The sequence below is a fragment of the Manis pentadactyla genome, chromosome 5, assembly GCF_030020395.1.
Source record: "Manis pentadactyla isolate mManPen7 chromosome 5, mManPen7.hap1, whole genome shotgun sequence".
NCBI classification, from domain to species: Eukaryota; Metazoa; Chordata; class Mammalia; order Pholidota; family Manidae; genus Manis; species Manis pentadactyla.
Window position 1 is genome coordinate 152,585,379 of NC_080023.1, and position 72,089 is coordinate 152,657,467.

At 40.3% G+C, this 72,089-nt stretch overlaps 2 protein-coding genes and 1 long non-coding RNA gene across 3 annotated transcripts; all 3 read right to left on the reverse strand.

The window, feature by feature from the left end:
* Nucleotides 1-4,391: 4,391 nt before the first annotated feature.
* Nucleotides 4,392-8,154, reverse strand: LOC130683878 (uncharacterized). Its single transcript, XR_008997918.1, has 3 exons — nucleotides 7,751-8,154; nucleotides 5,013-5,692; nucleotides 4,392-4,559 (listed from the first exon to the last, which is right to left on the reverse strand). It is a non-coding gene; the product is annotated as an uncharacterized LOC130683878 (long non-coding RNA).
* Nucleotides 8,155-32,495: 24,341 nt separating this feature from the next.
* Nucleotides 32,496-32,864, reverse strand: DEFB125 (defensin beta 125; the record flags this gene model as incomplete). Its single annotated transcript, XM_036924546.2, is given in 1 exon segment — nucleotides 32,496-32,864. A coding segment is annotated over 1 exon segment (369 nt), but the record flags the coding sequence as incomplete, so codon positions are not given.
* Nucleotides 32,865-64,560: 31,696 nt separating this feature from the next.
* LOC118931770 (beta-defensin 121-like) lies at nucleotides 64,561-65,763 on the reverse strand. The gene is made up of 2 exons (XM_036924535.1): nucleotides 65,709-65,763; nucleotides 64,561-64,718 (listed from the first exon to the last, which is right to left on the reverse strand). Exons 1-2 carry the CDS (start codon nucleotides 65,761-65,763, stop codon nucleotides 64,561-64,563), a joined length of 213 nt encoding a protein of 70 aa, XP_036780430.1.
* Nucleotides 65,764-72,089: the final 6,326 nt, after the last annotated feature.

Sequence of the window (72,089 nt, forward strand, 5' to 3'; positions counted from 1 at the left end):
AAATCTACCCATAAAAGTCAGTTGCATTTCTGTATGCTAGCAATGAACAATCTGCAATGGAAATTAAGAAACTAATTCCATTTACAATAGCATTAAAAAGAACACATTATTTAAGAATAAATTTAACCAAGTATGTATAAGGCTTGTATCCTGAAAACTCTAAAACATTTTTGAAGATTAACTAAATAAGTAGAAAGACATTTGTGTTCATGAATTAGAAGACAGTATTGTTAAATAACCCACAGCAACCTACAGATTCATTGCAAACCCTGTTATAATCCCAATGACCTTTTTCCCTCCCAGAAATGTAAAAATTCATCAGATGAAATTTCAAAGAACCCCAAATAGGGAAAACAATCTTGAAGAACAAATTCGGAAGGCTCTTACTTTTCAGTTTGAAATTTTACTGCAAAGCTGTAGTAATTAAAACCATGTGGTCCTGGCATAAGGATAGACATACAGACTAATGTGATATAATTAAAAGCATCATGGTCCACTGATTTTGGGCAAAGGTGCTAAGACCATTCTATAGGGAAAGAATAGCCTCTTCAACAAATGGTGCTAGAAAAGCTGGATTTCCATATGCAAAGGAATGAAATTAGATTCTTGTGCCATTTAAAAATATTAACTCGCAATTCACCAAAAACCTAGCTTAAGAGGTGAATCTATAAACCTCTTAGAAGAAAATGGGAAAATCTTTACGACCTTGGATTTGGCAATGGTTTCTTAATATGATGCCAAAAATACAGGTAAGAAAAGAAAAAAATACATAAATTTGACTTAATCAAAAGTAAAAACTGGTGTACCAAAGAGTACTATCAAAAAACTGAAAAGAACCTATTGAATGGAAGACAATGTTTGCCAATTATATAACTAATAAATTTATTATCAAGAATATATAAAGAGCTACAATTCTGCAACAAAAAGACAAACAACCCAATTTTAAAATGGACAAATGACTTGAATTTTCTCCAAAGATACACAAATGGCCCACAAGCACATGAAAACATGCTCAACATCTTTATTCATTAAGGAATTGTAAATCAAAATCAAGATGAGATACAACTTTACACCTACTAGTACAGTTTTAAAAATTTTTAAAGGAAAATAACAAGTGTTGATGAATATGTGGAGATATTAGAACCTTTATACGTTGTTGATTAGAATGTGAAATTGTGCAGCCATTGAGGAAAACAGTTTGACTATTTAACTTCCTCAAAAAGTTAAACATCGATTACTCTATGACCCAGAATTTCCACTTCTGAGTGTGCCTAAAAAAATTGAAAACAGGGATGCAAGCAGATGCTTGAATGTGAATGTGCATAGGAGCAGTAATTACAATATCCAGAAGGTGAAAATAACTGAAATGTCCATCAACAGAATAATGGATAAGCAAAATATACATAACATAGTAGAATATTATTCTTTCTGAAAAGAACTGAAGTCCTGATTACATGTGCTAACAGGGACAAACCTTGAAAATACTCTGCTAAGCAAATTAAGTCAGAGACAAAGACAAATATTACATGATTCCATTAATATGAAACATCTAGAATAGGCAAATTCAGAGAGACAGGAAGTGTATTAGAGGCTACCAAGGCCTGAAGGGAGCAGAAAATGGAGAGTTATTGCTTAATGGTTATTAGAGTTTCTTTTTGGGGTGATGAAAGGAGTTTGGAACAAATACAGTTGCCCATTATGAATGTGTTTAATGCCACTGAATTTTACACTTAAAAATGGTTAAATGGCAATTTTATCCTATATATATTTTACCACAATTTAAGAAAGATGCAAAAGATGCATACATATATGTATTTATTTTACCAGATACACATTTTCTTTGTTATTTTATTTATTCCATTATTATTTAAGCATGTACATATGCGTGTATGTGCTTGCAGGTGTGCATGCACACACTCGTGTGTGTATATGTCTATTCGTTAACAGAATCGGGAAACTCCAAGGTATCTGACTTTCACTAACTCAAAAGTCTCCACTAGGGGGAGATACTTACCTAGATAATCCTTAAACTACTGATTTCATTTTTCAAAAAATTTCGACCCTGTGAACAATTAATATGGGAAGAAAGAGAGGGAGGGATGGATGAAGGAAAGAAGAAAGGAAGGTAACCAATTGGTTTGGATAAGGACTATCTCTACCATTCAGGTCATATAGTTTTTCATGGGAATATCTTTTTCATCAAAGAAATTGACATGGAAGAAATCCTTATTGGAGGCAAATGTAAAATTTTTAAAATGTTTTTCTATTAAGATAACATTGATATACAATCTTATAAAGGTTTCACATGAGCAACGTTGTGGTTGTGGTTGTTACTTCACCCATATTATCAAGTCCCCACCCCCACTCCATTGCAGTCACTGTCTATCAGCGTAGTAAGATGCCACAGAGTCACTATTGGTCTTCTCTGTGCTGTACTGCCTTCCCTGTGATCCACCTACATTATGTGTGCTAATCATGATGCCCCATAATCCCCTTCTCTCTTCCTCCCCACCCACCCTCCCCACCCCCTTCCCTTTAGTAACCACTAGTACTTTCTTGGAGTCTGTGGGTCTGCTGTTGTTTTATTTCTTCAGTTTTGCTTCATTGTTATACTCCACAAATGAGGGAAATCATTTGGCACTTGTCTTTCTCTGCCTGGCTTATTTCACTGAGCATAATACCCTCCAGCTCCATCCATGTTGTTGCAAAAGGTAGGATTTGTTTTCTTCTTAAGGTTGAATAGTATTCCATTGTGTATATGTACCACCTCTTCTTTATCCATTCATCTACTGATGGACACTTAGGCTGCTTCCGTATCTTGGCTATTGTAAATAGTGCTGCGATAAACATAGGGATGCATATGTCTGTTTGAATCAGGGATCTTGTTTTCTTTGGGTAAATTCCTAGGATTGGAATTCCTGGGTCAAATGGTATTTCTATTTTTAGTTTTTTGAGGAACCTCCATATTGCTTTCCACAATGGTTGAACTAATTTATATTCCCACCAACAGTGTAGGAGGGTTCCCCTATCCATGCTTTTTTAAAGCCTGTCTTCTTTCACTTAGTGTAATTATTTTGAGATTCATCCTGTTTTTACATATGGTCATAGTTCATTTTTTTCTTGAATAACATTCAATTTCATGGATATACAAAAATTTGTTTATTCACTCACCTGTTTGTTGTGCCCAAAGTCGCGAATCCCAGAAGACTACCAAGGAGCCAACACCGATGCAAAAGCAAAGAGCCTTTATTCAAGCTAGCTCGAGCTCAGTCTCTCATCTACACCAACGCAGTGGCAAGATGCCAGAGAAAGAGAGCGAGTTTCAATACCACAAAAGTTTTATGGGGTTCTAGGGCAGTTGGTGGGGTGATGGTCGTGGCTCTGGCTGATTGGCTGGATCTAGGGGTAGTTGGTGGGGTGATAAGTCGTGGCTCTGGTCAATTGGCAGGGTCTAAGGGTGGTGGGTGAGCTCCTTGCTGACTGGAGAGGAGAGAGACCAAGCTCCGATTGGCTGAAATAGAATCTGGGAGCTTGTCCTTTCATTCCCCTCTTTCTCTGGATACTAAGAAGGGACCCAATCATGGGTCTAATAAGGTTTTGCAGTTGTAAGGAGATAAAGGCTGATGCTGTTGTCTTAGCACCATTAGCTGGACTGTATTAATTCTATCTTTAATTAAAGTTATCAGTTTATTGAGGATACATGGTCTAAAGGTAAGCAGGAGTAACAAGATTATTAGGGGCTTGTATTGAGCACGGAGGACTATCAGTTGGACGGCCCCCACGTGGTCTCTGACAATCTGGACCAGCCTGTTGATGATACAGGGCCCAAGGGTTAGTAAAAGGAGTAAGATGGCAAGGGGTCCTTGAATATTAAAGATAATTTCCTGCCTTGATTTCTCTCTGGGATACTGGCGCCTTGGTTCGGGCGCACATCAAAAGACTGCGTGCCCAGCCTCTAAGATGGGCTGAGATATTGTCTATTTGCTAAAGAATCCTGCCTTTTACTATGCCGTGTACAGCTGGGTCTGCATGCTAAGTCAGTTGCTCAGCTTGCAAAATTACCTAGTCAGATCTGAAGGAGGAAAGACAGCACATAGATAGGCCTGGGCCTTTTAGTATGCTAAAGTGAATCTTATACACGATTACAAATGACTAGCATAATAAAACATGTGCTACTCTTCTTTATCTGGGGAATGTTAACTGATCTCACTGAAGAATGATTCTAGAGCTTAATGTTCAACATAGTTTTAGTAGGGAGTGGTTTTCAGCATGTAGTTAAGTTGCTCTGATTGCAAATATCCTGCCCTGCCCCCTCCGGAGGCTCTCACCTTATTCTGTCTAAGCCTATGGTGCCTGTCTCATTCTCCCCTCTACAGATAGAGACCCTAGCTGCTGCTAGGGAAAAGGGGGTGATGACCGCTCTGGCTGCTTCGTGCTGAGAAGGGGGCGCAGTAAAGGGTGCAGCTAGGTCTCCATCACTGGTCAGTTGAGAGGGCCTCAGAAAGTTGGCGCTTCTATTCTGGGTTTCATTTCTATTACTATTTGCAGTTTTGTGGCTTCTAGGCAAGATAAAACAAATTGTGTTATTAGGTTAAGAAGCAACATCTGGAGTTGGATTTTTTATTCTGGAAGGACAAACTTGACGAGATTAAGAATGCATGGCTGAATATGAGAACTAGAAATATGAAGACTCTAATTGAGAATCATAGTCAGGTATTATGGGGAAACTAGAATTCTGGATATTAGGATTTAGTATAGATAAGACAGCATTATTGAAACAACACTTTTCTCTAAAATCACCCTTATTTTTATTAGAATTAGCCAGATTAAGAAAACATTAACAGTTGGCTTGATTATTTGCATAAGTGCAGCAAGAAGAGCAATTGATTACATAGGCTCTTTTAAACGTGCTTTGCTGGAACTTTTTGTAAGGAATTACAGATTGAAATTTTAAAGGCCTCTTGAGGCCAGACAGCCAAGCCAGACTTGCCATCAGGTTTTGCCTGGAATACCTGTAGATTTGGGTGAATTCCTCTCTTCTCGAGGTCCCCGAGACATCTTGAGGTTCCTGAACCTGCCAGGAAGTGACCTTCCTTACTCACCTTGTAAGGCTGCTGGGAACTCTGTAAGCAAGGTACCAGGCCAGTTCTTCCAAGCGGCTTTGTTGGCTTTATAAAGTCAACCTTAGTTCCTTAAAGCTGTCCATATCTGAGTTTATGCACGTGTCTCTCAGGTATGACATTCCAGTCAAAGCCTTGGTAGTATAACCTGTGTTTTTAATTGGTCCTCTTACAAGGAATGCAGGTTCTTATTGAACTTATGCAAATAAACATACTGCCATGAAACATAAAAATACTGAAAGCTTTTAAATTCTTGAGGGGTCAGGTAGAGAGAAAGATAAATGTTTCAGTTCTGCTTATAAAGGTATTGTCATTCATGAAACTTGTCAGCTTAAGAGAAAAAGCTTAAAACACTTTATCAGCAACATCTGAAACAAAAAGTCACAAAACCATCTTCCTTAGTTCACTTAATCCTTTGTAACTAATACCTGTTCTGCTAAAATCTAGTTCTTTACTAGTGTAGGAGTAATAAAACAGTGACTATAAATGGCAAAAGACTTACAAATGACAGTGGTTAAAGATCTGATGAGAGCTTACTGCAAGACAGTAGACATAAGGAAATTCGGATATTTCTGTAACAAAAAAACATTCAGTAACAAAGTTTAGCATCATTCCCTTTGACAGTGCTTTCTAGGTTATTAAGCAGGTAAGTATATATGAGATAAATAAGCCAAATTAGTCAAATACTTTCTCCAATGAGAAAAAAATTCCTCTGACATGTTCCAGGGGCCCTCTGGAAAATATCAGAGTTAACTAGAGGTAAAAGTACCTTTTTGAATTTGATTTTGGGAAGTTGTCAGAAGAAAGTTTATTTGGCACTTGCTTAAATAGTATTATAGGTTGCTATGAAGCAATACTTACCCATTTAACCAGAATGACAAAATACCTGAAAGGCAAATAAAGAAGTTTACACAGTTGTTAGCAAACTTTAGCTTTTAGTCTTTTTAATATTAAGATGTAATTTTCTTAAATACTCAGACAACTCATTGAGACTTTAAGCATGAGAAACTTCTTTGATAAAACAATTAGAAAGCCTTTTGCAATCTTTCATCATTAAGAGCAGACTAACAGTTTAAGAAAACTTTGTCTTTTTAACTGAAAACAAAATTCTAATTTTGCTGTGTACTTGATACCGAGACTCATTTAATTTAATTTTATATAGCATGACCATATTAAATTCTTCCAAAACTTTCTACAACCTTCTTCTTATATTTAGAGTTCTCCCTCTAAATAAACAGCTGTACTTTAGAACAAAGTTACTTTCTATTATCAAAAGACACATTCTTTAGCATGCAGAAATGTTTTCCGTATTACTTTAAGTAGTTTTAATTAGAACTTAAAACCATTAGGTACCTTAATTTCTAGTGAACACTGAGAAGCAGGCTATTGTAAACTGTTACACTAGCATTCTTTAGATTGACAAATTTATGAACATTTTATAATTTCTGTAACTATGAGCTTTACAGCACAATCTCTCACTAAACATAAAGTATATCAACTTAGCAAAACTTTAAGATTTTAGGTTACTACAAAGATTCTCAGGCTGCAGGTAGGTATACACACTGTAACACACAATTAAAAGGGTGTTCACTTGCCACACTCATTTAGTTCACTCATTCATAACAACTATGCTAGATTACTTACAAGACCTTTACTGAGTATTAGACAAAGCCAAGCCTTTAAGCATTTTATTCTTAAAAGATTTAGCAGATAACATCGACTTAAATGACCTTAGGTAAACTTAGGTAGCTGATAACTACAAGGACATGCACTCCTCAGCCAAACCCAAATTAGCATTAATGCTTAACATTTTTTATCAGATTTTCTGGAAGTTTTGGAATGCCCAATTTTCACAAGCGCTTGTCTTTAAATCAATTTCATTAATACCATCCAGAGGTAGAAAGATATTTTCATTTACACACTTAGACACACAAACATACAGACTGAGACATAATGATAAAGTTCCCCCTCTGGCAGCCACCCGACATTGAAAACTGGCTACTCACTAGAACAAAAAGTCTGCCACCGACCCTTCTGGACTTCCACACTGAGGTTGTTAGCTCTTCCCCTAATATCTTTAACCTGTAAGAGAGTGTTTGGATTGAATGTTCCCTCCGGCAGCCAGCCAACATTCAAGGACGGCCTCTTGGAGGTGCAGAAAACACGAAATTTTCCCTTCCTAACGTCCGTGCTCAAATTGTGAGCTCTCTCCATAACGTCTGAGAAAAATGGTCTGTCATGAGAGACAAGGGGGTCGTCTGCATCTGTCCCATTTCTTCTGTCAACAAGACTAAGACAAACACGACAAACAACAGGTGCCTACAGAGAAGAATCTGCCGCGGCCGCGGAGGCAAAACTGAAAGTAAGTTGAGGGCCTGTTGGACTGCAGCGGCAGCCGACTTTCCTCACAGATGAGGACTTCATCCTCCAGACCGGGGCAAGGAACGTCTCCCAAGACCCCTGGTCGGCGACCTGCCAGTGCGTCCGCCTAAGTCAATGCCGACCCAGATACAGATTGGAGCTCCTACAGGCTTATACAGGCTTGTTCGTGAATAAAAACAGTGAGACACAGATAAAGACAGAGTGAGACACAGGTAGACAAGGACAGACAGATAACTGAGTGCACTCACCAGCCGGCACAGGGCCCTCTGGGTCAGGAGTCCTGGGGGTCTCTGGGATCCCGGACGAGCCCCCAAATGTTGTGCCCAAAGTCATGAATCCCAGAAGACCACCAAGGAGCCAACACTGATGCAAAAGCAAAGAGCCTTTATTCAAGCTAGCTCGAGCTCAATCTCTCATCTACACCAACGCAGTGGCAAGATGCCAGAGAAAGAGAGCGAGTTTCGATACCACAAAGGTTTTATGGGGTTCTAGGGCAGTTGGTGGGGTGATAGGTCATGGCTCTGGTCAATTGGCAGGGTCTAAGGGTGGTGGGTGAGCTCCTTGCTGACTGGAGAGGAGAGAGACCAAGCTCCGATTGGGTGAAATAGGATCCAGGTCCCGATTGGCTGAAATAGAATCTGGGAGCTTGCCCTTTCATGTTAATTTGGTTGTTTACAAATATAACTACTACAAGTAAAGTGGCGATTGATAATTTGTATGCAAGCTTTTGTGGGTCATATGCTTTCATTTGTATTGGAAAAACAGCAGGGAGTGGAATGGAAGAGTCACAGGGTAGGTATGTGTTTACTTATCAAGAAATGGCCAGATTGTTTTCAAATACACCACTTTAAATTCTTACTAACATTGTATGAGAATCCCTTTTTCTCTATGTCCTTAACAAAATTTGGAATCATTAGTTGAAAATTTTTTTAGCTATTTTGGTGAATGCATAGTAGTAGCTCACTGTGATTGTAATATGTATTTCCCAAATAACTAAACATGATGAATTTTTTTTTGAGAGGGCATCTCTCATATTTACTGATCAAATGGTTGTTAACAACAATAAAATTCTGTATAGGGGACTCAATGCACAATCATTAATCAACCCCAAGCCTAATTCTCAACAGTCTCCAATCTTCTGAAGCATAATGAACAAGTTCTTACATGGTGAACAAGTTCTTACATAGTGAATAAGTTCTTAAATGGTGAACAGTGCAAGGACAGTCATATCACAGAAACTTTCGGTTTTGATCACGCATCATGAACTATAAACAATCAGGTCAGATATGATTATTCGTTTGATTTTTATACTTTATTTATATGTGAATCCCACATTTCTCCATTATTGTTTTTTTTTTTTTTTAAATAATTATTTTTTATTGAAGGGTAGTTGACACACAGTATTACATTACATGAGTTTCAAGTGTACAACACAGTGGTAGAACATTTATATACATAATTCTAGGTTCCAGCTATCACCCTACCAGGCTGTTACAATATCTTGACTATATTCCTTATGCTATACATTACATCCCGGTTACTAATTTATTTTACCATTGGAAGTCTGTCTTTTTTTTTTTTTTTTTTTTTTTTTTTTTTGTGAGGGCATCTCTCATATTTATTGATCAAATGGTTGTTAACGACAATAAAATTCTGTATAGGGGAGTCAATGCTCAATGCACAATCATTAATCCACCCCAAGCCTAATTTTTGTCAGTCTCCAATCTTCTGAGGCATAACAAACAAGTTTTTACATGTAGAACAAATTCTTACATAATGAATAAGTTACATAGTGAACAGTACAAGGGCAGTCATCACAGAAACTTTCGGTTTTGCTCATGCATTATGAACTCTAAACAGTCAGTTCAAATATGAATACTCATTTGGTTTTTATACTTGATTTATATGTGGATACCACATTTCTCTCTTTATTATTATTATTATTATTATTATTATTTTTTTTTTTTTTAGATAATTATTTTTTATTGAAGGGTAGTTGACACACAGTATTACATTACATTAGTTTCAGGTGTACAACACAGTGATTCAACATTTATATACATGATAATTCTAAGTACCAGCTATCACCATACCAAGTTGTTACAATATTTTGACTATATTCCTTATGCTATACATTACATCCCAGTTGCTTATTTATTTTACAATTGGAAGTGTGTACTTTTTCTTGGTTGTTGTTGTTAGGGCATCTCTCATTTTTATTGATCAAATGGTTGTTAACAACAATAAAATTCTGTATAGGGGAGTCAATGCTCAATGCACAATCATTAATCCACCCCAAGCCTAATTTTCGTCAGTCTCCAATCTTCTGAAGCATAACGAACAAGTTCTTACATGGAGAACAAATTCTTACATAGTGAATAAGTTACATGGTGAACAGTACAAGGGCAGTCATCACAGAAACTTTTGGTTTTGCTCATGCATTATGAACTATAAACAGTCAGTTCAAATATGAATACACATTTGATTTTTATACTTGATTTATATGTGGATACCACATTTCTCTCTTTATTATTTTTAATAAGATGCTGAAGTGGTAGGTAGATACAACATAAAGGTAGAAAACATAGTTTAGTGTTGTAAGAGAGCACATGTAGATGATCAGGTGTGTGCCTGTAGACTATGTGTTAATCCAAGCTAGACCAGGGCAATAAAACATCCACGTATGCAGAAGATTTCTCTCAGAACGGGGGGGTGAGGTTCTAAGCCTCACCTCTGTTGATCCCCAATTTCTCACCTGATGGCCCCCCTGCGACTGTGCCTGTCTTAGGTTGTTCCTCCCTTGAGGAATCTTACCCGTCTCTGGCTAACCAGTCATCTTCCGGGGCCATACAGGGAAATGTGAAGTTGGTAAGTGAGAGAGAAGCCTTATTGTTTGAAAAAGTTAGCTTTTTACTTCTTTGCATATTTATGCCCTGTGGCTTCTATGCCCAGCATTTGTCTTGAGGTATCTTTACCACTTGGAAGAATTATGATATTTGGTAATTTTCAATATGAGGCACGAATTCTACTAAAGGGTTGTAATTAGGAAGGAAGAAGAAAAGCTATAGAAGTAGCAGGCGGAAGAAAACATGGGAAGATTGATTATTTCTTTGATATATCTTCTTGTAGAGTAACTTCAGCATGTATAGGTTTTAAGCTACTACTTAAATTGCACACACACATTAACATAATAGGAGTATAGTTACATAACCAAAGCATACCTGTAATTACCAGCCATCTGCAGTGAAACCAAGAAAACCAGTTAGGCCCCTTAGGCATTTGTGAAAACTTATCTATGATATGGTGGATATTGTCCAACTGAACTTGAACAGTCTGAGAGAAATCAGACAAATTAAAACAACCCATTCCTGGGGACTGTTCACATGCCATATGTTCTTTTAACAGTAAATAGTTTGTAGTTGTAAGACTTCGGAGCGCTACAATTTGCACTTCTCCAAATTCTTGGTTGAGTTCCAACAGTATAGATCCAGTCCAATTTTGTTGTTTTACTGTATGCACAGGCCAGCTTAGATATCTCCTTCCTCATTCCCATGGCAAGTCCAGGAACTGGTGGGATGAGTGCATCTACAGCTGTAGCAGTGCGTGGATCTTTGTTGGGGTTTTTTGATGATCATCTTCTGGCATGAGTCTTCCAGAGAGTGCAGATGTTGGAAGTTCTTTTTCATATCGTATCTTAGTTCATTTTCGGGGTAGCCCAATTAGGCTTTGATCCTCTGTATAAACACAAACAGACCCTTTGCCTACACTTTTATGTGCCCTTTATACCCTTGTGTAGAACTCGTTGGAGGTTACCACACAGGAACTGCCCCCCTTTTTTTTTTTTTTTTTTTTTTTGCTATCACTAATCTACACTTACATGACGAATATTATGTTTACTAGGCTCTCCCCTATACCAGGTCTCCCCTATAAACCCCTTTACAGTCACTGTCCATCAGCATAGCAAAATGTTGTAGAATCACTACTTGCCTTCTCTGTGTTGTACAGCCCTCCCTATTCTCCTTCCCCCCCATGCATGTTAATCTTAATACCCCCCTACTTCTCCCCCCCTTATCCCTCCCTACCCACCCATCCTCCCCAGTCCCTTTCCCTTTGGTACCTGTTAGTCCATTCTTGAGTTCTGTGATTCTGCTGCTGTTTTGTTCCTTCAGTTTTTCCTTTGTTCTTATATTCCACAGATGAGTGAAATCATTTGGTATTTCTCTTTCTCCGCTTGGCTTGTTTCACTGAGCATAATACCCTCCAGCTCCATCCATGTTGCTGCAAATGATTGGATTTGCCCTTTTCTTATGGCTGAGTAGTATTCCATTGTGTATATGTACCACATCTTCTTTATCCATTCATCTATTGATGGACATTTAGGTTGCTTCCAATTCTTGGCTATTGTAAATAGTGCTGCAATAAACATAGGGGTGCATCTGTCTTTCACAAACTTGATTGCTGCGTTCTTAGGGTAAATTCCTAGGAGTGGAATTCCTGGGTCAAATGGTAAGTCTGTTTTGAGCATTTTGATGTACCTCCATACTGCTTTCCACAATGGTTGAACTAACTTACATTCCCACCAGCAGTGTAGGAGGGTTCCCCTTTCTCCACAGCCTCGCCAACATTTGTTGTTGTTTGTCTTTTGGATGGCAGCCATCCTTACTGGTGTGAGGTGATACCTCATTGTAGTTTTAATTTGCATTTCTCTGATAATTAGCGATGTGGAGCATCTTTTCATGTGTCTGTTGGCCATCTGTATTTCTTTTTTGGAGAACTGTCTGTTCAGTTCCTCTGCCCATTTTTTAATTGGGTTATTTGTTTTTTGTTTGTTGAGGCGTGAGAACTCCTTATATATTCTGGACGTCAAGCCTTTATCGGATGTGTCATTTTCAAATATATTCTCCCACACTGTAGGGATCCTTCTTGTTCTGTTGATGGTGTCTTTTGCTGTACAGAAGCTTTTCAGCTTAATATAGTCCCACTTACTCATTTTTGCTGTTGTTTTCCTTGCCCGGGGAGATATGTTCAAGAAGAGGTCACTCATGTTTATGTCTAAGAGGTTTTTGCCTATGTTTTCTTCCAAGAGTTTAATGGGTTCATGGCTTACATTCAGGTCTTTGATCCATTTTGAGTTTACTTTTGTATATGGGGTTAGACAATGGTCCAGTTTCATTCTCCTACATGTAGCTGTCCAGTTTTGCCAGCACCACCTGTTGAAGAGACTGTCATTTTGCCATTGTATGTCCGTGGCTCCTTTATCAAATATTAATTGACCATATATGTCTGGGTTAATGTCTGGATTCTCTAGTCTGTTCCATTGGTCTGTGGCTCTGCTCTTGTGCCAGTACCAAATTGTCTTGATTACTATGGCTTTATAGTAGAGCTTGAAGTTGGGGAGTGAGATCCCCCCTACTTTATTCTTCTTTCTCAGGATTGCTTTGGCTATTCGGGGTCTTTGGTGTTTCCATATGAATTTTTGAATTATTTGTTCCAATTCATTGAAGAATGTTGCTGGTAGTTTCATAGGGATTGCATCAAATCTGTATATTGCTTTGGGCAGGATGGCCATTTTGACGATATTAATTCTTCCTAGCCACGAGCATGGGATGAGTCTCCATCTGTTAGTGTCCCCTTTAATTTCTCTTAAGAGTGACTTGTAGTTTTCAGAGTATAAGTCTTTCACTTCTTTGGTTAGGTTTATTCCTAGGTATTTTATTTTTTTTGATGCAATTGTGAATGGAGTTGTTTTCCTGATTTCTCTTTCTGTTGGTTCATTGTTAGTATATAGGAAAGCCACAGATTTCTGTGTGTTGATTTTGTATCCTGCAACTTTGCTGTATTCCGATATCAGTTCTAGTAGTTTTGGGGTGGAGTCTTTAGGGTTTTTTATGTACATTATCATGTCATCTGCAAATAGTGACAGTTTAACTTCTTCTTTACCAATCTGGATTCCTTGTATTTCTTTATTTTGTCTGATTGCCGTGGCTAGGACCTCCAGTACTATGTTAAATAACAGTGGAGAGAGTGGGCATCCCTGTCTAGTTCCCGATCTCAGAGGAAATGCTTTCAGCTTCTCGCTGTTCAATATAATGTTGGCTGTGGGTTTATCATAGATGGCCTTTATTATGTTGAGGTACTTGCCCTCTATTCCCATTTTGCTGAGAGTTTTTAACATGAATGGATGTTGAACTTTGTCAAATGCTTTTTCAGCATCTATGGAGATGATCATGTGGTTTTTGTCTTTCTTTTTGTTGATGTGGTGGATGATGTTGATGGACTTTCGAATGTTGTACCATCCTTGCATCCCTGGAATGAATCCCACTTGGTCATGGTGTATGATCCTTTTGATGTATTTTTGAATTCGGTTTGCTAATATTTTGTTGAGTATTTTTGCATCTACGTTCATCAGGGATATTGGTCTGTAGTTTTCTTTTTTGGTGGGGTCTTTGCCTGGTTTTGGTATTAGGGTGATGTTAGCTTCATAGAATGAGTTTGGGAGTATCCCCTCCTCCTCTATTTTTTGGAAAACTTTAAGGAGAATGGGTATTATGTCTTCGCTGTATGTCTGATAAAATTCCGAGGTAAATCCATCTGGCCCGGGGGTTTTGTTCTTTGGTAGTTTTTTGATTACCACTTCAATTTCGTTGCTGGTAATTGGTCTGTTTAGATTTTCTATTTCTTCCTGGGTCAATCTTGGAAGGTTATATTTTTCTAGGAAGTTGTCCATTTCTCCTAGGTTTCCCAGCTTGTTAGCATATAGGTTTTCATAGTATTCTCCAATAATTCTTTGCATTTCCGTGGGGTCCGTCGTGATTTTTCCTTTCTCGTTTCTGATACTGTTGATTTGTGTTGACTCTCTTTTCTTCTTAATAAGTCTGGCTAGAGGCTTATCTATTTTGTTTATTTTCTCGAAGAACCAGCTCTTGGTTTCATTGATTTTTGCTATTGTTTTATTCTTCTCAATTTTATTTATTTCTTCTCTGATCTTTATTATGTCCCTCCTTCTGCTGACCTTAGGCCTCATCTGTTCTTCTTTTTCCAATTTCGATAATTGTGACATTAGACCATTCATTTGGGATTGCTCTTCCTTTTTTAAATATGCTTGGATTGCTATATACTTTCCTCTTAAGACTGCTTTTGCTGTGTCCCACAGAAGTTGGGGCTTAGTGTTGTTGTTGTCATTTGTTTCCATATATTGCTGGATCTCCATTTTGATTTGGTCATTGATCCATTGATTATTTAGGAGCGTGTTGTTAAGCCTCCATGTGTGTGTGAGCCTCTTTGCTTTCTTTGTACAGTTTATTTCTAGTTTTATGCCTTTGTGGTCTGAAAAGTTGGTTGGTAGGATTTCAATCTTTTGGAATTTTCTGAGGCTCTTTTTGTGGCCTAGTATGTGGTCTATTCTGGAGAATGTTCCATGTGCACTTGAGAAGAATGTATATCCCGCTGCTTTTGGATGTAGAGTTCTATAGATGTCTATTAGGTCCATCTGCTCTACTGTGTTGTTCAGTGCTTCCGTGTCCTTACTTATTTTCTGCCCAGTGGATCTATCCTTTGGGGTGAGTGGTGTGTTGAAGTCTCCTAGAATGAATGCATTGCAGTCTATATCCCCCTTTAGTTCTGTTAGTATTTGTTTCACATATGCTGGTGCTCCTGTGTTGGGTGCATATATATTTAGAATGGTTATATCCTCTTGTTTGACTGAGCCCTTTATCATTATGTAGTGTCCTTCTTTATCTCTTGTTACTTTCTTTGTTTTGAAGTCTATTTTGTCTGATATTAGTACTGCAACCCCTGCTTTCTTCTCACTGTTGTTTGCTTGAAATATGTTTTTCCATCCCTTGACTTTTAGTCTGTACATGTCTTTGGGTTTGAGGTGAGTTTCTTGTAAGCAGCATATAGATGGGTCTTGCTTTTTTATCCATTCTGTTACTCTGTGTCTTTTGATTGGTGCATTCAACCCATTAACATTTAGGGTGACTATTGAAAGATATGTACTTATTGCCATTGCAGGCTTTAAATTCGTGGTTACCAAAGGTTCAAGGTTAGCCTCTTTAGTATCTTACTGCCTAACTTAGCTCGCTTATTGAGCTGTTATATACACTATCTGGAGATTCTTTTCTTCTCTCCCTTCTTGTTCCTCCTCCTCCATTCTTCATATGTTGGGTGTTTTGTGCTGTGCTCCTTCTAGGAGTGCTCCCATCTAGAGCAGTCCCTGTAAGATGTTCTGTAGAGGTGGTTTGTGGGAAGCAAATTCCCTCAGCTTTTGCTTGTCTGGGAATTGTTTAATCCCACCGTCATATTTGAATGATAGTCATGCTGGATACAGTATCCTTGGTTCAAGGCCCTTCTGTTTCATTGTATTAAATATATCATGCCATTCTCTTCTGGCCTGTAGGGTTTCTGTTTAGAAATCTGACGTTAGCCTGATGGGTTTCCCTTTATAGGTGACCTTTTTCTCTCTAGCTGCCTTTAACACTCTTTCCTTGTCCTTGATCTTTGCCATTTTAATTATTATGTGTCTTGGTGTTGCCCTTCTTGGATCCTTTCTGTTGGGGGTTCTGTGTATTTCCGTGGTCTGTTCGATTACTTCCTCCCCCAGTGTGGGGAAGTTTTCAGCAATTATTTCTTCTAAGATACTTTCCATCTCTTTTCCTCTCTCTTCTTCTTCTGGGACCCCTATAATACGGATATTGTTCCTTTTGGATTGGTCACACAGTTCTCTTAATATTGTTTCATTCCTGGAGATCCTTTTGTCTCTCTCTATGTCAGCTTCTATGCGTTCCTGTTCTCTGATTTCAATTCCATCAATGGCCTCTTGCATTCTATCCATTCTGCTTATAAACCCTTCCAGAGTTTGTTTCATTTCTGCGATCTCCTTTCTGGCATCTGTGATCTCTTTCCGGACTTCATCCCATTTTTCTTGCGTATTTCTCTGCATCTCTGTCAACATGTTTATGATTCTTATTTTGAATTCTTTGTCAGGAAGACTGGTTAGGTCTGTCTCCTTCTCTGGTGTTGTCTCTGTGATCTTTGTCTGCCTGTAGCTTTGCCTTTTCATGGTGATAGGAATAGTCTGCAGAACTGGGACGAGTGACGGCTGGAAGGACTTCCTTTCTTGTTCGTTTGTGGCCCTCCTCTCCTGGGAGAACAGCGGCCTCTAGTGGCTTGTGCTGTGCAGCTGCGCGCAGACAGGGCTTCTGCTTCCTGCCCGGCTGCTATGGAGTTAATCTCCGCTGTTGCTGTGGGCGTGGCCTGGCTTCGGGCAGCTACTCCAAAATGGTGGAGTCGCGTTGGAACAGGAGCTGCTGGGAGGCTATTTATCTCTGTAAGGGGCCTCCCTGCTCCCTGCAGCCCAGCGGTTAGGGTGCCCAGAGATCCCGGATTCCCTACCTCTGGATTAAGTGACCCGCCCTGCCCCTTTAAGACTTCCAAAAAGCACCCGCCAAAACAAAACAACGACCACAAAAAAAAACAAGAAAAAAAATTTTTTTAATTAAAAAAAAAAATTTTTTTTAATTAAAAAAAAAAAAGTTGGTCGTTCGTTTTTCTTTATTCTGCGGTGCCAGCCTCAGGCCTCTGCTCACTGGTCTTTCTGCCCTGTTTCCCTAGTATTGGGGTCCCTGTCCCTTTAAGACTTCCAAAAAGCGCTCGCCAAAACAAAGCAGCAAAAAAGCAAAAAAAAAAAAAAAAATGGTCGCACGCTTTTCTTATGTCCTCTGTCGCCCAGCCTCCAGTGCCTGCTCACTGTTCTTGCTGCCCTGTTTTCCCAGTATCGAGGGCCCTGCACTGTGGCCCGGATGGTTGGGGCTGGGTGTTCGGCAGTCCTGGGCTCCGTCTCCCTCCCGCTCTGCCTATTCTTCTCCCGCCGGGAGCTGGGGGGAGGGGCGCTCAGCTCCCGCGGGGCCGGGGCTTGTATCTTACCCCCTTCGCGAGGCGCTGGGTTCTCTCAGGTGTGGATGTGGTCTGGATATTGTCCTGTGTCCTCTGGTCTTTATTCTAGGAAGGGTTGTCTTTGTTATATTTTCATAGATATATGTTGTTTTGGGAGGAGATTTCCGCTGCTCTACTCACGCCGCCATCTTCCGCCCCCCCTTATTGTTATTATTATTTTTAATAAAATGCTGAAGTGGTAGGTAGATGCAAGATAAAGGTAGAAAACATAATTTAGTGCTGTAAGAGGGCAAATGTAGATGATCAGGTGTGTGCCTATAGACTAAGTATTAATCCAAGCTAGACAAGGGCAACAAAACATCCACGGATGCAGAAGATTTCTCTCAAAACGGGGGTGAGGTTCTAAGCCTCACCTCTGTTGATCCCCAATTTCTCACCTGATGGCCCCCCTGTGACTGTGCCTGTCTTAGGTTGTTCCTCCCTTGAGGAATCTTACTGGTCTCTGGCTAACCAGTCATCTTCCGGGGCCGTACAGGGAAATGTAAAGTTGGTAAGTGAGAGAGAATCAATATTCTTTGAAAAGGTTAGCTTTTTACTTCTTTGCAGATTTATGTCCTGTGGCTTCTATGCCCAGCTTTTGTCTTGAGGTATCTTTACCACTTGGAAGAATTATGATATTTGGTAATTTTCAATATGAGGCACGAATTCTACTAAAGGGTTGTAATTAGGAAGGAAGAAGAAAAGCTATAGAAGTAGCAGATGGAAGAAAACATGGGAAGATTGATTATTTGTTTGACATATCTTCTTGTAGAGTAACATAAGCATGTATAGGTTTTAAACTGCTAATTAAATTGCGTACACACATTAACATAATAGGCATACAGCTACATAACAAAAGAAGACCTACACTTACCAGCCATTTCCAGTGAAACCAAGAAAACCAGTTAGGTACCCTAGGCATTTGTGAAAACTTATCAATGATATGATGGATATTGTCTAACTGAATTTGAATAGTTTGAGAAAAATCAGACAAATTAAAACAACACATTCCTGGGAACTGTTCACATCCCACATGTTCTTTTAACAGTAGACAGTCTATAGTCGCATGATTTTGGAGCACTGCAACTTGCACTTCTCCTAATTCTTGGTTGAGTTCCGACAGTGTAGATCCAGTCAAATTTGTTGTTTTACTGTATGCACAGGCCAGCTTAGGTTCTCCTTTTTCATTCCAATGGCAAGTCCAGGAACTGGTGGGATGAATGCAGCTACAACTGCAACAGCGCCAGGATCTTTGTTGAAGTTTTTTGATGATCATCTTCTGGAATGACTCTTCCAGAGGATGTTGATGTTGGAAGCTCTTCTTCATATCGTACCTTAATTCTTTTTCTGGATAGCCAACTTAGGCTTTGATCCTCTGTATAAACACAAACAAACCCTTTGCCCACACTTTGATATGATCTTTATACCATTGTGAAGAACCTATTGGAGATCACCACACAGGAACTGCTTTTTTTCTTTTTTTTTTAAGAGAAAGGAATATTATCAGAAAAAATGTTCTTCCATAGCTGATCATCTGACACCCTTTAAAAGATCAAAACTAAGGATATGTAAAGCATGCATTAATCGTTGATTTGCAGTTAGTTTTATCCTATCAGGTAGTAATCCCCCTTTTCTTTCTCTTTTTTTTGTTATCATTAATATACAATTACATGAAGAATATTATGTTTACTAGGCTCTCCCCTATACCAAGTCCCCCCAACAAACCCCATTACAGTCACTGTCCATCAGCATAGCAAAATGTTGTAGAATCACTTGTCTTCTCTGTGTTGCACAGCCCTCCCCTTTCTCCCACCCCCCACATTATGCATGCTAATCATAATACCCCCTTTCTTCTCCCCCCTTATCCCTCTCTTCCCACCCATCCTCCCCAGTCCCTTTCCCTTTGGTACCTGTTAGTCCATTCTTGGGTTCTGTGATTCTGCTGCTGTTTTGTTCCTTCAGTTTTTCCTTTGTTCTTATACTCCACAGATGAGTGAAATCATTTGGTATCTCTCTTTCTCTGCTTGGCTTATTTCACTGAGCATAATACCCTCTAGCTCCATCCATGTTGTTGCAAATGGTAAGATTTGTTTTCTTCTTATGGCTGAATAATATTCCATTGTGTATATGTACTACCTCTTCCTTATCCATTCATCTACTGATGGGCATTTAGGTTGCTTCCATATCTTGGCTATTGTAAACAGTGTAGCGATAAACATAGGGGTGCATCTGTCTTTTTCAAACTGGAGTGTTGCATTCTTAGGGTAAATTCCTAGAAGTGGAATTCCTGGGTCAAATGGTATTTCTATTTTGAACATTCTGAGGAACCTCCATACTGCTTTCCACAATGGTTGAACTAGTTTACATTCCCACCAGCAGTGTAGGAGGGTTCCCCTTTCTCCACAACCTCGCCAACATTTGTTGTTGTTTGTCTTTTCGATGATGGCGATCCTTACTGGTGTGAGGTGATAGCTCATTGTGGTTTTAATTTGCATTTCTCTGATGATTAGCGATGTGGAACATCTTTTCATGTGCCTGTTGGCCATCTGAATTTCTTCTTTAGAGAACTGTCTATTCAGCTCCTCTGCCCCTTTTTAATTGGATTATTTGCTTTTTGTTTGTTGAGGTGTGTGAGTTCTTTATATATTTTGGATGTCAGTCCTTTATCGGATCTGTCATTTATGAATATGTTCTCCCATACTGTAGGATACATTTTGTTCTATTGATGGTGTCCTTTGCTGTACAGAAGCTTTTTAGCTTGATATAGTCCCACTTGTTCATTTTTGCCTTTGTTTCCCTTGCCTGGGGAGATATATTCACGAAGAAGTCACTCATGTTTATGTCCATGAGATTTTCGCCTATGATTTTTTCTAAGAGTTTTATGGTTTCATGACTTACATTCAGGTCTTTGATCCATTTGGAGTTTATTTTTGTGTATGGGGTTAGACAATGATCCAGTTTCATTCTCTTACATGTAGCTGTCCAGTTTTGCCAGCACCATCTGTTGAAGAGACTGTCATTTCCCCATTGTATGTCCATGGCTCCTTTATCAAATATTAATTGGCCTTATATGTTTGGGTTAATGTCTGGAGTCTCTATTCTGTTCCACTGGTCTGTGGCTCTGTTCTTGTGCCTGTACCAAATTGTCTTGATTACTATGGCTTTGTAGTAGAGCTTGAAGTTGGGGAGTGAGATCCCCCCCCACTTTATTCTTCCTTCTCAGGATTGCTTTGGCTATTCGGGGTCTTTGACGGTTCCATATGAATTTTTGAACTATTTGTTCCAGTTCATTGAAGAATGCTGTTGGTAATTTGATAGGGATTGCATCGAATCTGTATATTGCTTTGGGCAGGTTGACCATTTTGACGATATTAATTCTTCCTAGCCAAGAGCATGGGATGAGTTTCCATTTGTTAGTGACCTCTTTAATTTCTCTTAAGAGTGTCTTATAGTTTTCAGGGTATAGGTCTTTCACTTCCTTGGTTAGGTTTATTCCTAAGTATTTTATTCTTTTTGATGCTACTGTGAATGGAATTGTTTTCCTGATTTCTCTTTCTATTAGTTCATTGTTAGTGTATAAGAAAGCTACAGATTTCTGTGTGTTAATTTTGTATCCTGCTACTTTGCTAATTCTGATATTAGTTCTAGTAGTTTTGCGGTGGAGTCTTTAGGGTTTTTTATGTACAATATCATGTCATCTGCAAACAGGGACGTTTGACTTCTTCTTTACCAATCTGGATTCCTTGTATTTCTTTGTTTTGTCTGATTGCCATGGCTAGGACCTCCAGTACCACGTTGAATAACAGTGGGGAGAGTGGGCATCCCTGTCTTGTTCCCGATCTCAGAGGAAAAGCTTTCAGCATCTCACTGTTGAGTATGATGTTAGCTATGGGTTTATCATATATGGCCTTTATTATGTTGAGGCACTTTCCCTCTATGCCCATTTTGTTGAGAGTTTTTATCATGAATGGATGTTGAATTTTGTCGAATGCTTTTTCAGCATCTATGGAGATGATCATGTGGTTTTTGTCCTTCTTTCTGTTTATGTGGTGGATGATGTTGATGGATTTTCAAACATCGTACCATCCTTGCATCCCTGGGAAGAATCCCACTTGGTCATGGTGTATGATCCTCTTGATGTATTTTTGAATTCGGTTTGCTAATATTTTGTTGAGGATTTTTGCATCTACGTTCATCAGGGATATTGGTCTGTAGTTTTCTTTTTTGATGGGTCTTTGCCTGGTTTTGGTATTAGGGTGATGTTGGCTTCATAGAATGAGTTTGGGAGTATTCCCTCCTCTTCTATTTTTTGGAAAACTTTAAGGAGAATGGGTGTTATGTCTTCTCTGTATGTTTGATAAAATTCCGAGGTAAATCCTTCTGGCCTGGGGGTTTTGTTCTTGGGTAGTTGTTTGATTACCGATTCAATTTCGTTGCTGGTAATTGGTCTGTTTAGATTTTCTGTTTCTTTCTGGTTCAGTCTTGGAAGGTTGTATTTTTCTAAGAAGTTGTCCATTTCTCCTAGGTTTTCCAGCTTGTTAGCATATAGGTTTTCATAGTATTCTCTAATAATTCTTTGTATTTCTGTGGGGTCCGTCGTGATTTTTCCTTTCTTGTTTCTGATTCTGTTGATGTGTGTTGACTCTCTTTTTCTCTTAATAAGTCTGGCTAGAGGCTTATCTATTTTGTTTATTTCCTCGAAGAACCAGCTCTTCGTTTCATTGATTTTTTTCTATTGTTTTATTCTTCTCAATTTTATTTATTTCCTCTCTGATCTTTTTTATGTCCCTCCGTCTGCTGACCTTAGGCCTCATTTGTTCTTCTTTTTCCAATTTCGATAATTGTGACATTAGACTATTCATTTGGGATTGTTCCTCGTTCTTTAAATATGCCTGGCTTGCTATATACTTTTCTCTAAAGACTGCTTTTGCTGCTTCCCACAGAATCTGGGACTTTGTGTTATTGTTGTCATTTGTTTCCATATATTGCTGGAACTCCATTTTAATTTGGTCATTGATCCATTGATTATTTAGGAGCACGTTGTTAAGCCTGCATGTGTTTGTGAGCCTTTTTGCTTTCTTTGTACAATTTATTTCTAGTTTTATACCTTTGTGGTCTGAAAAGTTGGTTGGTAGGATTTCAATCTTTTGGAATTTACTGAGGCTCTTTTTGTGGCCTAGTATGTGGTCTATTCTGAAGAATGTTCCATGTGCACTTGAGAAGAATCTGTATTCTGTTGCTTTTGGATGTAGAGTTATATAGATGTCTATTAGGTCCATCTGTTCTAGTGTGTTGTTCAGTGCCTCTGTGCCTTACTTATTTTCTATCTTGTGGATCTGTCCTTTGGGGTGAGTGGTGTGTTAAAATCCCCCCAAAATGAATGCATTGCATTCTATTTGCTCCTTTAATTCTGTTAGTATTTGTTTCACATATGCTGGTGCTCCTGTATTGGGTGCATATATGTTTAAAATGGTTATATCCTCTTGTTGGACTGAGCCCTTTATCATTATGTAATGTCCTTCTTTATCTCTTGTTACTTTCTTTATTTTGTGGTCTATTTTGTCTGATACTAGTATTGCAACACCTGCTTTTTTCTCTCTGTTGTTTGCATGAAATATCTTTCTCCAACCCTTGACTTTTAATCTGTGCATGTCTTTGGGTTTGAGGTGAGTCTCTTGTAAGCAGCATATAGGTGGGTCTTGCTTTTTTATCCATTCTATTACTCTGTGTCTTTTGATTGGTGCATTCAGTCCATTTACATTTAGGGTGATAATTGAAAAGTATGTACTTATTGCCAATGCAGGCTTTAGATTTGTGGTTGCCAAAGGTTCAAGGTTAGCTTGTTTACTACCTTACCTTCTGACCTCACTTGCTTATTGAGCTGGTATAAACACAGTCTGATGATTATTTCTTTCCCTTCTTTTTCTTCCTCCTCGATTCTTCGTATGTTGGGTGTTTTGTTCTGTGCTCTTTTTAGAAGTGCTCCCATCTAGAGCAGTCCCTCTAAGATACCCTGTAGAGGTGGTTTATGGGAGGCAAATTCCCTCAACTTTTGCTTGTCTGGGAATTGTTTAATCCCTCCTTCATATTTAAATGATAATCGTGCTGGATACAGTATCCTTGGTTCAAGGCCCTTCTGTTTCATTGCATGAAATATATCATGCCATTCTCTTCTGGCCTGTAAGGTTTCTGTTGAGAAGTGTGATGATAGCCTGATGGGTTTTTCTTTGTAGGTGACCTTTTTATTCTCTCTGACTGCCTTTAATACTCTATCCCTGTCCTTGACCTTTGCCATTTTAATTATTTTGTGTCTTGGTGTTGACCTCTTTGGATCCTATCTCTCGGGAGTTCTGTGTGCCTCCGTAGTCTGAGCAACTATTTCCTCCCCCAGTTTGGTGAAGTTCTCAGCAATATTTCTTCAAAGACACTTTCTATCCCTTTTTCTCTCCCTTCTTCCTGTGGTACCCCTATAATGCGGATATTGTTCCTTTTGGATTGGTCACACAGTTCTTTTAATATTGTTTCATTCCTGGATATCATTTTATCTCTCTCTGCATCAGCTTCTATGTGTTCCTGTTCTCTGGTTTCTATTCCATCAATGGCCTCTTGCATCTTGTCCATTCTGCTTATAAATCCTTCCAGAGTTTGTTTCACTTCTGTAATCTCTCTCCAGGCATCTGTGATCTCCCTCCAGTCTTTATCCCTTAGCTCTTGCATATTTCTCTGCAGCTCTGTCAGCATGTTTATGATTTTTATTTTGAATTCTTTTTCAGGGAGACTGGTTAGGTCTGCCTCTGCAGATCCTTTTTCAGGTGTAACTATCTTGGTCTGGACCATATTGTTTTGCCTTTTTGTGGTGATTGCAGTGGCTGTAGGCAGGTTGCGGGTGTGTCAGCTGGGAGAAGAAAGTCCTTTCCTGTTTGCTGAATGCCTTGCCCTTCTCCACTGCCTGTGATGGCTACCTGCACTCCTGGAGCAGCCACCAGGTTAATCTCCTAAGCTACTGTAGCCGGGGTGTCCATCAGAGCAGTGCGGAACCCTGCGGGGAGTGGTAGGCATGCGAGGTGCGCTCCTCCGTGCTAGAGGCCACCCTGCCGGGCAGCTGTGTAGCAGCAATGGCCTTTGGGTCTGGCCCGGGCAGCTGTGCATTGGTCTGGGATTCTGGTCGGTTCCTGGGATCGTGCCTGCTCCCTCTGACTGCGCTGCCAGTGCACGCGGGGCTCTTCCGCGCAGGCTTCTACTGGGCTCTGGCTTCACTGCTGCTGGTGCACGTGAGCTGCACCCGGGCTGTTCGGTCGCACCGCTGCGGGCTAGCCCTGTGGCGCATGGATCTGCTCTCAGTTCCTTCTAGCGCTTCTGCCCCCAGCGCGTGTTCCCACTCTCCTGCTACTGGGCCAGTGTGTCGGAGTCTGCGCCAGTTGGAGGAACAACTGGCAGGCTGCCTAGTCCTGTGAGGGGTTTCAGAGCTACACTGCCTCCTTTTAGGGCTCCTAAGTTTCCCCGGTATTTCCAGCTGCCGGGACAACTTCATCCAGCTATGGGGTCCCTGTCTCTTTAAAACTTGCTGAAAGCACTCGCTTTTCTTTTGTCTCAGGGGCGCTGGTTGTGGGGACCTGCCCACAGGTTTTGCTTTTCCGTTTCTCTAATATCCAGCACCCCGTGCACCTTGTGTCTGCGTTCCGGGTGTGGATTTCTAGAGCTAATTGTTTAGCAGTCCTGGGCTTTCACTCCCTCCCCGTTCTGACTCCTTCCTTCCTGCCAGGTTTTGGGGTGGGGGAGCATTCGGGTCCCGCCTGGCCACGGCTTGTATCTTACCCCCTTCGTGTGATGCTGAGTTCTCGCAGATGTAGATGTATCCTGGTTGTTGTACTGCATCCACTGGTGTCTCTTTTAGGAATAGTTGTATTTATTGTATTTTCATAAATATATATGTTTTGGGGAGGAGATTTCCTCTGAACTACTCACACTGCCATCTTCCCGTGATTCCATGTTCTTTGTTCTTTAAGAACATTTAAGATCTAGTCTTTTATCAACTTTGAAGTATATAATACAGTATGATTGACTATAATCACAAAGCTGTGCATTTCATCTCCAGAATTTATCTTCTATCTGCAAGTTTTTACTCTTTTTACCAACATAATCCCAATTAACTCCACCTGGCAGTGCTGGTTGTAAGATAAATTTTAGCCGAAATAAGCAGGCAAAGAGAGGCAATAAAGGGCCAGGTAGTTTATTTGAATGCCACTCCCAGGTGATGTTCCGTGGTCTTGGTACTACAGGCCAGGGAAGTCACACCCAGTCAGGGAGGTGGGGGCTTATAAGGGATTAGGAGGGGGAGGAGTGGGCAAGCTATCCTAGGGGGTGTGGAGAGGTATGATTGACTAAAGGTGACATAATAGACAACTAGAAACTTTTTTTCCTTCCAAGAGGGAGGAGGCTGACATCCGGGTCTTAGTTGGCCCATCAGAAGGATGGAATTCAGGAAGAGCTGTCCCCTTTCCATATAAGGCATGGACCTTGGGGTCTGGTCTGTTCTCCCCCTATGGCATCTCTGTTCTGTTTGCATGTCCTTGTTTTTCCTTCCTTCAGCCTAACACTGGTAACCACAGTTCTTATCTCTGTTTCTCTGAGTTAAGCTTTTTTAGATTTCACATGTGAGTAATATCACACAGTATTTGTTTTTCTTCACTATCTCATTTAGCATAATGCTCTTAAGGTCCATCCATGTTGTCACAAATGTCAGGATTTCCTTCTTTGTCATGGCTGAATTACCCCTATTGTATATACCTAACAGCTCCTTTATCCCTTCATCCCTGACAGACACTTAGGTTGTTTCCATATCCTGGCTATTGTGAATAACGCTGTAATAAACATGGGAGAGCAGATTTATTTTTGATGACCCACTTCATTTCCTTTGGATATATACTCAGAGAGGGATTGCTGCATTATATGGTAGTTCTATTTTTAAGTTTTTGTGGAACTTCCATACTGTTTCCATAGTGGCTGCACCAACTTACATTCCTAGAGGGTTTCTTTTTCTCCACATCCACACCAACATTTGTTATTTCTTGTCTGCTTGGTGACAGCCATTCTAATAGGTGTGAGATAATATCTCATTGTGGTTTTGATTTGCATTTCTGTGATGGTTAGTGATATTGAGCATCTTTTCATGTACCTGTTGGCCATTGGGATATATTTTTTTGGAAAAAATGTCCGTTCAAGTCTACCCTCTATTTTTAAATCAGATTGTTTTTGTTTGTTGTATTGAGTTGTATGAGTCTTTTATAAATACATTTTGCATATTAACCCCTTATTCAAAATATGGTCTGCAAATATTTTCTCCCATTCTGTAGGTTGCCTTTCGCATTTTGTTGATAATTTCTTTTGCTGTGCAGAAGATTTTTAGTGTGATGTAGTCCTGCTTGTTTATTTTTGCTTTTATTGCTTGTTCTTTCAGTGTCATATCTACAAAATCATTGCCTAAAACAATGTCATTTATATGATAATGCAAAAGTTGCAAACTGATCCGTAGAGAATTTGTAGAAGTCCAGCTGGAGTGAGTGTTGTGTGCTGGTCTCAGCTTATCAATAACCAGTGTTGTGGTTGGACTGACCCTTGTGGCTGTTACTATGGTTGCAAGATACCCTACAGTAGCAACCATGAGGAAACTGAAAAAATAAAGGTCTATTACTTACAGGACCTGGAAATTACATAGAATACTTGGAGCCACACACTGGGGTTGTGGGTGCAGAGAGAAAGTACAGAGACCTTTGGTTCTGCTTTATTGGGGTTGAGGGTGGGGCCTAGGTTTTTTGGACTCACTCACTATTGATGCATAATTTAAAGCAGGAAAAGAGAACAAAAGTGGCCCAAATGGTCAGTTATTGAAATCAACCAACATCTCTAAAACAAAGGAGCCTTAATGTGGGGAGGTGGCCTGGTTGTTTATCTAGTGTGTGACTGGCAACATGTTTATTAGAGATAGCCATGTTGAAGTAGATGCTGCTTTGAAATGCCTCTTTGGATGCCTCAGTAATCAAAGCTTAAGTCAGGCACTTGCATTACAAAAACAAACAGGAAAACACTGTCAGGCTTACACTACAGGGAAATTCCATCTCACAGTCAGAGACAGGAAAGATGTGTTTGGATGCAGCGGAGAGAGGAATTCCACCAGAGCACCTCCCCTCACCCCCTTGGTGACAAGGTGCTAAGCTGTCGGGTTGTGGTGATGAGCTCTCCTGCTGAGGAGCTGGAAAGCAGTAAGTGAGTACCCTGCTACCCCAGTTGTACTGTTGTGGCTGGGGGAACCTGTTTCTCTCCAGAACTCCTATGAGACAGGACTCCTATGACTGGGGGTGGGAAGAGAAAGGGAAACAAGCAAATAATATCAAAAGGCACTAAAAGAAAGCAGTTCCTGCTGACTGGTTTAGGACTTCAGCAGCAGGTCCACCCACAAGCCTCTGGGAGTATCCCACTTGAGGATCTCCCCTTCAGGTCCACCAGCACCCACAATGCCCCTCTTTAGCAATCCTACCACAACTCTGCGCCCAGATCCTTCAGTGGGCTCCCCATTGCAGCAGCAAGAGCAGTTGTGGAGATTAGACTGCTCTGAGAAAGGACCAGGGTCTGTGGGCAAGGAGAAACCACAAACTGGAGCTGTAGTGCCATCTTCTGGAAACCACAGGGAGGTTTCCAGCAACCAGCCTTGTGAGTTTCAGGAGAGAAAAAAACAAAAGCTCAAGAAATCTGCCACAAGAGGGAGCAAGAAGTCTGGAGCTCGTCTACCCATACAAAACTAGGAAGCCCCAAATAAAGCAACACCAATGAACAGTACCCCATCTGAAGACAACCAGTAAATACTTAAGGAGGTTTCTTCTACTTCAAATGAGAAAGCAGCAATGCAAAAACACAGGAACATGAAGAATTGAAGAAATACGCCACCATAAGATACCAATAATTCTCCAACAACTGAGCTTAAAGCCAGAAAATACTGCAATCTAGCTAATAAAGAATTCAAAATAGTTGTTTGAATAACCTCTATAACTAAGGAAAACTCAGTAAGATAGTTCAGTGATATTAAGAAAGAGATACATGTACAAAACTCTTTTTCAAGGAGATTCTAAAAAAGACTCAAACAGAAATTCTGGAGCCAAAGAATTCAGTGAATGACAGACCAATATCCCCGCTTAACATAGATACAAAAATCCTCAACAAAATATTAGCAAACCGAATTAAAAATACATCAAATGATCATCCATCATGACCTAGTGGGATTTATTCCAGGGATGCAAAGATGTTACAATATTTGAAAATCCATCAACATCACCCACTACATCAATAAAAAGAAGGGCAAAAATCACATGATCATCTTCATAGATGCTGAAAAAGCAATTGACAAAATTCAACATCCATTTATGATAAAAACTCTCAACAAAATGGGTATAGAGGGCAAGTACCTCAACATAATAAAGGCCATATACAACAGACCTACAGTGAAAAGCTGAAAGATCAGGAGCAAGACAAGGATGTCCACTCTCACCAATTTTATTCGACATAGTATTGGAGGTCCTAACCATGGCTATCAGGCAACACAAAGAAATAAAAGGCATCCAAATTGGTAAGGAAGAAGTTAAACTGTCACTATTTGCAAATGACATGATATTATACGTAGAAAACCCTAAAGACTCCACCAAAAAACTATTAGAACTAATAACTGAATTCAGCAAAGTTGCAGGATACAAAATTAATACACAGAAATATGTTGCATTCCTATATACTAACAATGAACTAACAGAAAGAGAAATCAGGAAAACAACTCCATTTATGATTGCTTCAAAAAGAATAAAATACCTGGGAATAAAGCTAACCAAGGAGGTGAAAGACCTTTACACTGAAAACTATAAGACACTCATGAAAGAAATTAAAGAAGACATCAGTAAATGGAAATCTATCCTGTGCTCATGGATAGGAAGAATTAACATTGTCAAAATGGCCATCCTGCCCAAAGCAATTTACAGATTCAGTGCAATCCCTACCAAAATACCAACAGCATCCTTCAGTGCCCTAGAACAAATAGGTCTAAAATTCATATGGAACTACAAAAGACCCAAAGCAATCCTGAGATAAAAGACAAAGCTGGGGTCCTCACACTTCCTGATTTCAAAGTATACTACAAAGCTATAGTAATTACAGTGGTATGGTACAGGCATAAAAATAGACATACAGACTATTGGAACATAATAGCCTAAAATCAAACCTCTGCATATATGGTCAACTATTATTCAACAAGGGAGCCAAGCACATCCAATGGGGAAAGAAGAGTCTCTTCAAAAAATGGTGTTGGGAAAACTGAATAAACACATTCAGAAAAATGAAATTAGATCCCCATCTTACAATACTAATAAAAATTAATTTGAAATGGATCAAAGACTTAAATGTAAGGACTGATACCATGAAACTCCTGGAAGAAAGCCTGGAGAAGAAGTTCCTCTACAGTGGTCTTGGCAATTATTTTTTGGATATGACACTTAAAGCACAAACAATAAAACAAAAATAAACAAGAGGGACTGCATCAAACTTAAAATCATCTACACAGCAAAAGAAACAGTCAAAAAAATGAAAAGGCAACCCACAGAATGGGAGACAATATTTCTAAACCATATTTCAGATGAAGGGTTAATATCTAAAATATATGAAGAACTCATAAACTCAGTGACAACAACAGCAAAAACCAAACAACCCAATTTAAAATGGGAAGGGGGCTTGAATAGGCATTTCTGAAAAAAAAGTACACCCACGTTGGCCAACAAGTACATGAAGAGATGCTCAGCATCATAACCATCAGGGGCATGCAAATCAAAACCAACAGGAGATATTACCTCACACCTTTTAGAAAGCTGTCATCAAGGTGAGATAACAAGTGTGGTGGGAGAAAAGAGAACCCTTAAACACTGTTGGTGAGAATGTAAATTAGTTCAGCCATTTTGGAAAACAATTTGGAGGTTCCTCAAAAAATTAAAAATAGAGCTACATATGATGCAACAATTCCACTTATGGGTATATGCCAAAGGAAATGAAAACAAGAGATTGAAGAGATATATGCACTCCCTTGCTTACTGAAGCATTATTCAGAATAGCCAAGATACGGAAACAGTCTAAGTGCCTGTCAATAGATGAATGGGTGAAGAAGATTTAATATTAAATATACAATGGAATATTATTCAACCATGATAAAGTAAGAAATCCTTCCATTTGAGACGACATGGGTGGGCATGCCTTGAATAGGCATTTTTGAAAAAAAATACACCCACATTGGCCAACAAGTACATGAAGAGACGCTCAGCATCATAACTATCAGGGACATTGAGGACATTATGTTAAGTGAGATAAGATAGACAAAGACAAGTATTGTATATTACTTATATGTGAAATCTAAAATAATGAAATTCATAAAAGCATAGAGTAAAATGGTGGTTACAAGCAGAGTGTTGCTTAAGGGTACAAACTTGCAAATAGTAGATAAGTAAGTTCTACAGATCTAATGTGCAGTGTAGTGATTATAGTCAACAATATTTTATTATAGACATCAAACTTAATAAGAGACTAGATCTTAATTATTCCTGCTACTAAAAAAGAAATGGCAATTATGTGATATGATAGACATGATAGCTAATGAGACAGTGGCATATTGTGTGATGTGATAGACGTGATAGCTAATGCTACAATGGCATATTGCATACTAACTACAATCATATTGCAATATATAAATGCATTAAATCAACATGTTGTACACCTTAAACTTACACATAGTTACATGATAAATATATTTCAATTGAAAAAAAGAAAATTTCCAGAGGTAGCAAAATGTGTATATCATTCGTGTGACTAACTTCCTTTTGGGTATTAATTGAATCCACTGCAATGACTGAAAGACATAAAACAAGGTAATTATTAACCAAAGATAAGTTTTTTATTATACTGTAAATGCATCCTATTTGTAAATAGATAATACTTTTCTTATTGGTTTATGTATATTATTCTCTACTGGAATGAGATGATCATTGGCATCAACTTTCCTTTGGGTCTTACTGTGAAAAATGTAAGAACAGAGATCTTTTTCCCATCAATAGGTAGATGTGAAAGTTGTTAATAGGCAGCAGATACACAGATAATAGCTAAATAGATAGGTAGATAGATCACACAGTTCTTTCCAGTCCTTACACGTTATATACCCAAAATTCCATTCAGGCATGTAGTCACACAAAGCATAGATACCCTACACACACAGCTAGCATTTATGGACCAAATAAAGATCTGGAGGGCCATTCTTTGAGACCACCATAGTTAGAAGTGGGAACTTTTGTATGGAAAGGACATTGGAAAAATAAGTAGAATTTGTGATGCTGCTTTTCATTTCATATGATGTGCCCTCAAGGTGAGCTCCACTTTCATCTCTGTCTGGTTCAATCAGTGTTTGGGCTGAATGAGGTGTTTCTAACCACATCTGGGTTAGTTTTTAGTTGAAGCCTTAAACAAAATTTGACCTCATGATACAGACAGGATTGAAAGTCAGAGATTACAATAAAAGGTGGGTGTGGGAAAGGGAGGCCTGTCTGGAACTTTTCATGTTCCTGCATAGGTTCCCTCATATATGACAGTACTGGTTCAGGCATTACTAAAATTAAAAATCCACATCTCAACCATAAATTCAGCTCCAAACTCTGGTCTTCATTTTTCTGTGAGGGAGGGCATGGAAAAATACACAGAACACAATAGTTCACTTGAGACCAAATATTAGACCATATATTTTAATACATCAGAGGAACATAGATAAAGAATTTAAGCCCAATAAGAAGAATGCCTATATCTTCTTTACACTCCTCTTCACACTTTTCCATTTGTAGGGTAACTCTTGGCTATTATCTTGGTGGTAGTATTATGTCCATCTCCATGTCATCCAAACCCCAATGGAATTGTTCCTGGTAAATAACATCAGCAGGATTGGCTCCTTGGGTATTATTCCCAGTGGTTCTCTCTAGCATCCCATACCCAAAGAAAACATTACTTAGTTGTGCCATTAGTGCTCTCAGAAGGATGTACCAATGCCTGGGAAGACAGATTTGTCTTAGGAGTGATGGTCCCAGTTACTGTGCTTCCTCTAGTCATAGATTTATAAATAGTTATCTCATCGTGGAACCCAGAAATGGGGGATTGGGGAATGAAATTCCAAGTACTAAGTTCAACAGTTTCATCTTCTCTAGCAGGTGGGGGAGTTGATGTTTGAGCGTATTCTTTATGTATTTTGGTGGGAATGCAGCATGTTTGCTTGTTTGTACAGAGAAATTTTTACCTTTCAGTATGTAAACATTGTCTTCTGCAGTGCCCACTGTAATTCTTCTGACATCTTTGAATTTTCCATCCAGCTGCAGAGAATAAACAAGTAAGTCAAGTTTTTAACTCTAGCAACAGCATGATCAACTTTAATTCAAAACTTTGATAACTACTACTGCCAACTAGAGTAATGTTGTGCATATTAATTGGGACATGAGTCATCAAGAAAATTGCAGGGAGAGACAGTATGAAAGAGGGAGAGAAGGAAAGAGAAAAAGTAGGAGGAAGAAAAATAGACAGAAATGATACACATACTTGGAGCTGATATTTAATCCATAGCAAGAATGATCAAAGGGACCCTCAATGTACACAGGATGCAAACATTATTTCAGGAAAAGAACAGGAAATGCTCAGTTGCAATGTTGAGAAACTGCATATGTGTTTAAGGTATTTCGAGGAAGCTGAAAAGACTAAGTGTAATGTTCAAAGATCAACAGGGCACAAGAAGAAATGAGCTTGAAGTAGCAATGCCATGTCCCAACGACTTTAGGCCATTATTGAGCATTCTCGTTTATTTCAAAACATAATGTGAGCTAATTTGCTTTATGTTTTAGACAAGTAGTTAGGATTTCAAGGGGAAATTAGATTAGAGAAAAGAGAGACTAGAACCGGGAAGCATGTTATAGGCCTTGGCAGGTAGGACAGAACGGCTGCTGGAACGGGGCTGTGAGAGCTGTGGGAAGAACAGGACAGATTTATGACACTGACTGTTTGGATATGGGGTCAGAGAAAGATGGAGAAATTAAAGTGCATTACCACATTTGTGAATTGAGACTGGGAAGATTGTGATACTGGCCATTCACAGAACAATAAACTGAGGAAAGAAGAAGATTTTAATGAAGAGGCAAAGGTGGGCGCAATGTCTGCTACAGAGCGTTTAACATGTATGTGCCTAGCATATCAAGCAGGCAGTGGGAAATAACTGTTGGATCTCAGTAGATGAGTTTGGACTGTAGTTGCAGATTTTTGAATCATTGCTTATGGATAGTACTTAAAAATATGGTAATGGATAAAGTACAGTGAGTTGGAATAATATGTAATAAAAGGGGGGTATATATTATAATTAGCACACATAATACAGGTCACAGGGAAGTCAGTATAGCATGGAGAAGACAAGCAATGCCTCTTTAGTATCTTACTACGCTGATGAAAGTGATTGCAGTGGGGTGGGAGGGCTTGATAATATGGGTGAATGTTGAAACCACAATGTTGCTTATGTGAAACCTTTATAAGATTGTATATCAATGATACCTTAATGAAAAAATAAAATAAAAGGGGGCCATAATTAAATTCCAGTGAGTGTCAATATTGAGAGCTGAGATAAGAGGGAAAAACTCAAAGAGAAAAACCAGGTAAGTTTGGGCAAAACAGGACAATGAGACACTGGACAACTAGGTTGCTTCCCCAAAAGCAGATGTGTGGAAATATTTGAGTATAATAATTGAGTTGAGAGGTATCCCCCACCCTTCAAAATCAGTTTGGAAATAGGAAGTTAGAGAAGTAAGAAAGCCAAAAAGAGCTGAGTTATATGGTTAGTTACACTGTGGCTGATGTTCAAAGATCAACGGGGCACAAGAAGAAATGAGCTTGAAGTAGCAATGCCACATACCAACGACTTTAGGCCATTATTGAGCATTCTCATTTATTTCAAAACATGTATGATACCCCGGAATCTGGTGGCCAGTGTAAGCAACAAGCCTCAGAGTTATCCCTCTGAGTGGGGCGGAGAGTGGGGAAGGTCAACAGAGCTGGAGTATTTACCCACCATCCTGCCAGCCAAGACTTGGTACATGATCCTAGAGTGAGCTGATAATTCCTTGGCATTTCTGAACCACCCTGTACAGGGATGTTTCACAAGCAGTAAACTATACTTTGGGGATCAGGCTCATTGTCAGCTGCATATCAGGCTGTTGTGCATGAAAATGGCAAATACCAAAAGGATATGAAGAAAGTTGTTATCAGATATAACTAGATGATGCAAGAGACAAAACGTTTCTTGAAGAGATGAGCAGACCTTTGTAGACAAATACTGCTGAGAAGATTTGGGCAGAACTGTCCTTTGTATTTCACTTGATGATTGCCACTGGCAAGCTAGAGAGGAGCAGGAGTGGTAGGACGAAAAGAAACGAAGTGAAGCTGGTGAAAGGTGAATGAGGGAGGAAGTGGAAGTCCACCTGGAGACCAAACTATTAGGAAGTTCAGCTGTGGGGAAGAGTAGGGAATAGAGAAGTTCTGGAAGCACAATAGAGGGTCCAGGGAGGATTTTTCAGATTTGTTTTGAAGAATGGAAGTAAGAGAGCATGCATGCAAACAGTGAAGAAGAAACAAGTAGAAAGGAAGATATTAATTAGAACAAGGACATGAGACAACAGAAGGGCATAGTCCTTGATAAGGTGACAGGATCTAAATCACATACAGCACATTGAGATGGAGAAGCACACCTGCTCAGCTATGTCAAGAGGGAAGGGAAGACAGGTGCAAAGCAAACTGCTATGAATACTGGCAGTGGTAATAATGAAAAAATGTTCTATTTGAGGTTTTACAATCATGGAGTTGGGTAAAGCCGTAAGCTGGGAGGGAGAGTCACGCAGAGGAGTGGAACAGAAGTAGAGAGAAAGAAGGGTCAGTAAGAAATGGTCATCTGGGCAAGAGGAAAGGTGAGCTCACAGGCAAATACAGTAGGAATTCTGAGCAGCATGATAATTCATTGGAGGGTAATGATATGAATCTAAAGTGAAACTATTCTGCTTTACTGTATGATCACTTATCAAGCAAACTACATGACCATCTTTCTCAACAAACTGTCCAAGAAGTGGAAGGTTAGTATATTTAGGCAGAGGAAGCAGCTAGAGCAAAGGTTCTATGTTGGAGGAAAGCAGCATATATGAGGAAGGGCAAGTCATTCTCAACACAACCTATTTTGGATTTAATTTGATAATATAGAAAGACTGTTTTTAATGAGTTGATATATACAAAGTGCACAATAATTCGGCTCCTGTCAACCCCCATGGGACATCCTGGCTCTTCCCCACTGCTCCAATCACTCATTCTCTTATGATTTCACTAACTCCAGTTTGGAGAATTTTCTGGAAGTTTCAAGTGTAGACATTCCACTTCTTTCATCTAAGACAGACTCTAACATTGCTTCTTCTTCACTTCCAAAGTTTCTTTCTCCATGTTTATTTTCCTCCAGCATATCCATACTTGAAATCCAAGGCCTTTCAGCCCTTCTGTCCCCTTCTCAAGCTCTTTAAATCATCTTGTTCTGTCACTTTTCTTCAAAATTGTGTCTCCCTGGCATTGCTCACTACTCCTTTTTACCTTTTCCCTTCAGAGTTAATGCCTTTCATTCAACACATTTTGATCCCTAACTATGGTGCAGACTCTATTCTAGGCCCTTAAGAAGCATTTGTGGACTAAGCAAGAGAATCACACAGTGCTTACTTCCTAGCAGGGAAGACAGACCATAACAAACTAGGATATTGTCTTATATGTGAGAAGGTGATAAGTTTTATGATTTCAGATCTTATGTTTAGGTCGTTAATCCATTTTTTTATTTTGGTATCATTAATCATTAATTCAGATTTATTTTGAAGAATGGAAATAAAAGAGCATGCGTGCAAACAGTGAAGAAGAAACAAGTAGAAAGGAAGATATTAATTAGAACAAGGACATGAGACAACAGAAGGGCATAGTCCTTGATAAGGTGACAGGATCTAAATCACATACAGCACATTGAGATGGAGAAGCACACCTGCTCAGCTATGTCAAGAGGGAAGGGAAGATTATGTTTACTAGGCTCCCCCCTTCACCACGTTGCCCCCACAAATCGCATTACAGTTACTGTCCGTCAGCGTAGTAAGATGCTGTAGAGTCACTACTTGTCTTCTCTGTATTGCACATCCCTCCCCGTGCCTCCCACCACATTATACATGTTAATCATAATGCCCCCATTCTTTGTCCCCCCCCTTATCCCTCCCTTCCCACCCATCCTCCCCAGTCCCTTTCCCTTTGGTAACTGTTAGTCCATTCTTGGGTTCTGTGATTCTGCTGCTGTTTTGTTCCTTCAGTTTTTGCTTTGTTCTTATACTCCACATATGAGTGAAATCATTTGATACTTGTCTTTCTCTGCCTGGCCTATTTCACTGAGCATAATACCCTCTAGCTCTATCCATGTTGTTGCAAATGGCAGGATTGTTTTCTTCTTATGGCTGAATAATATTCCATTGAGTATATGTACCACATCTTCTTTATCCATTCATCTACTGATGGACACTTAGGTTGCTTCCATTTCTTGGCTATTGTAAATAGTGCTGTGATAAACATAGGGGTGCATCTGTCTTTTACTGGGCTGCTGCATTCTTAGGGTAAATTCCTAGAAGTGGAATTCCTGGGTCAAACGGTATTTCTATTTTGAGCTTTTTGAGGAACCTCCATATTGCTTTCCACAATAGTTGAACTAATTTACATTCCCACCAGCAGTGTAGGAGGGTTCCCCTTTCTCCACAACCTCCCCAACATGTGTGTTGTTTGTCTTTTGGATGGTAGTGATCCTTACTGATGTGAGGTGATATCTCATTGTGGTTTTAATTTGCATTTCTCTGATGATTAGCGATGTGGAGCATCTTTTCATGTGTCTGTTGGCCATCTGAATTTCTTTTTGGAGAACTGTCTGTTCAGCTCCTCTGCCCATTTTTTAATTGGATTATTTGCTTTTTGTTTGTTGAGGTGCATGAGCCCTTCATATATTTTGGATGTCAACCCCTTATCAGATATATCATTTATGAATATATTGTCCCATACTGTAGGATGCCTTTTTGTGTCCTTTGCTGTACAGAAGCTTTTCAGCTTGATGTACTCCCACTTATTCATTTTTGCTTTTGTTTCCCTTGCCCGGGGAGATATGTTCATGAAGAAGTCACTCATGTTTATGTCCAAGAGATTTTTGCCTATGTTTTTCTCCAAGAGTTTTATGGTTTCATGACTTATATTCAGGTCTTTGATCCATTTCAAATTTACTTTTTATGTATAGGGTTAGACAATGATCCAGTTTCATTCTCTTACATGTAGCTATCCAGTTTTGCCAACACCAGCTGTTGAAGAGGCTGTCATTTCCCCATTGTACGTCCATGGCTCCTTTATCACATATTAATTGACCATATATGTTTGGGTTAATATCTGGAGTCTCTATTCTGTTCCACTGGTCTGTGGCTGTGTTCTTGTGCCAGTACCAAATTGTCTTGAATCACTGTGGCTTTTTAGTAGAGCTTGAAGTTGGAAAGCAAGATACCCCCTGCTTTATTCTTCCTTCTCAGGATTGCTTTGACTATTTGGGGTCTTTTGTGGTTCCATACGAATTTTAAAACTGTTTGTTCCAGTTCATTGAAGAATGTTTTGATAGGCATTGCATTGAATCTGTAGATTGCTTTAGGCAGGATGCCTATTTTGACAATATTAATTCTTCCTAGCCAAGAGCATAGAATGAGTTTCCATTTGTTAGTGTCCTCTTTAATTTCTCTTAAGAGTGTCTTGTATTTCTCAGGTCTTTCACTTCCTTGGTTAGGTTTATTCCTAGGTATTTTATTCTTTTTGATGCAATTGTGAATGGAATTATTTTCCTGATTTCTCTTTCTGTTAATTCATCATTAGTGTTAGGAAAGCAACAGATTTCTGTGTATTAATTTTGTATCCTGCAACTTTGCTGAATTCAGGTATTAGTTCTACTAGTTTTGGAATGGAGCCTTTAGGGTTTTTTATGTACAATATCATGTCATCTGCAAATAGTGACAGTTTGACTTCTTCTTTACCAATCTGGATTCCTTGTATTTCTTTGTTTTTTCTGATTGCCATGGCTAGGACCTCCAGTACTATATTGAATAGTAGTAGGGAGAGTGGGCATCCCTGTCTTGTTCCCGATCTTAGAGTAAAAGCTTTCAGCTTCTCACTGTTAAGTATGATGTTGGTTGTGGGTTTGTCATATATAGCCTTTATTATGTTGAAGTACTTGCCCTGTATACCCATTTTGTTGAGAGTTTTTATCATGAATGGATGTTGAATTTTGTCGAATGCTTTTTCAGCATCTATGGAAAAATGATCATGTGGTTTCTGTCCTTTTTGTTGATGTGGTGGATGATGTTGATGGATTTTCTAATGTTGTACCATCCTTGCATCTCTGAGATGAATCCCACTTGGTCATGGTGTATGATCTTCTTGATGTATTTTTGAATTTGGCTTGCTAACATTTTCTTGAGTATTTTTCTATCTATGTTCATCAGGGATATTGGTCTGTAATTTTATTTTTTGGTGGGGTCTTTACCTGGTTTTGGTATTAGGGTGATGCTGGCTTCATAGAATGAGTCTGGAAGTATTCCCTCCTCTTCTATTTTTTGGAAAACTTTAAGGAGAATAGGTATTATGTCTTCTCTGTATGTGTGATTAAACTCTGCGGTAAATCCATCTGGCCTGGGTGTTTTGCTTTTGCATAGTTTCTTGATTACCGCTTCAATTTTGTTGCTGGTAATTGGTCTATTTAGATTTTCTGTTTCTTCCTTGGTCAGTCTTGGAAGGTTGTATTTTTCTAGGAAGTTGTCCATTTCTTCTAGGTTTTCCAGCTTGTTAGCATATAGTTTTTTGTAGTATTCTCTAATAATTCTTTGTATTTCTGTGGGGTCTGTCGTGATTTTTCCTTTCTCATTTCTGATTCTGTTGATGTGTGTTGATTCTCTTTTTCTCTTAATAAGTCTGGCTAGAGGCTTATCTATTTTGTTTATTTTCTCAAAGAACCAGTTCTTAGTTTTGTTGATTTTTTTTTCTATTGTTTTATTCTTCTCAATTTTATTTATTTCTTCTCTGATCTTTATTATGTCCCTCCTTCGCTGACTCTGGGCCTCATTTCTTCTTCTTTTTCCGATTTCAATAATTGTGTCTTTAAACTATTCATTTGGGATTGTTCTTCCTTCTTTAAATATGCCTGGATTGCTATATACTTTCCTCTTAAGACTGCTTTTGCTGCATCCCACAGAAGTTGGGGCTTTGTGTTGTTGGCATTTGTTTCCATATATTGCTGGATCTCCATTTTAATTTGGTCATTGATCCATTGATTATTTAGGAGCATGTTGTTGAGCCTCCATGTGTTTGTGAGCCTTTTTGCCTTCTTTGTACAATTTATTTCTAGTTTTATACCTTTGTGGTCTGAGAAGTTGGTTGGTAGAATTTCAATCTTTTTTAATTTACTGAGGCTCTTTTTGTGGCCTAGTATGTGGTCTGTTTTGGAGAATGTTCCATGTGCACTTGAGAAGAATGTGTAACCTGTTGCTTTTGGATGTAGAGTTCTATAGATGTCTATTAGGTCCATCTGTTCTAGTGTGTTGTTCAGTGCCTCTGTGTCCTTACTTATTTTCTGTCTGGTGGATCTGTTCTTTGGAGTGAGTGGTGTGTTAAAGTCTCCCAAAATGAATGCATTGCATTCTATTTCCTCCTTTAATTCTGTTAGTATTTGTTTCACATATGTTGGTGCTCCTGTAATGGGTGCATACATATTTATAATGGTTATATCCTCTTGTTGGATTAACCCTTTTCATTATGTAATGTCCTTCTTTATCTCTTGTTACTTTCTTTGTTTTGAAGTCTATTTTGTCTGATACTAGTGCTGCAACACCTGCTTTTTTATCCCTGTTGTTTGCATGAAATATCTTTTTCCATCCCTTGACTTTTAGTCTGTGCATGTCTTTGGGTTTGAGGTGAGTCTCTTGTAAGCAGCATATATATGGGTCTTGCATTTTAATCCATTCTGTTACTCTGTGTCTTTTGATTTGTACATTCACTCCATTTCATTTAGGGTGATTATTGAAGGATATGTACTTATTGCCATTGCAGGCTTTAGGTTTGTGGTTACCAAAGGTTCAAGATTAGCTTCTTTACTATCTTACTGTCTAACTTAACTTGCTTATTGAGCTATTATAAACATAGTCTGATGATTCTTTATTTCTCTCCCTTCTTTATATGTTATGTGTTTTATTTTGTGTTCTTTTGTGTTTCCTTTGACTGCTTTTGTGGTTAGTTGATTTTATTTTTTGCCCTTAGTTAGTATTTGATTGTTCTGCTTTCTTTGCTGTAATTTTATTTTTTCTGGTGACATCTATTTGGCTTTAGGAGTGCTTCCATCTAGAGCAGTCCCTCTAAAATACCCTGTAGAGGTGGTTTGTGGGAGGCAAATTCCCTCAACTTCTGCTTGTCTGGAAATTGTTTAATCCCTCCTTCATATTTAAGTGATAATTGTGCTGGATACAGTTTTCTCTGTTCAAGGCCCTTCTGTTTCATTGCATTAAATATATCATGCCATTCTCTTCTGGCCTATAAGGTTTCTGTTGAGAAGTCTGATGATAGCCTGATGGGTTTTCCTTTGTAGGTGACCTTTTCTCTTTCTCTGGCTGCCTTTAATACTCTATCCTTGTCCTTGATCTTTGCCATTTTAATTATTATGTGTCTTGGTGTTGTCCTCCTTGGGTCCCTTGTGTTGGGAGTTCTGTGTGCTTCCATGGTTTGAGCGACTATTTCCTCCCCCAGTTTGGTGAAGTTTTCAGCAATTATTTCTTCAAATACACTTTCTATCCCTTTTTCTCTCTCTTCTTCTTCTGGTACCCCTAGAATGTAAATATTGTTCCTTTTGGATTGCTCACACAGTTCTCTTAATATTCTTTCATTCCTGGAGATCCTTTTATGTCTCTCTGCGTCAGCTTCTCTGTGTTCCTGTTCTCTGATTTCTATTCCATTAACAGCCTCTTGCACCTCGTCCATTCTGCTTTTAAGTCCTTCCAGTGATTGTTTTATTTCTGTATTCTCCCTCCTTAGCTCTTGCATATTTCTCTGCAAGTCCATCAGCATGTTTATGACCTTTATTTTGAATTCTTTTTCAGGAAGATTGGTTAAGTCTATCTCCCCAGGTTCCCTCTCAGGGGAGGATGTCTGTGTGATTCTGGTCTGGATCAAATTCTTCTGCCTTTTCATGGCGATAGAGGTAGTCATGGGCAGTTGGCACATGTGTCAGCTGGGAGAACAAAATCCCTTCCTGCTTGCTCCTCACCTTCCTCTCCTGGGAGAACAGCAACCCCTTGCTGCTTGTGCTGTGCAGCTGCACTCAGACAGGGTCTCTGATTCTTGCCCAAGCCGCTGTGGAGGAAGCTCTGCACGGCTGCTGTGGGTGTGGCCCGTCTCAGGCTGCTGTTCTGCTATTGCGGGGCCACGCCAGACGGGGAATGGGTGGGAGGCTGTTTATTGCCATGAGGGGTCTCAGAGCTGCGCTGCTGCCCAGGGGGTTAGGGTGCCCAGAGTTCTTTGGGATTTCCAGCGCTGGGCTGAGTGTGCTGGGATGCTTCCATCCAGCTTTGAGGCTCCTGTCCCTTTAAGACTTTCAAAAAGCACTCACTTTTCTTTTGTCCCAGGGGTGCCGGCTGTGGGAACCCGTTCACAGGTTTTACTGTTCCATTTCCCTAGTATCCAGCACACCATGCACTGTGTGTCTGTGCTCCTGGTGCAGATGACTAGGGCTGGGTATTTAGCAGTCCTGGGTTCCCTCCCTCCCCACTCCAACTCCTCTCCTCCCACCAGGGAGCTGGGGTAGGCGTGGCTCTTGGGTCCCACCGGGCCGCGGCTTGTATCTTACCCCCTTCATTATGCTCTGGGTTCTCGCGGATGTAGATGTAGCCTGGCTGTTGTCCTGAGTCTTCTGGTCTCTCTTTTAAGAATAGTTGTATTTGTTGTATTTTCAAAAATATGTATGGTTTTGGGAAGAGATTTCCACTGCCCTACTCATGCCACCATCTTGGCTCCGCCGAAAATTTAATTTTTTGACACAATAAAGATTCAAGGAAATAAAAATGGAGCACAAAAAAATACCTTGTGGAACTCAAAGCAATACAGTTTAAAATTGTTTTAAAGGAAGTGAGCAAAGGATGGTCATAAGAATAATTGAATTGATGATCTATATGATGAAATGAGGGAAATATTTCACAAGACAAAATACAATGATACGGAAATTGTTAGCTGGGGGAATGCTCTCTGCACTTTCATCATGCTTTCATGGGAAGATTTCTGCTACACACTCCAAGAAGGAAAGCATTTGGAAGAACACTTCCATGCTACCTCTCCAGTAGTGAATGAGCTCAAGAATTAAAAGGTGAACATGTAAAAGTTAAATTATTAACATAACAGAAGGAAATTTCTCAAACTAAAGAAAAATGTGACTTTCTACATTGAAAGAATTCATCAAATCCCAGGCATATTCATGAGAGAAAGCACATACCTGGGCATAAACTCATAAAACAAAAAAATCTACATTCCCATTATAGAAAGGCAATATCAGAAGCTTCCAAGCAATGATACAAGATACAAATAAAGAAAAAAGAATCAAACTAACATCAGACTTCTCATCCGCAATTCTGAAAGTTGGAAGTGCAATAATGATTTTTATAGACTATTGAAAGAGCTGCAAAAGCTGAATCAGACTCAAAGCCAGAGTACAATTTCTATGTTCACACAAAAGTTAAATTCAAGAGCAAGATAAAGTAAAGTATTATGGGAAAGTAAATGTCACAGTCTACAGAGAAGCTGTGACAGCTATAAAAAATTGATGCATCTTAAAATAAAGCAGCAAAATTAATTTATAATGTAAAATCTAAGGAAATTCAATTAAATGCTTAATCACACTTGATAATACTGATAATAATCACAATTATTTGTGCATTTCATAGTTCATGTAAATATAAATTAAGTAAGCATATTGGAATTTGATTAAGAGAATAAAGAAGCTTAATTTAAAAGGGGACATTGTCCCAGATCATACCAAAGAACCCAATTCATTAGCAGAAAGAAATCATTACTACATTCCCAAAATTAAAGAATAGCAGGCCCTATTTTCTAACCATAGTCCATTAAGACCAAAATAAACCACCAAAAAAAAGAAAGAAACCACTTGGAAACATCCAGAACAAGAACACTTTCTCTTGAAGATTTATTAGCACTTTTATGGCCAAGCAGACCTGTGGGTGTATTATACTACTCATTCTTTCAAGGGCTAATACAGGGCAAAAATGAAGCCTGAGAGAGACAAGACTGAACTGGATTCAGTGGGTCAGCTGGTCCAAAATCAGCTCTGTATGTTACTGCTCTTCCCCAGGAGGCCCATGTCAGAAGCAGTAGCCCCATTACACTTCATTTCCCCTAGGAGAGGGCATTTCTGATTACATCAGACCCTGTTGCAAGAGTCCTTTCTCCATCTCTCCTGCCTACTGGCCTCTCCTCCTCTCTGAACCTCAGTGTTCCATCTATAAAATAAGGAAGTCTGACTCACTTACTTCCAAAGATGCTGGTAAGAGTCTCCAGGGTGTTATGCATTGTCTAAAAATGTGTTTATTTTGCTTAGTTAAACTATTCATTTCTGAGTCCCTCTTAATTTGAGCCCTTAGCCCTGGAAACACAGTGAAGAAAGAAATAGTTTCTGCCCACAAAGAGTTTTCAGTTGGTCCCAATGCAGTATGATGGGGACTATGTTAGAGGGGAAGAAAAGATGAATAGAAAGATTGCAACACTCCTATGAGTGGTGTAGGGTAGGGGGTAAGAAAGACTTTCTGGTGTAAGGATATTTTCTTATAGTTTCATGATATTTTTACCTTTGTTTCTATTCTTCTGTCTTCCCTCAGAGTATCTAGAACTGGGCTCTGAGTAGTGGATAATCAATTAATGGACAAAGGATCAATGTTCTTTTATACCTTCATTGATCAACCCCCCTGAACCCTGCCCCATAGGTAAATAAGAACCTGAGTTCAGAACCCCATTTCAGAATGTTCTGGACTCCTGGATTTGCCACATCTTTCTCAAAGATCATGAAATTCTTGCTCCTGACTCTTACTGTATTTTTGATGCTGTACCAGATGTTACAAGGTAATCAGAACCAAGGAAGAAGGAAAAGAGAGCTAGGGTGGGAAACTGCCAGTGGGAGGTTTAGTATCTTTCTGTCCACTCAGACAGGGTTTTCAGGGGCACCTGAAGTCTGCTTGACCCTATCAGAATGTAGTTCTCTCAGGACAAACCTGAGACCCCATGTTGGGGATGTTTATTTGGCCAGGATCCCTAGAGACATGCAGTAGGGCATGTCTTCCGAGAAGTCCTTCTCATACTCAGGTATATCCTCAGCATCCAAAATTGCCTTTGGTACCAGTCAATGTCCCAAGGACCCAACTGAGCAGCTGCCTGACTTCAGCTGTCCTTCCAATCTCTGTCAGATTGTGAGTCCTGAAGACTTTGTTAGTAAATTCTATTAGCCCTTCATATGAAGTCCCTGTTCCCCAGTCTGAGATTAAAATATCTGCAGAGCAGTCAGGTGGAAAAGAATACAGTCCTTTCTTCTCCTTTCCAACTATGAAAGTCTGGTTTTCTTAATGATTTGTAGTAATATTTCACAAACAAGTGGCCAGAGCTTTGAAAATACAGTTTAGGAAGGGCTGAATAATTTTTAGACAAGGTACCATTCTCTTCATCTCTCTGGTGTTTTAAACCTTTTTTCTATGCATGTCTAAATGCATAGAAATATGTATGTACCTATAGTTTTTTAACAAAAAAAGTAAATATTGTTATAAAACATTTTTATTCAATAATATATGGTAGACATCTTCATTGTCAGCACATAAAAATTGGCCACTAGAAGTCACATACTATTATATCATATGAATACATCTAATCCCTATTGAGGGTAAAATGTGACCTTTCCAGGTCTCTGATAACACACATAAAAATGCAATAGACTTTTTGTATATATTTTTTTACTTACTTGGACAGAATTTTCTAAATAAGGTTCTTAGAGACCAACTTGCTAGGTAGACTAAGTTTCTAATTTTGTTTTCCACAAGCTCTTTCTCTATATCTCCTTTGGGACAGATGTAGCCAGAAGAAATCACTTGCCTTCCAAGGCAAAGGAGATTTAGACATCCCACATGAACATTCTTTACATAAACCCAGGAAAATCGAGGTTGTGGCAACTTCTCAACTGTAACACTGATATAAAAGGAAAATAAATACTTTAAATAGTGAAAGAAATGAACACAGAATCTAGAATCTTATATCCACTTACACTGCTATTTAATGTAGGAGTATAACAAAAATATTCTCAAACATAGCCTCAGAATGTTTCCCCACAAAGACACACTTTGAGAAACTCTTGGAGGAAAAACTCAAATAAAAAAATGAATCCAGAAGGATACTGGAAATTATATGAGAGGTAAGAATCATCAGTTAATTTGTAATTTTGTATTTGATGTATAAAAAATGACTGGAAAGAGAGGGAGAATGGATGAAGAGAAATTATATCCCATAATTCCCATAAATTTTAGATAATCAGCAGGGAGGGGATGGGCAAGGCTCAATGGAGAGAAGATCCAGCTATATAAGAGCACTACTGAGGTAATTGTCTTATTAAGGAGTAAGCTATATATAAGTTTCAAAAATTAATAAAGATAGCTTATCATGGACATGGGATTTATGTTATTACCAATAACATAAGAATAAAATAAAATGAGTACATTTTAAACTAGCTGAAAAACCCTGATCCATCTAATTAAAATTAGTAAATAAAAAACTACAATAAATGAAAATATAAAATAAGACAGCAGAAATAGGTCCAAATATAGTTTTAATTACAACAAATGTAAATGGATTAAGCTCACTATATAAAGGCTTAGGCTTTCAAATAGCAAAGATCAAACAGCATGTTGTCTGAAAGATACAGACATGCTTGGTATAAAAAGATATGGAAACATTAAAATAATGAAGTGCCATATAACGCAAATATAAACTGAAAGAAAGCTGAAATAGCAACCTTAATATGTGACAAAGAACAATTCATGGTAAAATGTATTGACAAAGAGATGGATTATATACTGGTAAAAGAAATAACAGAGCTACGAAAATCTATTGACACCTGCAATTTCAGCTCCAGATTTGAAAAACAACAAATGACAGTGTATCAGAGAAAAATTGTTAAGTCAACAATAGTATCTGGAGATCTTTAACTCAATTTTAATACTTGATAATAACAACCTGTGGGACATCTGACCAATATTATTACATAAGCTTAAGCCATTGTTAACTACAATCACCATGATGTATATTAGATTCCCCAGAATCTATTCGTCTTATAATTGGAAGTTTGTACCTTTTGACCAACATCTCCCCATTTCCCCCATCCCCCATCTCTGGTAACCATCATTCTACTCTGTTTCTACAAGCTTGATGTTTTTAGATTCCACATAGAAGTGAGATCATGCAAATATTTGTCTTTTTCTGACTTATTTCACTTAGCAAAATGTCCTCAGGATCTATACATTTTGTCACAAATAGAAAGATTCCCTTCTTTCTCATTGCTGAGTAATACTCCATTGTGTGTGTGTGTGTGTGTGTGTGTGTGTGTGTGTGTGTGTGTGTATTATACCATATTTTCATTATCCATTCATCTGTTGACAGACACTTGGGTTGTTTCTATATCTTGTGAATAATACTGCAGTGAATATAGGAGTGCAGATTTCTCTTTAAGATGGTGATGTCGTCTTCTTTGGATATGTACCCAGAAGTGAAATTGCTGGATCATATGGTAGTTCTTTTTTTAATTTTGAGGGAGTCTCCTTACTTACAGTGGCAGTATCAATTTACATTCCCACCAAGAGTGTACAAGTATTCTCTTTTCTCCACATCTCCTCTAACACTTCTTATTTCTTTATCTTTTTTTATAGCATCCTTTCTAATAGATGTGAGGTGATATTTCATTGTGGTTTTAATTAGTATTTCCCTGAGGATCAGTGAAATTGAGCAGCTTTTCATGTACATGTTGACCATTTGTATGTGTTCTTTGGAAAATGTCTATTCAGGTCCTTTGTCCATTTTTTAATTGAATTGCTGTTTGGGTTTGCTTTTTTTGTTTTGTTTTGTGGAGAGGGAGTTGTTATTGAGTTGCACGAGTTTTCTTTATATATTTTGGTTCTATATTCCAAGTTGCCACTTAAGGAGCCAGATGAGAGCTTGACTTACCAGTTCTTAAAAGTCTGTGCCAGCTCTTGAAAATGATTCCTAAAACCCAGTTTCCTGTGTTTTCTTGGCCCTGTTGCAGCTTTAAATGAGTTCCTTTCTTTTTTCTTATATATTAGAATTCAATGAATAAGTCAGAAAGTATCTGCAGAGCTATTATGTGAAAAATAGAACTGACTTACCTTCTGCCTTCTACAATGAAAGTCTAGGCTTTTAATAACCACTGCTTTTAAACTATATCCAAAGTCATGACCAGAACGTCAAAATTGCTATTTCAGAAGAACTGAATAGTTTCTTATTCAAAGTACCCTGCTTTCTTCTTTGTTGTGTATCTTTCAAGATACATTTCAATGTATGAACAAAGTCGTTTAAAAATTAATCTAATATTTCTGTTTTATAAAGAATAAACACACTATATACATGATAATGTAGCATTCTTTTATTAATATTTTGTAACCACCTTTCCATGTCACCACCTAAAAATCTGCCTCATCCTTTATAAAGTCGCAAAATTCCACTATAGGATAAGCCATAATTTATGTGGCTTGGGAATTTCCTAATTTTCTAACAACATGTTAGTGAACATACTTGTACAAGTATCTTTTACATATATGGATTTACATAGAATAGATCCCTTGAACTTGAATGGTCGGATTAAAGTGTAAAATGTTTATTCCATGAATTCCTCCCTTATATACCTTTCAGGACACTGCCAATAGAAATTGCTAGCTATTGGGGTTTTGAGTAATTCTCCAGTTGCAATTCCAGATACAGTCAGGGACAATGCCATATAGTCCACATGGGATCAATTGTGTCTGCTTTGAGTTCTTTTGGGAGTGTTGAAACTAGGAAAGAGACAGATATAAAAGATGTGGTAAAAGTAATCCATGAATCATAGAAACTCAGCATGTGGAGAGTGAAGGAAATATCACATATTCTGGGGTCTCAAGTCTGTGTGTTCTCATAAATGATATAAATTTGATGCCATCCCCTTGGAAAGAATCATTAAGACGATGAAAAAAGCATAAAGTCTTCATGTTTTACCTTGGACCACCCCTATGTTTAAGAAAGAAGAATAAAAAGCAGTGACATTTATAGAGACAGAAAAATCTCCACACCTATCAGCAGCAGTGCACCAAGGCCACCATATATATCATCATAATCCCTCCAACACTCAGCTTTACCAGTCTGGTGGGTGTAAAGTAATATCACGCTGTTGTTTTAATTTGCATTTATCTTACCCTGTGTCTAAATATATGAATGGTTTCCTTTCAATGACCTGCAGGACCCAGTGTGATCTCAACTTCCATTATATTTCCCCAATTATTGTCCATTTAATTTATTCTGCAGCCACCATAGGCTCCTTAGTGCTTTTCAAAAACATTGGGATAGATCCTGCCTCTGAGCCTCTGTACTTGCTGCTTCCTCTGCCTGGCACACTCTTCCAGTTAGACTCATAGCTCACTCCCTCCCCTCCTCCTCATTGAGGACTTTTACTGCTTCCCTCCCAACCGCGCATTCCCTGCTCCACTGCTCTCCACAGTGCACATCATCTGTGCCTAACAGTGTCCAACAGAGACCATTTCACACTCTTCAGCTGCTTCCTGTCTTATTTACTGTCTCCTGAAAAGACTGGAACCTCCATGAAACCAGGAAGTTGAATTATTTTGTTCATGGATGTATCTTCCTGCATTCTGAACAATGCCTGCTAGGTAGTCCACACTCCGCAAACATTTGTTGAATGAATAAACAAAGGACTCTTTCCACTCCTGCTAATTGCCCATTTATATCCTTTGCCCATTGTTTCTACTGGGCAGGTGATGCTTTCTTGTTGATATGCAGGAGTTTTTTTTAAATCTATTATTCCCATCAACTTCAGTCACTGGGTATATTATCGCCTAACCGGTCATCTACCTATGAACTTTACCCGTGATAAGTCTTGCATTGAACAGAAACATTTCATGCTGGTCTAGTCAAATTCAACAATATTTTTCCCTCTGGGTTATTAAAGTGATTTTGTTAAAAAGTCCTTCCCCACTCTTATGTCTCAAAGGGAATCTGACATTGTCTTCTAATAACTTTGTTTAGCTTTGCTAAACATACAGATTGTTAAGCCACCAGATGGAATGTGTAAATCCAGTTTTATTTTTCTCATGGAGTGAGCCGGTTTCCCCAGCTCTGTATGCCAAGTAATCTGTGCTTTCTCCATTGATTCATGCTGTCACTGTTATTGCATAGTAAATTCCCCATTAAGCATGGATCTGTTTCAACTGTCTGTTCTGTTCTATTTGTCAATCATTCTTGTGACAATATGGTATCTTTTGTAATACTATTGCTTTATAGTCTTTCAGTGTCTGGAAGGGCAAGCTTTTGCCTTGCCTCTTTTATTTTATGTAATCTTAGCTATCAGTGGCCTTTGTTCTTCATGACAAATTTTCAAATAGAATAATCAAGTCCCCCCAAAATCTCATCAGGATGTTGATAAGGAGTGCATTAAATTTATGGATTAATTTAGGGTAAGTAAACCTTTATCATAATTAAGTCATCCCATCCAAGATCACATCATCTGTTCAAGTTTTAAAATAATGTCCCATGGAGATCATCAGTATCTTCATTTACAAGATACTTCCTAACTTTGTTGTATATTTTATTTTATTTTCTAGTTATTTTTCATGTAGAGAAGGGCTATAGATTCTTATAAGTTGATATTGCATCTGACATAATTAGGGAACACAATAATTATTATAGTTTGTTCGTTCTTTTTTAAATTATAATCATGACTTCTATTGCGTTCCATTCTGTCAAAGAATGCTCCATTCCCTTCCAAACCACTCAGTTACCCTCTATTGCGCCACATTACACCCCATTCCACTCTATTCCACAACATTCCACTTCATTCCACAACATTCCACCACATTCTATTGCATTCCATTTCGTCAAAGAAGGCTCTATTCCATTCCAAACCACTCAGATACCCTCTATTGCGTCACATTACTCTGCATTCCAATGCATTCAACAACATTCCTTTCCATTCCACCATGTTCTATTCCATTCCTTTCCGTCAACAAGGCTCCATTTCCTTCCAATCCACTCAGATAGGTCTATTGCATCACATTACACTCCATTAAACTCCATTCCACAACATTCCACTCTATTCCACAACGTTCTACTGCGTTCCATTCTGTTAAAGAAGGCTCCATTCCCTTCCAAACCACTCACGTACCCTCTATTGCATCACATTACACCCATTCCACTCCATTCCACAGCATTCCACAACATTCCAGCACATTCTACTGCGTTCCATTCCTTCAAAGAAGGCTTCTTTCCCTTCCAAACCACTCGCGTACCCTCTGTTGCATCACATTACACCACATTCCACTCCATTCCACAATATTCCACTTGATTGCACAACATACCACAACATTCCACCACGTTCTATTGTGTTGCATTCTGACAAAAAGGCTACATTTCCTTCCAAACCACTCAGGTACAATATATTGCGTCACATTACACCCCACTCCACTCCATTCCACAACATTCCACCACGTTCTATTGCGTTCCATTCCATCAAAGAAAGCTCCATTCCCTTCCAAATCACTTGGATACCCTTCCTTCGGTCACATTACACCTCATTCTACTCCATTCCACGACGTTGTATTGTGTTCCATTCCTTCAAAGAAGGCTACATTCCCTCCCAATCCAGTCCAGTACCCTCTATTGTGTCACATTGCACCCCATTACACTCCATTCCCCCACATTCTATTGTGTTCCATTCCATCAAAGAAGGCTCCATTCCCTTCCAAACCACTCAGGTGCCCTCTATTAGGTCACATTTCACTCCATTACACTCCATTCCACAACAGCCCACTCCATTCCACAACATTCCAAGACTTTCTATTGCGTTCCATTCCATCAAAGAAGGCTCCATTCCCTTCCAAACCACTCAGGTACCCTCTATTGCATCACATTACATCCCATTCCTCTCCATTTCACAATATTTCACTCCATTCCACCACGTTCTATTGCGTTCCATTCTGTCAAAGAAAGCTCCATTCCCTTCCAAACTGTGGGTTTGATGAGATCAATACATAAATCAAGTAATATAGAAATCTATTGTACAAATGCATATGACCTGATTGTTTCTCCTATAACTCCTGATGCATGATCAATAACAAATTGAGTAAACACAAAACAGTTCCTACAACTCGTGACTGCCCTCACATGGTTTCGGTGTCCTTGAGGAGTGTCACACCCTAGGGCTGGACTCAAGGTCACATAATGGTTGTGTGTTGATCATGTGTTGAACCCCCTATTCAAAATTCTTCGGATGTTTGGGTTCATTTTTTCAATAAATATGAGGAGTGGCTTTTCAGCATTACTCTTGCACTGTTACGCCTTGAGTCCCCTGACTGGACCTTTCAGATCTTTGATGTCTCATCGCATCTCCTCCCTTATCTGCGGATCAGAGACAGGGAGGGGACCGACAGAACCTCAGTCCTTACCAAACTCTATTCCCTTTGAGCCCCTACTCTAAGCCAAACCCACTCCTGGGCCATCATCCATCACCAAGTTGAGCCCCAGTCTAATCCCCAACACCAGTTCCCCTTGACCCCAAATGCCATCCCCTCTCTAACCTGCCCCCAATCATCAGGGAAGCCCCACTCCTCACTCCAGCTAATCCAGATTGTCTCCCTATTACTCCATCACCAAGGCCTTTCTCCCCAATCACCCCCACCCCCAGCCTTCAGTCTAATCTACCAAAGCCCCCCACAAGTCCCCAACCACCCCTCAACTCTCCCCCGTAAGCCCTCTCCCCAGGTTCCACCAGGATACCATTCCTGCCCTTCACTGTAGCTGCTCTACATCTATCATCCCACCACCTCGGTGAAGAAAAATCAGGGAGAGACGTGGGCACAGGATGATCCTGGGAAAACCTCCCAAAGCCATACAAAATGAGGAAAGTCTTCAGGAGCTGCCCACAGTGAGGGGGAAGCGGAGAAGTTCATGACCAGCATCCCAGACACTTGAAAGACCCAAGTTACCTGATGCCACCGGTTCCATGACCAAAAGAATGGCAAGAAACAGGAAAAGAGACTTCATGGCTGGCAGGGCACAGGAGAAGGAGGTGGCTGTGCGGCAGGGGGTGGAAGCAGAGCTCTGCAGCAGGAAGGAGCCTTGCTTGTATCGGCAGGGCCGAGGGCAGTGAATAATAGCAGGAGAGGATTTCTACGAGATCCAGGCCAAAGGACAGTGTGTAGCAGATGTAGAGCACAAGATGTGAGTGTGGGAAACTGGCCAACACGGGCGTTACAAGTGGCTTTCCCTCCTGGAAAGAGATAGGCCAATTAAAGCCATCTGGCCTTTTGAGACCCACACAGGAATTGATTAATATGTAAGTACAATCAAGAAACATTTAATTTGTTTTTAAATAGACTTACTGTCAACTTTCTAACAGAAGGATACACACGTGTATGTCTTTTTGAACCTTGAAATTGCCCATCTAATTCCCAGCTCAGGGCCTCAGCATTTGTCATTTGTCCTTCCTGTAAAGGTCTTCCTCCAGACCCTCCTGTGACTGCCTTCTGCTCACCATCCAGTCCCATATCTGATGTCATCTCCTTGGGGAGGCTTTTCGCAGTCACCCTAGATAACGGTCCTCTCACCGGCAGCCACCCTGCATCCTAACTTACTTTGTGACCTTCAGAGGTTCATCTCTTCTCTTAAAATATCTTTTACATGTTTAATCTTTGTCTCTCCCATTAGAATATCAGAAATTTTCCTTATAACCCCAGTACACAGACTATCACCTGGTATATTAATTAGGGTATTAATTCAACTGTTTTAACAGATATTCTCCCCAAACAATGACTCTGAAAGACAGACATTGATTTCTTCCTCATGTAAAAGTCTAGGCAAGCAGTTAAGTGTAGCCACTTCAGGATTCAGCAAGGAGCAAGATTGCTTCTAGCTTGATGCTCTGCCATCTTTAACAGGCAGCTTCGGTCGATAATCCAAGAGGGCTTCTCCATTTCCCAATGTCAAGACCCCAATGCAGCCATTAGGGAAAGGAGAAAGAAGGAAATGAAGTGCACACCTTTCCCTGGAAGGACCCCACCTAGAACCTGCACACGTCACTTCCACTCCAGTCCATTGGCCAAAGTGCATTCAGATGGCCACACCACACCCAGCTGCGAGGTAGGCTGGAAATATTTTCTTTATTCTGGGCAACCATGGCTAGCTAAAATTCAGGCATTGTCTTACGAAGAAGGGAAAACAGATACTGGGAAAGAGGTAGCATTCTCTGGCTCACCTGGCACATTGCAGGTACTCAAAAAATATTTGTAGACTGAAGAAAGAATGGATACACTGAGTAAGGCTATGAGGAGTGACCTGATATGGAGGTAACACAAATCCTTCCAGAGCGTGGAGAAGGCACATGGACTGGGCCCTTCAGCTGAGCTTCTAAAGAAGCTGAATAAATGCTGGGCCTCAGGCAGAACTTAAGAGACAAGAAGTGAGATGAAGAAAGAAGAAAATTCTAGAATCCTAGGATACTAGGATTGGGGACTAGGTCTTGGTTTCACACAGATTTGGATTTGAGTGTTGGCCCTGATGCTTGAGAACTGTTGACCTTGAGTAAGATAAATTTTCTGAACCTCCTGTAATAAAAAACAAATCATAACTGTACCTTACCTAATTAAATGGGATAACTTAAATAAATTATTTTGCAAAGTACCTGACACATAGTAAGTGCTGAATAATTATTAACTATTAATATTTTTTGTTTCCATTATTGTTCTTATTGTCATCCTCATATTTATCATCTTTAGTAACTTCAGAACAGACCTCACAAGTGGAAATCAGAAGCCTCCAATTCATACATGACTAAATTGAGACTTAGGAGCTGTGAACTACTCAGTGGCTTCCTAGTTGAGGAGAAGAATGGAGAATACAAAGGAGGTTTCTAAAGAGGAAGGTCAGAGGAACAGTCAGTAGACATCTGTGGTTGTGAATGAGACAGAAGGGGAGACAGAGAGGGAAGGGAGGCACCATCAATGTCACACTCAGGGCTTTGGAATCCATCCCATAAACAATGGGGAATAGTAAGATCTTTTAGAGAAGACCATGGTGGTATTTTCAGATTTTTTTTACCTAAAAAAAATCACTCTGACACCCATGTTAAATGAAGATAATTGCCAGGGCAGAGGTGAGCAAGGGAAGATTAGTAAGGAAACTATTTCTCTCCCAGGAGAGATTACAAGGTTTGCATTGTAACTGTGAAAGCATAAACATAAAGGGTTTGAGAGAAGAAAGACAACACTGAAAGGTGGAACCCTCAGAGGAGACCCTCTCGCCGATGCCATGCAAGTAGCCATAGCAACCAGCTAATGAGCACTGACTCTTTGCTAGGTGGGTGACAAGTATATCCCAGGTACAGGCCCATTTCATCCTCACATCACCCAGATAAAGCTTGCCCCCATTGTGCTGAAAATTAAAGTTCAGAAGATAAATGTTTTGCCCAAGTGACCACATGGAAAATCCAGGCTTTGAACCCAGGTTTGACTAGCTCCCAATTACAGTATTTCTCTCCCCAGCCCTGTCTCCTGTTGTGTCTCCAGACTTGGGGTAGCAGGAGTACCAGCTATGTGAGGAAGCCAGTTGTAAAGAAGCCTCTACTGATTCCTGCTTAGAAAAATTTGAGGAGTTTTTGCAGAGAGAAGAGGTAGAATCAGAGAAATGCATGTTTGTGACCTCCACTATTTTGTAATAGCTTTATTGAAGATATAATTTACACTCCATAAAATCCACTCAGTAAGGGTACAAAGCAATGAGCTTTAGTGAATTTACAGAGTTGTACCACTATCACTACAGCCCAATCTTAGAACTTATCCATCACCCCAAAAACATGCCTCATGCCAATATATAGTCACTACCTATGTCCCCCCAACCCCAGCCCTGATGGAACTGTTTATAATAACACCATCAACTAGTATTGTGCATCCTCTGGGTTAATCTTCAGAAGGAGAAATGCCTAAGGAGGAAGCTGTAACTCAGAGAGATGGAGAAATTAAGCCAGGGCCATCGCGGGGCCAGGGTTCAATTCAAGCCCAGGACTCTCTCCAAAAGGGCCTAGACCGAGAATGAGATCCTGAGGAAACAGGTTTATAAAGATGTGGGAGATGTAATATATTTTTTCTATTTTTTTCTCAATAATTTTACTTTCTAAAAAAAATTTTTATTAAAGTATAGTTGACATACAATTTATAGATGCAATATTTTTAAAGCTGAGGGCAACTACACTGTATAATTGGAGACACTAAAAATATGAAAGAGAGAGAGGTTTACTGATGGAGAAAAATCCAAGGGGAGCAGATTTCTTTCCAGTCAGAGAATTAACTGGAAAAAACTGAACGTCAACAGAGGGAGATCCCTTTTGAGAAAAGGGGTTCATAGAATAACTGCAGAGCATTGTCTTTAAAACCCCAAACTTTTACATCAGACAAGCGTGGATTCAAGTCCCGCCTGGACTCCTTGCCACCTGTGCCCTGCGCCGCCACTATAGATATTAATGTGTTTGGCTTTGGTTTTTGTCTGCCTTCCGCACCCATCTTCCCGATCCGGGGAAACCGCCTCCCCACAGCGGTGCCGCCTCCCAGATTCCAGCATTCGCTTCCGGGCCTCTTTTGATGCGAGGATGTGAGCGCGCAGGTGCTTGTGCTTCCAGGAAGCAGGGGCAGTGCAGGAGTTAGCACAGAAACAGAACCCACGGTGCTTTCCAGTGTCCAGGGGCCGCAGGGAAGCAGGGCAAGGTGGAGCTCAGGGTCCCGAGCAATGAGGGTCAGCGCCAGTTGCGTCCTCACTGAACCGGTTCTGTCATGTGTGTAAATTTATGCATAGCTGTGTATGTGCAAGTTCTGTGTATTTTATGTGTATTTTGTATGCATGTGTTATTTGTATGTATTTTATGTGTGTGAATACTTGAATGTACATGTGTAAGTATGTTTGTACTTACGTGTAGTTTTTGTGTAGACATATGATTGGTGTATGGTTGTGTGTTTGGGTATTTTTGAGGACATGTGTGCATCTATATTTGGCCTTAGATCATCAAACGCCATGGTCTAGAGCTCTGTCCAGTTCAGTCCCTTCATTCCCCTCCAGCCCCTACCTTCTATGACTCTGGAACGTGAAGTTGCATGGTGATTTTTCTGTTAAGCTGGACGATCTAGACCAAAGCTAAGGGAGGCGGCTGAAGGGCAAGCAGGCAGCAGGGGCTGCCAAGGGGGCCAGCAAGCAGAAACCACAGTGGGAGAAGAGGCCAGGAGATAGGGAGAGAGGCAGGCCCTGGTCAGAGAGCCTGCTTGGCTCCCGGTCACTGTGTCGTATCTCAGACCCATCAAGGCCGGAACAGCCTTTGCAAAGTAGCCCCGGCCTTTGTAACACCTCCCAGACGGGTACAGCCTGGCCTGGCCAGTTCTCTGAGACCAACACCACCCACGCCCTGAAATCTGTGCACTTGCATTTGGAAGTTCTTGAGGGACTGCCCACTGCCTGAGGCCTGAATCCCACGGTAGGGATCGAGCGAGAAGTACTAGTTACCAAGTAAATACGAGCGTGGGGACCACACAGGCCAAGTACTCTGCTTACCTCATCTTATCTGCCCTCTAACCTGGGAGGTTAATAATATGACAGGAAGGTAGGAGATGTGGGAGCATTTTACGGGCTCCTTTGGCCTCTGCGCCTCCATGTCATATCCTTGCTTTCCCAGGTAGGGAGGAGAAGTATCCAGGTGAGGGTCTGCGGCTCAGAGAAAGGTAATCTGAGGGTCCAGCTTGCAGAAAAGTGTAGGGGGTGGGGGGCTATTATAGGGGTGGGTGCTAGAGAAACCCCTATGCTAGTACATCCCCAACTGTGTCCTGTTTCAGGTGATATTCCATGAAAGAAATAGATGCTAGTGAGAGCAGGTCTTCTAAAATTCATTCCTCTATTAAACGCCACATATTAAACATCAATTATGAATGCTCCACCGCACTCAAACCTCAGGAGATGCTTTATTTATTTTTATTTATTTTAAATTCGCCTCCAAGATACCACTTGCTAAGTTGGTGAGATGTCCAATGCCAGCTGTTCTGGGAGTTTCCTGCCTTCCTCCACCTGATCTTCCTTGGACACCAGGGCTCTGGGAAATGAGGGAAGACCTGATCCTTATTCCACAGTGATGATCTTCATTTCTCTCACTCCCCGTGTTCAGGATATTGTTGCTGGACTCCATCAGCTGATCACTGGGCAGCTCTGGGCAGCTGGAGAATTATTCCTTGCCATGTCTCTCCACTGGCCACAGGCCCAACCACAGAGCCTTTGCCTCTCCTCCAGGACCACAGCTCGAGTGACTGCCTCCAGAGTGGTCGCCTTCCGTGCCGGCAACCCCATCCAAGTGCCTGTCACCTTAGAGTGCTTTATCTAACACCCTGGAAGCCAAACCCATCTCTTCTCTCAGTTATATGGAGCTTCAGCACCTCCAAATGCCAGGCTACTCCTCCCAAGACTTGAAGCAAAAAATCTTCATACCCCTTCTCCTGAGACAAGGCAACCTAACTGCCTTCCTTGCTCCCAGGCCTCTCTAACAAAGATGGGGTGAAGGGGCAGGAAGGCTTGTCTTCAGGGCAGCTCCTGAGGCTAACACACACAACACACACGCGCACACACACACACACACACACACACACACATTTTCAATTTGCCAGTGGGAAAGAGAATCCAGGACTCAGAACACAGTCTTGGCTTCCTTTCCCATAACTGGGCAAAAAGAAATTACCTTCTCACTCTTTTTGCTGCTGCCTATTCCAGAAAAATGGAAAAAAGTGATTGGGTAATTGGTTCATTAAATTCTAAACATATCCTGCCACAACCTCTGTTTAAAAAAATGCTAAACACAGTTGCATAGCAGATCTTATTAATGTGCAGTAATTTTGCTTTTAAGGCAAGGCATAGCCTCAAGAATTCCAGACATTCAGAGAAGGAACCACCTGACTCACAAAAGCCTTTCAAGCTGCTCAGCAATAATGGGGACATTGACCAATCACCATCATCACAATAGATGATGTGAATGCCCCTCAGTCCTGCTTAGTGTCTTGTCTTACAATCTCAAAATGTAATTTTTGTATCATTCCATGGCTACTGAATACTTAACATTGATATTATTCCAATGTGATGATGCTACACCTGAAAGAGGGAATTTTCCTGTGAGAATATTTCTGCTGTCTATCTTAAGCTAAATATGTATCTCAATAAGGCAGACAATTTCTCAGCTGATATTGGCTGAATTCCCAATTTGTGCCCAATTCTGTTCTGGGATCAGAGAGTCAGTCTTCTGTGGTCTCTGTCTTGATGGGGATTACAGTCTGTCATAAAGACAGACATTGATCAAGTAAATGTAAGTACAGGTGTGGTGGGCACTGCCGAGAAGACCAGTTGGCAAGGCCAGGACTAGGGGGAGTGGCTAGGAGGCACTTGCACAGCCCTGAAGGTGAGTACCCCTTAGATGTTGCTCCCTGGGCACCTCCCCTCCTCACCCTAGTCCTGGCCCTGGCAATCAGAAAGGTCAAAGTGGAAGGGAAAGCAGTCCAGGTGAAGGGCAAGGTTAATATTCCCTCGTAGTGATCACTCGCTGTACCTTTAGACACTCAGCATCTGAACCCCTTTCCATCTGGGAGTAATTCTCTGTTCTTTGGGTCTTGAAGGAAAAGAGACTGACCTCCCACTACAGAAAGCACTAAAGGCAGATATCTTTTGTGCTGCCTTGGGAGTTAGCAGGTAGGCACACACCCAGGCTCAGCCAACTGGATACTCGAACAAAGAACTTTAAATCTTAAAGGACTAAATTCAAACCACAGAGAAGGTGGAAAAAATACACACATGGTGACCAGTAGGCAAAAGCCACCATAGGAGAAGCCTAGGCAGGAGTCCAAGTTTGATGCTGGTGTCCAGTGCCAGGATGCAAAGCAGGTGATGGGGTTCCCGGCAGATTATTTCTGCTGCACATCCTTCCTTGGTCCTTCCAAGCCCAAATGTCTACACTTCCAGTCATTTATCTGAGCTACATGCTATCCTTCCAAGAAAAGTCCTTTCTGCTTAAGCTGGGCCCTGATGAACTCTAACATTACATCCAATAACACGTTTAATGTGTTGAGGGAATGTTGCTGTATTCAATAAGAAGCACTTGTGAGATGGGACACCAGACTGTGGGGCAGTATGACCTGGCAGGGAGATTACAAGATCAGCAGCTAAACTCAGGGTGGAAAGCCTGGAGTACGAGAAAGGAGGAGGGCGGGTGCTGATAGGAGCCTGAGCTGAGAGCCCTGACAACTGAGGAAAGGTGGGGTTTGTTCAGAGACATTGTGGAGGGAGAAGCAAGCGGCCTTGACCGCTGACTTGATGTGAGAAGCAAAGAGCATGCGAAGTCTTACATCTCAGAGAGGGGCAAAGCATGACAACATGGGAAGGGAGACCTGTCAGAGTGGGAAAGTGACCTTTGGCTTTAAATACTCACAGGGTCAGCAGATATGTATTGCATTCCTGATGTGTTCCAGGCACTGAGGGTGGAATGGTGAGCAAAACTGGCAAGGACCCTGTTATCATGAAATCCAAATTCTCTGGAGCAGATAGACAAGAAACAAACAAATGAACAAAATTACTACTGTTTTTGAGAAGTGCTAAGAAAGAAATTGGCAGAATGATATAAAGGACTGTGTTAGACATGATACTCAAGGATGACATTTAAATTAAAGCCTGAAAGATGGGAGAAAAACAACCATAGGGCTATCAGGTGACAAGCCTTCTTAGCAGGAGGAATGGCATGCAGCAAGGCCCTAACGCAGGAGAGAGCTTATTGAGGTAAAGGGGCAGAAAGGAGGCCAGGGTGAGCTGAGTGGAAAGAGAAAGGAAGACACGAGGAAGATAAGCCAAGCCGGGTCAGGCGCTTCACAGGCCATCGCAGGGAGTCTTCATTCTTAGTGAAAGAGGAACCCACTGTGTGGTGTTAAACAGAACAATGACAGGCTATACTCTAGCTTTTGGCTGCTGTGTGGAAAATTAGAGGATTAAACAAGAACCCAGTTAGGAGGTTAATATAGAAATTCAGATTAAGATGAGAGTGGCTTGAACTAGATAGAAAGAAGTGGATGGTCTTGGGATGTATTTGAGGGTGGACCCAGAGGACTTGCTGGTAGAGCGAATGCAGGGAGGCAGAGGGAGGAGCCAAGGATGTCCTCTAGGTTTGGAGCAGCCAGGTACATGCTGTTACTGTTTACTGGGGAAGAAAATAATAAGGTAGTAACAAGACTTGGTGAAGTGAGGTCCCCACCAGGAGTCCCACTCTGGGTTTAGGCATCCACATGGAGATGTCACTTAAGGAGGCAGATAGGTCAGTCTAGAGGATTGGATATACGAATTAGGAAGTGACCAGTACCTAGTTCAAAGCACCGAGTGAAAGAATAGAGAGGAAAGAACCTAGAGACAAGCCCTGGTGATTGGGAAGGGAAGGAGGAGCCTAGACAGAAGGCTGACGAGGAAAAGCCAGCCAGTCAGAGGAAAACTAAGAGAGCGGTGACTTAGAAGCCAAGAGAAGAAAGCATTTCAATGGGGAGGTAGTGGCGCCCATGTCAAACGCTGCTCAAAAGCCAGTAAGAGGAAAGTAGGGTGACCTCTATTGGGTTTGGCAACTCTGGGGTAGTTGGTGACCTTTAAAAGAGGAGTTTAACAGCCTCATAGACCCTGAGAAGTGACTGGCAGTTACCATGTGGGAGGGGTTCGGGTCGGTGGGCAAAACAGGTGAAGAATATGAACAGGCACAAAATCTCAGTCATAATGTAAATTAGTCACAAGGATGAAATAATTAGTCACAAGCATGCATAATATAGTTAATAGTTCTGTAACATCTTTCTATGTTGACAGATAGTCACTACACTATTTGGGGTAAGGAATTAATAATGTATACAATTGTTGAATCACCGTGTTGTATACTGGAAATGAATTTAACACTATATATCAACTATACATCATTAAAAAATTTTTTTAATAAAAGAGAGGTTTTAATGGCAGGGTTAAAGCCAAACTGAATTGAGTTGCAAGGTGAATGGGAAATGAGGACATGGGAAATATGAAAGAAGACAACATTTTGAGAAATTTGTTCTTCAAAGAATTGCAAGGGAATGCAGCATTGTCTGGAGAGGGATGAGAGATTAAGTGATGCTTTGTTTTAAGATGGGAGGTGCTAGAGCACCTTTGTGTAATGGTAGGAACAGTCCTGTAGAGAAGGGGGGAATAAAGAGATTTGAAGGTGAGTTCTTTGAGTAAGAGAGAGCAGATGGGATGTGGACTGGTGGAGGGGCTGGTTTCTCAGGCTTAGGCACCAGTCTTCCATTGTAAACAAAAGGAAGTCTGCGGTTGTAAGACTAGATGCAAGAATATGTAGACTTAGTAAAGAGAAGATGAAGGACTTATTTCTGATGGTTTACTTTCTCAAAATATGAGTCAAGAAGTGATATTTTAGAGGAATGTAATAGAAGATTGAGGAGAGAGGGAAAAGCATGGAATAGTCACTTCAGTGTGAGAAATTAAGCTTCATGGAAGAAAACAGGTTCACTGGGCAATGCTGAGTGTGATTTGATGTTCAAGGCCCTGAATTCCTGGTGAAATCAGTGAGGCCAGTTAGATAACTTTCTTCAGGAAGAGTCAGCTACTAAAGTGTACCTATGGAGAACACAAGCAGGTGGTCACATGGGCTGGGAATTTAACAGATTAATACCATGCAGCACAGAACATGAGAGTTGAGAATGCCTGCAAGAGAATTGTTACAGGGCTAGATCACAGTCTCTGACCTGGGTGCAGAGGGAAGAGGAGTCAGGAGGTTGAGATGTTCAGTGAAAAAGTAGAGAGATCAAGCACTTCGTTTCAATTTTAATTCTGGCAAGTAAGAGTTGGCAAAGTGGGGAAGGAGGACCTTAATTTTTTACAGTTGGGAATTTCTATGCAGGGTCCAAAAGGGGAAAATTAAGGAGTAAGATCAATCTAGATTCAATTCACATTTATCAGAAGTCAAATGTGTGCTAGACTCTGTATTGGGCATTTTTCTAGCTGGTATTTCATTTAATCTTCATGACAACCCTGTGCCTTGAGTAGGATGAATCTTCATTTTAGAGATTAAAAAAATAAAGCAAAAAGGGTTAAATTGCTTGCCTAAAGTCATGTAGTGGTGTAACTCCATGGGGAAATTCCAGGGCAAAATACCTTTGAAACCAAAATCAGTCAAAGGGAGAAATGAAGTGGAGTGGAAGAAATCTGTTTATTTCTTACAAGCAGTCCACTTCTGCTCCCGTGTGTCTCTTGCCACCCAGCTGCAGAAGAAGAGCCCCCCACCCAGCCTCTCTGGTGCAGATAAGCCCTTGGTCGCCCTCGTAATTACCTATTGATAGGGAAATGAATACTCCTCTCCACCCCCTGGAAACATCCATTGTTTCGTATGGAGATGAACTAAAGCCAGGAGAGAGATTCTGGAAATACTGCAATTTACCCACAAGTGGATATGTGCTCAAACAAGGATTTGAACCCAGATCTTCGGATCCTGAATCCAGTCCTCTTTCTTTGAGAGCTTCAGTGATACTTAGATAACTCATCAAAAAGATGTGCTGGAGATGACAAGGGAAGCTCTGGGCCTGAGGCCAGGCTCGGTGTTGTCATATGAATAGTAGCAGGGGACTCATGCTGAAGAATCAAGTGCTTTCTGATCAGGCAGATAAGTAGCCAGGGTGAGAGTACTTGGGACTGTGACCCAAACCATGAGATGGCCATGGTGAAATCCCTGTGGTCTCCATTCAAGATCGGTCCTGGGAAACGCCTGGCCAGTAATTATCATGCGGCGCCAACTAGGGGGAAAGGAAAGAGACGGAGCAGGAGTCCGCATAGGGTGAAGAAGGCTTATGAGACGCAATCCTGGAGTCCAGGACAGAACTGCAGGTATTAGCAGGGGAGTTGCAGCCTTTGGTGTGAGAGTAGAGAGAGCAAAGCAGCAGGCGAGGAGTGGGTTCTTGTGTTCATCACAGATTCTTGCTTGCCTCCTTGACTTCCCCTGACATACCCAGAGATTGAGCCCCATAACCTGCCTCAGCCTTTTGTCTCTAGACTCTAAAGCTACTCTGTCCCATATAATAACCACTAGCCACATTCAGCTATGTAAATTTAGGTATAGATTAAGTTAAAATTTCAGTTCCCCACTCACACCAGCCACAGTTCAAGTGCTCAATAGCCATGTGTGACTAGTAGTTACCATTTTGGACAGCACAGATATGGAACATTTCCATTGTTGCAGAAAATTCTATTGGCATTGCTGGTCTGGAAAATAAGAATTGAATAGGTAGAATGAACATCTCTTATTTATATCATCCAGGACCAGCTGTGGGCCAGCAGGCTATGAGTTTTGTACAAGACAGATTATTATCACTTACTAGTCCATCCCGTTCTCTCTGCTGCCCACACGCACCTTCTGTACTTCCTTTGTTATTTATTTCTAAGTTAAGTAGGTGGAATCACCAGACACAAACATGGTACTATCAAGAATGACTTAATGAACTATGAGATCCAGTGATGGATGACAGGTGTCAGACTGTAGAAGTTAACCCAGGCTTCCAGTTATGTTTGAGGATCCAGTTTTGACAGGTACAAACTTGGGATTTACACAGCATTTGGCCTCATCACTGCATAATATATAGAATACTTCATTCTTTTTACACGTTACTCTGCACTTTCCCAGCTTACCCCAACATTTCATGGCTGAAATAAAAAAAAAGGAGGCTTGAAATAAAGCACAGGGAAAGGGGAAGCCAAAGCCCAGTAGAGAAGACAGTAATGAGCAAAATGAAATATGTGGGAAGAAGCCCTCACAAGGCATCTCCAGCTTTAGGGGAGATCAGAGGCCACTATCCTTTCTTTTCCTACTTGTGTCCCCAGTCACAACACCAAAATCCTCCCCACTCAGCGGCTTGGGACCTGAGGCAGCTGCCCCTCCCTGGCCAGCTCCCCTGGGGGAGACAAGAGGGCCCCTCTCTAAAGGTGTCATCTCCCCCATATTACAATGTGCCAGGTGCCAGGATCACTTAGTTACCTTCTCCCTTTGCCCTTTGGTACCCTCTCTGACCATATCAATGAAAGGGGGCAGTAATCTGAAATACACCCATCTGGACATCTGCAAGCCTTCTAGGGTATCTGCAAAACTCCCAAAAATGTCACACTCCCTTCTCCACAACACCCTAGGGTTGTCACTTTTCTTAACCAGCCAACATAATTAGGACCACTGCTCTGGGGACCTACAACCTAAAGCAACCCACATAAATTGAGATTGTCTGGGAGAGTGGACTCAGAATCCTCAAACAATCAGAAATTCAGGAACCATGTTTATGGGAGCAGCAATAGAATCAAAATTCAAATCCCCCCAAGGAATGTTTTTGTAAAAGCTCCCATTTTCCCTATTACTCCATTCCCAAGTCTGTCTCCTCCATGTACCCTACCCCTGCCTCCCAAGGCCATCATGTTCAACTTCTCCAGAGCCAACCAGAGAGAAAGTCAGAGTGGTCAAGTAATGGCTCTAGAAATATCAGTTGGTAACAGAGAACTCAAACTTCCCCTTGGCTAGAAAGATCATCCAAAGGTCTCCATGGAGGCTGCCAGGCCATTCTCCCACCCCAAGCTGTTAGAGCCCCTAGAGTTTCCTGGCCATGCATCAGGTTCCCTAACCCTCTCCCCTCTGGGAGAGATCCTGGTTACCTGGGGTGCCCTGGGCCAGGAGCAAGGTAAGAGTCAAAACCAGAAGGAGCTTCATGAGTAATAGGAGCTCAGGGAGAGATGGAAGTCTTCTGGGCTGGCAAGACGGCAGAGGTCTCCATCTGGGCAGCCCAGACTGGTATTTATTGCCCCAAGGAACATGGCAGAGCCATGATCAGTGAACCAGAAGGGGAACAGTCCTCTAAGATTAGATAGGCAAGTAATCAACCACACTCAATGGGTATCAGATGCACCACCTCTTCTGCACTTCCAGAGGAGCCTGGGAGAGGGGGAAGAGGAGTAGACACAGAGGGGACAGTCTTGCCTTTAAGGAATTTTACAATGCAACTGGAGAGCCAAGAATGGGGAGAATATTTTCATTTTTAACTCATTTCTGGAAAATGAAGAGAGAGAGAAATAATGAGCAAATAAGACAGAAAAGGAATGATACTTGTGTTCCTTGGGTTCTCTCCAGCAATAAGGACATCTTAGATGATCTCCTGTGTTGGTGGTTTGTTTTAAGGATACTGAAGGAGGGGCAAAAGCAGAGGGAAAAATATACCTGCTGGTTCCATGGCCATCACCATGAAACGAAATGTCAACATTTGTGGAGAGGGATAAACAGAAAGTCCACAGATGTTAACTTTTAACAGTGCAACTTTAATGAGAAAAAGTAGCATCCTTCTTGACGGCAAAGAAAAGGCCATTGGCTACTTTTGTTTTGTTTTTAATAATGTCAGGTGGATTGCATTATTGACCCCAATGCTTCACCCCTACTTGAATCTACACATTTGTCAAGGTCTCATCCTAGGAGTAATGCACTTCCTGTCCCTTCACTTTTGTCTTGGCTATGTGACTTGCTTTAGCCAACAATAGATGGGCAGAAGTGACAGTGTGCCAGTTTTGAGCTTAGACTTTAAGAGGTGATGAATGTTTTCAGTTGCCTTTTTGAACATCTTCCATCACTATGAAAAGAATATGCCCCAGTGGTGCAAAGACAATGAGAGATACGTGGAGCAGAGCCACCCCCAGATGAGCCACAGACGTGCAGTGAGAAATAGAGCTGCCCCTGCCACTCCAGCCTCAAGCAGAGACATCCCGCCAAACTCCAGCTCCCCTGCTAACATGGGAGCAATAGTAAAATACTGCTGTTTTAAGCCATTGAGTTTGGGGACAGAATACTATGTAAGACCAGATAGATCAGAAAGAGCCAAATGCTTTTTAGCACAATAATGGCAAAGTCTATCATCTCAAAATGGATAGAAACAAAGGCATGCTAACATGAAGAACATCTCCTTTCTGATAAGGGGAATAACATTGTTGTCTACAAGAAAAGTTAATGCTCTAGAACAGATGTCATCAGACATTTTCTGTAAAGGCCCAGATGGAAAATATTTTAGGGTTTGCTGGCCATCCAGTCTCTGTCACAACTACCCAACTTTGCATTTGTAGCACAAAAAAAACCATACACTATATATAAGCAAATGAGTATGGCTGTGCTCCAATCAAACTTTATTTATAGACACTGAAATTTTAATTTCCTAAAATTTTCACATCACTAAATATTATTCTTTTTATTTTTTTCAGCTATTTAAAAATGTAAAAACCAGTCTTAGTTCACGTACCATACAAAACCAGGCAGCAAGCTGGATCTAGACTGGCAAACATTAGAAAGCTGAATAATGCCAAATAATGTCAGGGAAATGGGGATGGAAGAATATTCATGTACTGCTGCTGGAATGTAGATCAGAGGCAGAATGACTGTGAATCTCATGAAGTTTCGGAGCCCCTCACTTGCTTGGACCCTTGAGAGTGCTGGGAATTCTAGAATGTTCTAGGTAAGGAGAGAAAACAGGTTACAATCAAGAAACGTTAGTAAGTAAGCATTTCAGGTAAATTGCCTTAGGAGGTCCTGCTAACGTATTGTAATTTCTTAGCTCCTTCTAAATAAATACTCACTTTTGGACGCAATTTTGAATTTGTGATTTTATGTTCTTCTAAGAAGAATCCCCAAATTGTAAAAGTGTCAGTCCCCACAAAACCTGGATCTTATTCTGAGATGGAGGCAGCTGTTCTGGGGAAGAATCTAATGACATGTAGTCTGATTAAGTGTGAGCATTTGTTCGGACCCAGAAATTCCATTCCTGGATACATGTCCCAAAGAAATCCCCACAGATGTCCATAAGGGAATATGCACAGGAATATCTATTAAAGCAAGGCTCATGGTGACAGAGAGTCAAAGACAACCTGGACTCCCTCACTGAGGGAGAGCTGAAAGGTAATATGTGGTGGACACACACCATGGACAGTTTGTAATAACCATAAGCTGGAGAACTAGGTACACAAATAAATATGAATGGATGTTTAAAACCAGTGCAATGGTGTCACCACTTTGGAGAAACAGTTTGATGGTTTCTTAAAAAGTTAAAATGTACATTTACATACAACCCAGGAGTTCCATTCCTAGGTATTTATCCAAGATAAATGAAGATGTGTCTACACCAAAAATTGCATGTGAATTTTCATTGCAGCTTTATTCATCATAAGTAGAAATCCATCAACTAATAAACAAGTCAATTGTGGTATATTCATACAACGCAATAGTACTCAACAATAAAGTGTTAACTGCTGCTACGCACAATATGGAAGGATCTAAAAAGCATTCAGCTGAGTGAAAGAAGCCAAAAGAGGAGGTACTGAATAAGTCCATTTGTACAAAATCCTATAAAGAAAATATAATCTACAGTGACACAGAACACATCAGCAGTTGCCTGGGGTGGGAGGAGGTGAGCATTGACTGGGATGGGCCACAAGAGAATTTTTAGGTTGATGAAAGATTGCAAAAATTCTCCATATGTACACATTTAAAATGGGTACATTTTGTTTTATGTAAATTATATCTCAAGAAAATTGGCTTCTTTAAAAACTAGTACTGATTTTAAAAAATAAGCAATAGAATGAAATATAGTGCCTGTAAGAAAAGGAGCAAAAAAAGTTATAGAAACAAAACAAGAAAAATAAGAAAGGGATAAAGATTTGAGGGAATCTTTGTGGGAGTCTGTGCTTTCCAGATAAGATTACAGAATTGGAAAGGAGGCTGTAATGGCCCATTGGGGAGGTTACCATCTGAGGGTGTGGAAAGGTAGGAGACATTCCACAGGGTGATGAGTGGACTTTGCTGTGAAGTGTCCAGGAGCCCAGAGTCCCCATGCTGAAGGGGTACTCAGAAACCTGGCCCTGAGGCCAGTGTACTTGACCTTTTAAACAGGCTGTGCTATGGAACTTTACTCAACACCATTTACCTCTGAGCCTGAAGTGGGTTCTGCTGCCTAGTGGAACATAGGGTATCTGAAATTCAGAAAACTCTGCCATCTGTTCCCTGCCTGGCCATTGACTCTTGCTTTGACCCAGTGTAAACCATAAGCCTCCTTAGCTGGAGTGTGTCTAGACTGGAAATGAACTTTATTAAGCTTCCAGTGGATTTATCACATCTTGCCTAGGACACTTCACTCCCTTCTCAGATTTCTGCCACCCACCGCTGGTTTTCCCTGCTAGTTATTTACTATGAATTCTCATCTTCCTTGACTCCTTGGAGCATCTGACTGTGGACCTCTTTCCTCCCTGAAGCCCTCCTGGCTGTCCACCCTTGTCAGCATGGTCAATATTTTATTAAAGGGACAAGGATTGTTTGTGATTCAGAGACCTCTCTTCTCATTGTGCTTTTTCAGATCAAGGTTGAAATTTTTAAAATTTTGGGTATCAAGTCTAAGACCCAGAATGTTTACCCAGAATCCAGGGTCAGGGACACATGTCTCCTCTGTGTCTGGTGTGAATACAGTGTATCTCAGTTCAAGCATTAGTGAAAGATGGTAAAGAAGGTTCTCAACTTTTTATCAGAGCATGTTTCCAAGCTTAACCCTGTTCCTCGCTCTCCTTGTGCCTCCCAGGAGATCTTCCCTAGTATCTTATCTTCACTCTTGCCTAAACCTTTCAAAAGCTACTCCTTCCCTCAATGCTCAGTTTCCCTGACCTTCTTTCCCAGGAGCCAACCACTGCTCTCTCCATGTCAGGTCACGCTTTCATCCCCCACCCACCCATCCAGAATGTCCCTCTAACTTTTCCCCACTGTCCAAACCTATCCAGGCCATTTAAAGTTTCCTGTAGACTTAGGACCAAGGTGCTAAGGAAGTGGTGACAGAAGAACTGTCTAAGAGGGTTCCTGTCCCTAAAATTCTTACAGCTTCTCTGGAAAAATGGAAAGCAAGTGTCTTTAAGTGAACTTACAAATACACTCAAGAAATGTTTGCTAAATAAATTAAATCTTGATTGTCTACTATGTACAGGGTATTCTACTAAGCACCAAAAATCCAAAGCAGAGTAGGATACTGTCCCCTAATATCCAACTGTGTTAGGAAAACTGGGTCATGATGAAGTAACAACAACAAAAAAAGACCCCTGTGGCTTATAAAAAAAAGTTTACTTTTCACTCATGCCGCTTATCCACTGCAGGTTGGCTGGAGACACTGCACCACATCTTCTCGCACTGGAACCCAGACTGATTAAGTAGCCACTCCGTTGCTGCTGATCACCATAGCAGAGGAAAAGAGAGTTCTGGAAGGGCTTGAACTGGCTGTTACCTGCCTTGATGTTGTAAGTAGCACGTAACTCCTGACCCGCTGGCTGCAGCAGTGACGTGGCCCCATGCAACCACAAGAGGCCCAAGAGTGCAGTCCTACCAGGTTGAGAATGCTGAAAGCCAGAAATATTTGATGGTTAGTATAACAACCTCCAAATGTATCATTACTGTGGTCAGGCAGGATGGCCACATGAATAACAATACAGAATTACCTGGGCTGAATCAAAATCAAAAAACATATTCCACTAAAACAGAGTATGGACACAATCAAGAAAGTCCAGGTGCTCAGGGAAGGATTCATGAAGGAATTTCTCTGAGCCTTGAAGGAAAATAGGTTTCAGAGGAATGGGAAAAGGAGCAGGGAGTGAGAATATTCCAGGTAAGGGAGCCTGTAAACAGAGGAGTTACGGTAGGAATGCTTGTGAGCCATTTGGAAACAGTGACAATTCTGCATGGTTACAGTTGGGTTCATGCACCATATAATGCTGCATAGTGATAAGACTTTTAAAGTCCTTGAATGCAAATATAAGAACCTTAGACTTAATTCTTAGGTTAAAATTGGGGAATTGAAGGAGTTTTAGAAGGTGGGGACAGGCCCCCTCCCTTCCTTCTCTCTTCCTGCTTTAACCTGAGCAGCTCCATTTTGATCTGTTTGATACATTGAGTTCCATGTAACTTTTTGTTTTTAAAAAATTTCCTGCTGCTTTTTTTAAAAAAAGAGTTTGAAAGTTCCTGTCAGCAAAATGGAGCCCCTGCCTTTTTTCTTAGATTTTGAGCATAGATTCTTGGAATTCAGAACTTAGAAACTGTGTCATCTGTTATGTATTGAAAGCAAAAAAAATCTGCTCTAAACAACCTTTGCTTTCTCTCTTAAAACACTTCTGGTGATGGGAAAATTGGTACATGTCAAGATAGTTCATTCCATCACTGGACTCCTCTAAGTTTTAGGTTATTGCTCTTGACCCAGAATTTACTTTCCTGCGACATTTACCCAGCATCCCCATTTCTGCCCTCTAACAGCTACAGAGAAAGAGTCTAAAAACAATTCCATGTCAAATCCTTGGAGACAGCTATCCATGGGTCTGTTGGTCTTTTTTTTTTTTTACACTGTTCTCTCTACTTTCATTTAAGCTTGACAATTTCCAAATAAAAAAAATAAAAATTCAAAACAAAAAAGGACTGTTAGCCCCTTCCTATTTTCTTGTTTTGTTTGTTTTCTGCTTCTTATCACACCTTGTCTAAATCTGACATACCACTTCTGTCTTTTTGGTGTAGTTTAAAGGCCACCTTGTGTGAAGCCCTCCTTGATAATGCCAGCCACATCCCACCTCTTCCCTTCTGACTAACGTAGCCCTCTGGGCCCTTCTTGGGCTTGTCTGCACTCTGTGTGGCTTTGCGTTTATTCCACACGTCTTTTTCTTCGTACAGGCTTAGGTGCCATGGGGGCTAGGGCCATCTTTGTAACTGTCATAGCAAATACCTTGCGTAGCAAATCTTTGTTGAACAAATGGCACTTGAATATAATCTAGAAAGCAAAAAAAAAAAACTTTCTTTGTGTCACAGTTGTTACTAAAGTATCATGTTTCCAGATGAAATAGTATGATTAAGACTTTGTAATGGTAATTCCAAAAAGGAATGCTTGTGGCTTTATATTGAAGTGTTTTTTCTCTTTGTGGCATTTTCTTGTATCTTTTTGAGGACTTCATTTGGGAAGTTAATGTTGTTCCAGGTTATTAGTTAAGTTACAG

Excerpts from the sequence above, each read along its gene's own strand:
- LOC118931770 (XM_036924535.1), bottom strand. The coding sequence starts at position 65,763 with ATGAAGCTCCTTCTGGTTTTGACTCTTACCTTGCTCCTGGCCCAGGGC. Across the intron at positions 64,719-65,708 it reads CCTGGCCCAGGGCACCCCAG|CCATGAAATGTTGGGGTAAG; the intron begins GTAACCAGGATC and ends TTTTTATTTCAG.